The sequence below is a fragment of the Carcharodon carcharias genome, chromosome 1 (genome assembly GCF_017639515.1).
Source record: "Carcharodon carcharias isolate sCarCar2 chromosome 1, sCarCar2.pri, whole genome shotgun sequence".
NCBI classification, from domain to species: Eukaryota; Metazoa; Chordata; class Chondrichthyes; order Lamniformes; family Lamnidae; genus Carcharodon; species Carcharodon carcharias.
In genome coordinates, this window is record NC_054467.1 from 263970788 (window position 1) to 264042876 (window position 72089).

The following is a 72089-nucleotide window of genomic DNA, read 5'->3' on the forward strand; positions in this document are numbered from 1 at the left end:
TTCTCACATTTGCTGCAGCTCAGGGATCAGTGAGGCTTGATGTTACAGCACACTATCCCCAGTGACTCGTGACAGTATGGAAAGAAAGGAATTTACATATTAAAGAAGGAAGAACATTTTTATGGAGAATGAGGCTCTCTGTCAGGAGAAGGCATTGTAAGATCTAACAGAAGTGTGAGAAACCTCTGGCATTTGTGCACAAACCTGCTGTCTACAGAAAACAAAGCTGGAGAGAGCCATTTTGAGTTCCATTGTGCAGGGTATTGTTTTAATACGCTGGATCTGTTTAAAATCTAAAATCTATTTTTGGACCATTGCCTTAAAGGGTGTGCAACAAGGTTAATTAGAGATTTTTAGAACTTCAAATTAATACTATAATAACTCTATGTGTGTGCATGGAATCTTTCCTGTTAATAAATATTTTAATTTAGTTTTGTTTTAAATCTCTAACGTCTTGGTGGATTTGTTACTTCTGAATTCAGGGCATGCATCTCGAACTAAATACAAATTGCAAAACCATTGTGATAGCGTGATCAAGTTTCCCTTGTGGATTTGATTTGCCTGACAAATATCATCTGCGCATCATAACAAAATGTTCTTTGTAAATAGAAAATGCAAAAGAACATAAAGGGGGAGGAGATGTAGTGATTGTAAGTATAGCCCCTCCTACTGTCACTCAAGTATCACGTGACATTGCGAAGCCTCTAACCAATGAGTCCTAAGCACAGGCTAATTGGGAGGTGTGGCTTCCTGTTGACAGTCATGGTTCAAGCATGTAGCTGCATCTAAAAAATTCTCTGTAATAAAGTTCTGTGCTTCTAGCTGAAATGTGTTCGTTTTGCAAAGTTATTACACAAATATTGGCCAGATTGGTTAAGGATGGCAGATTTCCTTCTCTAAAGGACATTAGTGAACCAGATGAGTTTCTATGACAATCGATGATAGTTTCATGCTCACCATTACTGAGGCTAGCTTTTCAATTCAGATTCTTTTTAATTAACTGAGTTTGAACTCCACCATCTACCATGGTGGGATTTGAGCCTTTTTCCTCAGGATAGCATAATCCCTGGCCTCTGGGTTATAAACCCAGTGACCTTACCACTCACTGTACAACCATCTCCCATCATCACACATCAGTGGCTGTTCATCTCAGTCTACTTCCTACATTTGATCTCACTGAGAAAGAGTCAGATTGTGCAGGGCACAGCACACAATAACAATCAGCGACATGTGATATGGTGCACATTGAAGTGATCCCCCAGACCAGTCTCATCTTGAGCAGCCCGATTGTCTTCTCGATTATAGTCCTCATGGAGACATGGCTTCTGTTGTATCTCTCTTCAGCAGGGGTTTGAGGATGTCTGCTCGGTGCCATCAGCCATCTTTTCAGAGGCTTTATCCCCCACGCTTCAGCCATCCAAGCATGCGGAGGGCTGAAAAGCCTCGGAACCAGGGACTGTTGGAGAATATGAGAGTCGTGGCAACTCCTAGGATACCGTGTAGAAACCTGGAGGATCTGCAGCTGATAATCACACAGTATTGAGCGATGGTATCCTTTACAGTTCTCAAAGGCCTCCAGCAGGTGCTTTAATTGCCACGTGGGTACAATCAATGGTTCCCTGAATCTTAGGGGGACAGCAATAGCAGCAAACTCTCTAGCATGCTCTGCCTGGCTATCCTGATCTGTTTTGAAATGTAGAAAGGTATTCACCCTCCTGGAGAATGTGTCTGTGACAAGCTTTATGCAGTTGTGTGCTGCAGACTGTGACACACCACAGACATCCCCTACAGGACCCTGGAATGAACCTGATGTAGTATAAGGACATAAAGGGTTAACGTGGGACTGGTTACAGTACCAGCCACACAGCGATGTAAGTGAACATATAAACCGCACCCAGAGGACATCTTAGTATTGGACAGAGCTGTGTGTAGAGCAAGCATGGGGACAGCTCCTAAGTTGCTTCTTAAATGCCCTCTGAAATGGCCCAGGAAGCCACTCAGTTGTATCCTGGGGACTTGTGCCAAAATTGGGAGAACTGTCTCACAGACTAGTCACGTAATAGCCTGACAAAGTCATCCTCATGGGATCATACCAACAGATAATGTCCCATACACCACCATCACCATCCCTAGGTATGTCCTGTCTGCTGGCAAGACAGAGCCAGCAGAGGTGGCGGCACAGTGGTATACAGTCGGGAGCGAGTTTCCCTGGGAGCCCTCAACATTGACTCCGGCCCCATTGAAGTTTCATGGCACCAAGTGAAACATGGAGAAGGAAATCTCCTGCTCAATCCCTCAGCTGATGAATCAGTACTCCTCCATGTTAAATGCCACTTGGAGGAAGCACTGAGGATGGCAGCGGCGCTGAATGCACTCTGGGTGGGAGACTTCAATATCCATATCAAGAGTGGCTCGGTAGCACCACTACTGACCCAGCTGGCTGTATCCTAAAGGATATAGCTGCTAAACTGGGTCTGCGGCAGGTGGTGAGGGAACCAACAAAAGGGAAAAACATACTTGATCTCATCCTCACCAATCTGCCTGCCACAGATGCATCTGTCCATGATGATATCGTCATAGGAGTGGCCACCGCACAGTCCTTGTGGAGGTGAAGTCACGTCTTCATATTGAGGATACTCCCCATCGTGTTGTAACCTCATGGGCCGGCATATCCCCCACTCTACCATTACCATCAAGCCTGGTTCCATGAAGAGTGCAGGAAGGCATGCCAGGAGCAGCGCCAGACATACCTAAAACAGAGATGTCAACCTGATGAAGCTGCAACACAGGAGTACTGGCGTGCCAAACAGCATAAGCAGCAAGCGAAGGTGAGGGCTAAGCAATTTCCCAACCAACAGATCAGATCTAAGGTCTGCAGTCCTGCCACATTCAGTCGTGAATGGTGGTGGACAATTAAATAACTCACTGGAGGAGGAGGCTTCACAAATATCCCCATCCTCGATGAGGGAGGAGCCCAGCACATCAGTGCAAAAGATAAGGCTGAAGCATTTGCAACAATCTTCAGCCAGAAGTGCCGATGCATCTCAGCCTCCTCCGGAGGTCCCCAACATCACAGATGCCAGTCTTCAGCCAATTCGATTCACTCCACGTGACATTAAGAAATGGCTGAAGGCACTGGATACTGGCAAAGGCAAAAACCAAACTAACTGGCTTTAATCTGATTAAAACACACACAGACACACCCACAGACTAAACCTCAATTTTAAAAATAATTCCCAATAACATTATATCCATTAATAGCTTCATGACACTAGCCTCTGACCCTGCTCTTGTTGCTACTTCATTCTTGCATAGATTAGGTAATTGGTTTCATCAATGGCTTCTCCCAATCATGTGATTTCTTTGAAATGTAAACCAGAATAGAACTGAAAGTGATACTTACTTGTTGATATAAAGCCAAACACTCACAGTTAGAAAGGGTCACTTTGACATCGTGAAACATCCAGTCCACTGAAAAAGACAACTTGTGAATCAGGTAATTGTGTCTTTTGTTAATTCCATTGAAATGCCTAAACTCTACTTTTCAGATTGGAGTCTAAATTCCTCTTGAATGCTTCAATTGACCCTGCCTCCCTCAGCCTCTCGGGCTGAGCATTCCAAATCCTAACCATTCGCTGTGAAAGAAAGTTTCTCCTCAGATCACTTAATACTTTAAATCTGTGCCTTGTCGTTCTTCATCCTTTCATAAGAGGGAACAGTTGCTCCCTATGTGTCCAATCCCCTCATGATATAAAAAAGGGAGTGGAGAGTGGGGAAACCTCAGGATTAAAAAGAGAATGGAGACACATCAGTTTAAAAAGGGAGCGGAGAGAGGTGAGAATTCAGTTTAAAAAGGGTGCGGAGAGAGGTGAGAATTCAGTTTAAAAAGGGTGCGGAGAGAGGTGAGAATTCAGTTTAAAAAGGGTGCGGAGAGAGGTGAGAATTCAGTTTAAAAAGGGTGCGGAGAGAGGTGAGAATTCAGTTTAAAAAGGGTGCGGAGAGAGGTGAGAATTCAGTTTAAAAAGGGTGCGGAGACAGGTGAGAATTCAGTTTAAAAAGGGTGCGGAGACAGGTGAGAATTCAGTTTAAAAAGGGTGCGGAGACAGGTGAGAATTCAGTTTAAAAAGGGTGCGGAGACAGGTGAGAATTCAGTTTAAAAAGGGTGCGGAGAGAGGTGAGAATTCAGTTTAAAAAGGGAGCGGAGAGACAGCAGATTATAAAGGGAGCGGAGAGACAGCAGATTATAAAGGGAGCGGAGAGACAGCAGATTAGAAAGGGAGCGGAGAGACAGCAGATTAGAAAGGGAGCGGTGAGACAGCAGATTAGAAAGGGAGCGGAAAGAGGTGAGAATTCAATTTAAAAAGGGAGCGGTGAGACTCCGGGTTGGGGGGGTGGGGGGTGTGGGGGTGGCCAGCGGAGAGACTCTGGGTTGAGCGTGGGGGGGGAGCGGAGAGACTCCGGGTTGAGGGGTGGGGGGGTGGAGCGGAGAGACTCCGGGTTCAAAAGGGATCAAGGACAGAATCTCTGACTCGGGCACAGGGACATAAAAAGTGCAATTTCATTGCCTGATGTAGTGCAAAGGCCATCTCATCCGTCCGGTGGTTTATGAACTTCCCGTACACCTAACCTATCCAAGACTTGTAGCTGTTTAGTTTTTAACTCATCTAGTGTCTCAGTTTTCTTTTATTCATTCATGAGATGTGGGCATCACTGGCTGGGCCAGTATTTATTGCCCATCTCTAATTGCCCTTGAGAAGGTGGTGGTGAGCTGCCACCTTGAAGCTGCAGTCCATGTGGTTTAGGTACGCCCACAGTGCTGTTAGGAAGGGAGTTCCAGGATTTTGACAGTGACAGTGAAGGAACGGCTGATATATTTCCAAGTCAGGATGGTGGGTGGCTTGGAGGGGAATTTCCAAGCAGTGGTGTTTCCATCTATCTGCTACCCTTGTCCTTCTAGATGGTAGAACCCTGAGGGTTTGGAAAGTGCTGTCCAAAGAGGCTTGGTGAGTTCCTGCAGTGCATCTTGTAAATGGTACACACTGCTGCTACTGTGCGTCAGAAGTAGAGGGAGTAAATAATTGTGGATGTGGTGCCAATCAAGCGGGCTGTTTTGTTCTTGAGGGTGTCAAGCTTCTTGAGTGTTGTTGAAGCTTCACTCATTGTGCTTTGTAGATGGTGGACAAGTTTTGGGGAGTCAGAAGGTGAGTTACTCACCGCAGGATTCCCAGCCTTTGACCTGCTCTTGTGGCCACAGTATTTATATGGCTAGTCCAGTTCAGTTTCTGGTCAATGGTAACCCCCAGGGCTTTGATAGTGAATATCAAGGGGGCGATGGTTGGATTCTCTCTTGTTGGATATGGTCAATGCCTGGCACTTTTGTGGCGAAAATCTTACTTACCACTTGTCAGCCCAAGCCCTGATATTGTCCAGGTCTTGCTGCATTTGGACATTGGGACTGCTTCAGTATCTGAGGAGTCATGAATGGTGTTGAATATTGTGCAATCATCAGCGAACATCCCCACTTTTGACCTTATGATGGAGGAAGATCATTAATGAGGCATCTGAAAATGGTTGGGCTTAGGACACAACCCTGAGGAACTCCTGTAATGATGTCCTGGAACTGAGATAAATGACCTCCAACCACAACAGCCATCTTCCTTTGTGCTAGGTATGACTCCAGCCAGCGGAGGGTTTACCCCTGATTCCCATTGACTCCAGTTTTCCCAGGGCTCCTTGTTGCCATACTTGGTATCCAATGTGGCCTTGATGTCAAGGGCAGTCACTCTCACCTCACCTCTGGATTCAGTTCTTTTGTCCATGTTTGAACCAAGACTAACCAACAAATGCCTATTGCTAAGAAAGTGTCGATTGATAGCGACACTTGTTGAAGACCCCTTCCATCACTTTACTGGTGATCGAGAGTAGACTGATGGGGTGCTAAATGGGCAGGTTGGATTTGTCTTGCTTGTTGTGTACAGGATATACATGGGCAATTTTCCACATTGCTGGGTAGATTCCAGTGTTGTGGCTGTGCTAGAACAGCTTGGCTAGGGGCACGGCAATTTCAGGAGCACAAGTCTTCAGCACAACTCTGTACGTGTGTGTGTGTGTGTGTACGTGTGTGTGTGTACGTGTGTGTGTGTACGTGTGTGTGTGTACGTGTGTGTGTGTGTGTACGTGTGTACGTGTGTACGTGTGTGTGTGTGTGTACGTGTGTGTGTGTGTGTACGTGTACGTGTGTGTGTACGTGTGTGTACGTGTGTGTGTACGTTTGTGTGTACGTGTGTGTGTGTGTACGTTTGTGTGTACGTGTGTGTGTGTGTATGTGTACGTGTGTGCGTGTGTGTGCGTGTGTGTACGTGTGCGCGTGTGTGTACGTGTGCGCGTGTGTGTACGTGTGCGCGTGTGTGTACGTGTGCGCGTGTGTGTACGTGTGCGCGTGTGTGTACGTGTGTGTGTGTGTACGTGTGTGTGTGTGTGTACGTGTGTGTGTGTGTGTACGTGTGTGTGTGTGTACGTGTGTGTGTGTACGTGTGTGTGTGTACGTGTGTGTGTGTGTGTACGTGTGTGTGTGTACGTGTGTGTGTGTACGTGTGTGTGTGTGTACGTGTGTGTGTGTGTACGTGTGTGTGTGTGTACGTGTGTGTGTGTGTACGTGTGTGTGTGTACGTCTGTGTGTGTGTGTACGTCTGTGTGTGTGTGTACGTCTGTGTGTGTGTGTACGTCTGTGTGTGTGTACGTCTGTGTGTGTGTACGTCTGTGTGTGTGTACGTGTGTGTGTGTACGTGTGTGTGTACGTGTGTGTGTACGTGTGTGTATGTACGTGTGTGTGTACGTGTGTGTATGTACGTGTGTGTGTGTGTACGTGTGTGTGTACGTGCACGTGTGTGTGTACGTGCACGTGTGTGTGTGTACGTGTGTGTGTGTGTACGTGTGTGTGTGTGTACGTGTGTGTGTGTGTACGTGTGTGTGTGTGTACGTGTGTGTGTGTGTACGTGTGTGTGTGTGTACGTGTGTGTGTGTGTACGTGTGTGTGTGTACGTGTGTGTGTGTGTGTACGTGTGTGTGTGTGTACGTGTGTGTGTGTACGTGTGTGTGTGTACGTGTGTGTGTGTACGTGTGTGTGTAAGTGTGTGTGTGTGTGTAAGCGTGTGTGTGTGTGTAAGCGTGTGTGTGTGTGTAAGCGTGTGTGTGTGTGTAAGCGTGTGTGTGTGTGTACGTGTGTGTGTGTGTGTGTGTACGTGTGTGTGTACGTGTGTGTGTGTGTGTGTGTGTACGTGTGTGTGTGTGTGTACGTGTGTGTGTACGTGTGTGTACGTGTGTGTGTGTGTGTACGTGCGCGTGGGAGGGAGTGTGTGTGTCCGTGCGCGAGGGAGGGAGTGTGTGTGTCCGTGCGGGTGGGAGGGAGTGTGTGTGTCCGTGCGGGTGGGAGGGAGTGTGTGTGTCCGTGCGGGTGGGAGGGAGTGTGTGTGTCCGTGCGCGTGGGAGGGAGTGTGTGTGTCCGTGCGCGTGTGTCCGTGCGCGTGGGAGGGCGGGAGGGAGTGTGTCCGTGGGACGGAGGGAGGGAGTGTGCGTGGGAGGGTGAGAGGGAGGGAGTGTGCGTACGTGTGGGTGTGTGTGCGTACGTACGTATGGGACGGAGGGAGTGTGCGAGTGGGTGCGTACGTGTGGGTGGGAGGGAGGGAGTGTGCGAGTGGGTGGGTGTGTCAGTGGTTGGGGGGTAAGGTGTGTATGTGGGGGTGCACGTTGGTCCTTACCTTTTCCTGCATTCATCATTGAACCAGGGTTGATCCCCTGGCATGGTATTAATGTTACAGAGGTGGGTATGCCAGACAATGAGGGTACAGAATGTGGCTGAGTACAATTCTGCTGCTGCTGATGGCCCACAGTGCACACTCTCACTCTCTCTCTCACCTCCCCCCAAGCACACACCCACTTACAACTCACGCACACACACAGTTGCTCTCTCACTCCTACACATGTTCTCTCACACTCACTCACTACCACACACACTCGCACACACTCACTTTCTCATGCCCCGAAACTCACTCATTCATTCTCCCCTACACAGACACATTCACTCGCTCCCCTACACACACTCGCTCCCCTACACTCACTTTCCCCACCCCCCACAAACACACACGCACTCACTCACTCTCTCAGTCTCACTGTCACTCCCAGGCCCTCTCTGTTTACTGCACCCTCTCACTCCCCAACGCCTGCGCTCTCTCCTACGGTCCATCTCGCTCTTGTGCACCCCCTCCTTCTGCCAGGGGCCTTACCCATTCTTTTGTATTTTGAAAGCAAGAAGACGACGTACTGATCTCAGCAGGAAGGAGCTCAGTAACATTTTTGTGAATTTAGAAATTAAAATGAAAAGTTCTGTTAACAAGAATAGAAGTAAATGTCAGCACACAAGATTATTGCTGTACAATTAAGATTAGTCATACAAAAAAAATCCCCCAAAAAGACGCTCTACTTGGTCAGACCCACAGAACTCCCTCATAGATGTTTAACTTTATAAAATCCAGTAATATAACCCAAGGTAAACTGCTGTAGCTTCAAAAAAGTCATGCCACATGACCTGTAACTCCCTTCCACTTTGCTATGGAAAACCAAACTTCAGAATAAAACTGCTTGTTGCAGCCCAAGACTTTGCTGGCTTGACTGGATGGCTGATTCAAACTGCATCCTCCCCCAGTTCAGAACCACATCAGCAGCTACATCTCGCAGCTCCAGCTCAACCGCTACAGCTACCCTAAACTCTCCATAGTAACTCTAAAATTCCCTTCTTTCCCTTTCCATCTCAGGTTCCATTGTTCTCACACCTCTTTGAAAATCAAATCCTTCCAAAAAATAAGATCTTTCATGTTCCCATCTTGTCTTTGCTTTCAGGTTAATAACATATAATACCCCACTACCAGTTAACTATAGAACTTCTGCAAGATGCAAATGTGTTTCTTGTTACCTCTGACTTCCCTTTGATACTCAAGCAAACTCTGCTTATCCAAAATGCAAATGTTAGATCTAACCTATTCACTGGTACCTCAAACCTAACACCTCCATCATTTTCATGTCTCATGCCCCACAGACAACATACCTCCTAGTAAACTCAGACACACACAGCCTTCACCTTAGAATAACATAGTATTCCTCAAAAATATTTTTTAAAAATCCATTTCTCACAACATTCACTCTCCCACTCCCCCACACATTCCCTCTCGCACTCCCACACACGCACAAAGTCACTCACTCTCCCACTCCCATAAAGTCCCTCTCTCTCTCGATCACTTCCACAGACACACACACTTTCTCACTCCCACAAACACACGTTCACTCACTCTTGCTCCCTCACTCCCTCCCTCACTCTCTATCTCTGTCATTCCTACACAGTCACTCACTCTCTCACACTCACTCTCTCACCCCCATGACATGGAGGTCTGCAGGGTCTCACTCCTGGGCCTTGCAGCCTGCCTCTCCCCTCCAGAGCCCTGGCACTTTGCTGTCCCATTCCTTGGGCCCTATATTCTGCTGCCCTGGGCCCTGGGAGTCCTTGGACACCAATCACTGAAAGCAAGTATGTAGGTGTAGCAAGAAGTTCGGAAGGAAAGTGGTATATTAGTCTTCATTGCAAGAGGACTTGAGTACAGGAGCAAGAATGTCTTACTGCAGATGTACAGGGCCTTGGTGAGACCATGCCTGGAGTATTGTGTGCAGTTTTGATCTCCTTATCTAAGAAAGGATATACCTGCCAAAGAGGGAGTGCAACAAATGTTCACCAGACTGATTCCTGGGATGGCAGGATTGTCATATGGAGAGAGATTGGGCCGACTAGGACTCTATTCACTGGAGTTTAAAGAATGAGAGGAGATCTCATTGAAACGTATAAAATTCTGACAGGGCTGGACAGACTGGATGCAGGGACGATATTTTCTCTGGCTCGGGGGTGGGGTCACAGTCTCAGGATGCAGGGTAGGCAGTTTAGGACTGAGATGAGCAGAAACTTCTTCACTCAGAGAGTGGTGAACCTGTGGAATTCTCTACCACAGAGGGCTGTGGAGGCCAAGTCACTGAATATGTTTAAGACAGAAAGAGATTTCTAGACTTTAAAGGCATCAAGGGGTATGGGCAGAGAGCGGAGTATGGTGTTGAGATAGAAGATCAGCCATGATCATGTTGAATGGTGGAGCAGGCTCGAAAGGCTGAATGACCTAGTTCGGCTCCTATTTTCTATGTTCTACGAGCAGCAAAGACAGCCAAGACAGAGTGAATGGATTCCTTAACAGCCCACCCAGACATCAGTAAACATTGTGAGACATCCAATTTGACTGAAACTTCGTCTTTCTCATGAGGGATTCTAGTTTTCACCTTTGATGATCTTGCCTTGGAATTCTCTGCAAAAGTTGTTCCAATTTGGATGGCATTAATGATGGCCCACCTCGCAGGGTTTCAGTCTTGTCTCCTGAGATTCTATTCCCCTGGATTCTCGAGTATACACTCAAACACCAACTCGCAAGCATATCTTCAGCCCTTCAGCTGTGCCGAGCAGAACACTACTGCTCCAAAGGGGCACCTTCACCCCAAAAGCCCGCAGCACAAAGACAGCAACATTCTGCTACCTTCTTCAACTAAACTCTGCTCCCCGCACCCTTTCCTATTTGGAGCCTATTTCTCTGGTCCTCTCTTTTTAACTGAACTGAGACCTTTTTCTACCCCTGTCCCCTCTCTGGAGCTCTTTTGGGACCTTTCCCTGACCCCTGTCCCCTCTCCTCTTTGGGACCACTCCCTGTCCCCTGCCTGGAGCACCAGTCTTCCATGGTGCTCTGCTCCTAGTCACGTGACCAGGTTTTTGCACCATTTTCCTTCTTGCCCAGGCACACTGGGCCCACAGAACGAAAAATGTACAACTCTGCATGTGCACCCTGCTCCGCATCTGTGCATGCACACAGGCTTCAGGGTTTGTTGGGAGTTGAAGTTCCTCACCTCCACTCTCAACGTTAAGGTAAGTATAGTTTTCATGGAAGTGGAGATAGGTGGTCTTGGTGATGGTGTGGATATGTGGTTGAAAGCTCTTCTCAGGGTTGCGAAGAGTCTGGTTTAACCTCAGACAGTTGTTAGAGAGGGGGACAGTGTCAGAGGCTAGGGAATGGAGTTTGTGCTGAGAACTGAAGATAATGGCATCAATCTTTCCAATACTTGATTTAGGGAGTTTCTGCTCATCCAGTACTCCATGTCAGTGAAACAGTCTGATAATTTAGAGACAGTGGAGGAGTTGAGAGAAGTCAGGTAGAGCTGGGTGTCATCAGTGTACAGGTGCAAATTGATGTTCCGTTTTCGGATGTGTTGTCAAAGGGAGGCATATCAATGCAAACTAGGAGGGAGCCAAGGATAGATCCTTGGAGGATATGAGAGATAACTCTTCAGGAATGGGAAAAGAAGTCATTGATGGTGATTCCTTGTTATGATTATACAGATAAAAAAGAACCAGGTGAGAGCCATCCCAGCTGGACTATGGTGGAGAGGTTTGAACAGCTGTGAAAAGGCTACAAACAGGTCGAGAAGGCTGATGAGGAATGTCATTTTTGACTTTGTTAAGAACACCTCGGTACTGTGGAAGGAGTGGAAACTGATTAAAGAGATTCAAACCTTGGGCCGTAACTTCTGATGGAGTGGCAATTGAGTTAGATTGCCACACTGTTTGAAAGTTTGTTCCTATCTTGCCCGACCATCCAACTCAGGCTGGGCAAGATCTGGGCAGTGCAGCGTGTCCTCAGGCCCTAACATTGAGGGCTGTCGAGTCGCAGCTAAGGAAGCCAGGCCCGCTTTTTTACGGCACTTGTTGCTGTAAACCAGGTAGGTTTAAAAGACCAGCCAGGTTAAAGGTCCTTGACAAACCAGGGAGAAGTATATAAAGTAAGAAGGAATTACCATCACAGAATCCCCACTATCAACATCCTGGGGCTAACCATTGACTAGAAGCGTTGCTGAGAATTCTGTGGCAAGTACGTGATAGAAATGTTCTCAGGTGCATCTATTTCAATGCAAGGAGTATTGTCGGAAAGGCTGATGAGCTTAGGGCGTAGATTGGCACATGGGATTACGACATTATTGCTTTTAGTGAGACTTGGTTGCAGGAGGGGCAGGACTGGCAGCTCAATGTTCCAGTGTTCCATTGTTTCAGACGTGATAGAGGGGGAGGGATGAAAGGGGGAGGAGTAGCATTACTTGTCAGGGAAAATATCACAGCTGTGCGTAGACAGGACAGCCTGGAGGGTTCGTCTACAGAGGCCATATGGGTGGAGCTGAGGAATGGGAATGGTGTGACCACACTAATAGGATTGTATTATAGACCACCCAATAGTCAGAGAGAACTGGAGGAGCAAATCTCTAGAGAGATAGCAGACTGATGTAAGAAACAGAAAGTTGTGATAGTAGGAGATTTTAACTTTCCACATATTGACTGGGAAACCCATACTGTAAAAGGGCTGGATGGCTTGGAGTTTGTCAAATGTGTTCAGGAAAGTTTTCTAAATCAATATATAGAGGTACCAACGAGAGAGCACACAATACTTGATCTCCTATTAGGGAACCAGACAGGTCAGGTGACAGAAGTATGTGTAGGCGAACATTTTGGTCCAGTGACCACAATGTAATTAGTTTTAAGTTAATTATGGATAAGGATAGGTCTGGTTCTCGAGTTGAGAAAATTGGAGAAAGGCCAATTTTGTGGAAATGAGAAAGGATCTAGGATGAGTGGATTGGGATAAGTTGTCTTCTGGCAAGGATGTGTTCAGTAAGTGGAAGGCATTCAAAGGCGAAATTTTGAGAGTGCAGAGTTTGCACGTTCCTGTTAGGATTAAAGGCAAAGTTAACAGGCATAGGGAACCTTGGTTTTCAAGGGATATTGGCGATCTGGTTAAGAAGAAGAGAGAGGTGTATAGCAGGTATAGGCAACATGGAGCAAATGAAATACTTGTAAAGTATAGAAAATGTAAGAAAATACTAAAGAAGGAAATCAGGAAGGCAAAAAGAAGACATGAGGTTGCTTTGGCAGATAATGTGAAGGTAAACCCGAAGGGTTTCTACAAGTATATTAAGAGTAAAAGGATAGGAAGGGACACAATTGGTTCCCTTGAAGATCAGAGTGTCGTCTATATATGGAGCCTCATGAGATGGGGCAGATCTTAAACAGTTTTTTTGCATCAATATTTACTCAGGAAACTGGCATAGTGTATAAGGAAGGAAGGGAAACAAGCAGTAGTGTCATGGAACATATAGAGATTAATGAGGAGGAGGTGCTTGATATCTTACAGCGAATAAAGGTAGATAAATCCCCCGGGCCTGACATGATATTCCCTTGGACCTTGAGGGAGACTAGTGTAGAAATTGCAGGGGCCCTGGCAGAAATATTTAAAATGTCCTTAGCCACGGGTGAGGTGCCGGAGGATTGGAGGGTAGCTCATGTTGTTCCGTTGTTTAAAAAAGGCTCCAAAAGTAAACCAGGTAATTATAGGCCAGTGAGGCTGACGTCAGTAGTAGGTAAATTATTGGAAGGTGTTCTGAGAGATCGGATATACAATTATTTGGACAGCCAAGGGCTGATTAAGGATAGTCAGCATGGCTTTGTGCATGGTAGGTTGTGTTTAACGAACCTTGTAGAGTTTTTCGAGGAGCTAACCAAGAAAGTAGATGAAGGAAAGGCTGTGGATGTTGTCCACGTGGACTTTAGTAAGGCCTTTGACAAGGTCCCACATGGGAGGTTAATTCAGAAGGTTCAGACACTTGGTATCCATGGAGAGGTTGTAAACTGGATTTGAAATTGGCTGTGTGGGAGAAGACAGAGAGTGGTAGTGGATGATTGCTTCTCAGACTGGAGGCCAGTGACAAGTGGTGTGCCTCAGGGATCTGTGCTGGGACCATTGTTGTTTGTTGTCTATATCAATGATCTGGATGATAATGTGATAGTGTCATCAGCAAACTTGCTGATCCAGTTTAAGATTGGAGGTGTTGTGGACAGCGAGTAAGACTTTCAAAGCTTGCAGAGGGATCTGGACCAACTGGAAAAATGGGCCAGAAAATGGCAGATGGAATTTAATGCAGAAAAGTGTGAGGTGTTGCATTTTGGTAGGACATACACAGTAAATGGTAGGGCACTGAGGAGTGCGGAGGAACAAAGGGATCTGGGAGTTCAGATACATAATTCCCTGAAAGTGGCATTACAGGTAGACAGAGTTGTAAAGAAAGCTTTTGGCATACTGGCCTTCATAAATCAAAGTATTGAGTATAGGAGTTGGGATGTTATGGTGAGGTTGTATAAGACATTGGTGAGGCCAACTTTGGAGTATTGTGTGCAGTTCTGGACGCCTAACTACAGGAAGGATATCAGTAAGATTGAGAGAGTGCAGAGAAGATTTACTAGGATGTTGCCGGGTCTTCAGGAGTTGAGTTACAGGGAAAGATTAAACAGGTTAGGACTTTATTCCTTGGAGCGTAGAAGAATGAGGGGAGATTTGATAGAAGTTTACAAAATTATGAGGGGTATAGAAAGAGTAAATGCGAGTAGGCTCTTTCCACTTAGATTAGGAGAGATAACCACGAGAGGACATGGCTTTAGGGTGAAAGGGGAAAGGTTTAGGGGGAACTTTAGGGGGAACTTCTTCACACAGAGTGGTGAGAGTGTGGAACGAGCTACTATCTGACATAGTAAATGCGGGCTCACTCTTAAGCTTTAAGAATAAATTGGATAGATACATGGATGGGAGAGGTCTGGAGGGTTATGGACTGGGTGCAGGTCATTGGGACTAGCGGAATAATTCGGCACAGACTTGAAGGGCCGAATGGCCTGTTTTTCTGTGCTGTAGCGTTCTATGGTTCTAAGTAACTCAGCTCCTGAACTTCCAAAGCCTGTCCACCAGCTACAAGGCTCAAGTCAGGAGTGTGATTGAATACTCCCTATTTATGCTTGACACAATTCAGGACAAAGCAGCCTAATTGATCAGCGCCCCATCTACAAACATTCACTCCCTTCACCACCGACGCACTGTAGCAGCAGTGTGTACCATCTACAAGATGCACTGCAGAAATTCACCAAGGCTCCTTCGACAACGCCTTCCAAACCCATAACCACTACCATCCAGAAGGACGAGGGCAGCAGATGCATGGGAACACCACCGCCTGGAAGTTCACCTCCAACCACTCACTATCCTGACTTGGAAATTATCGCCGTTCCTTCACTGTCGCTGGGTCAAAATCCTGGAGCTCCCTCCCAAACAGCACTGTGGGTGTACCTACACCACATGGACTGCAGTGGTTCAAGAAAGTGGCTGATCACCACCTTCTCAATTAGGGATAAATAAATGCTGTCCTTGCCAGCAATGCTCATATTCCTTGAAAGAATTAAAAAATATATATAGGAAAAAAAAGTCTATACCTGAACAGGAGAGGGTTAGGGAATGGGACTGGAGGAGATATCTCAGGCATGATTGTCACATCTTTCAAAAGAGGAGTAATTTAGAAAAAAGTGTTATCTGACTGGATGTGCATGTGTCACCCTTCCATTTCCAATAATAAAATGTGTAAGTTTTTTGTTATTCTCCATGATAGTATTGAGCTCTGGCAGTTATTGCAGCCTACTAAATCTGATGACTTCACATTCAAATGTCCACAGCTATTCCCATGCACTGAACACTGATCGTTGTCAGTCCACGTGGTGAGGGGATAGGACACAAAGAGGAACCTCAGACCTGCTAGCAAAGCCAACCGGCAGCCTGGATTCCCAATAAATCACAGGACAGGAAGACGGGCCCTCAATCAGTTACAGGACGGTGCACGGCCTTCTGGGAATCAAACTATACGAATCACTGAATAGTTTCAGCCTCTCTTAAAGGAAATGGCAGGACCTTTACAAGCTGGAAAAAACTGGTCCCAAACTGAGCTGATGGAAAGGGCATCTGGAGGGCTCGCACTCAAAGGAATCTTTGTCAGTAAAGATATGAATGATATGTTAAAGGAACGGGAAAGAATGCTAAAAGTGCCAGAGACCTGCTGTCTATTGGGCACATCCATGTCGCCTAGGGAACAAACTGAGAGTTTTGTATCTCGCACACATGCAGTAAATTCTAAACAGTGTATGGAACAGCTGGGTCTCGGTATCAGAAACAAGCTCGAGATTGGATTCTTGGGCTTTAAGCTTGATGTTAAGGGAGAGTATAACAGCTCTAGCAGTAGCTCTACCTCTGCCAGCACAGATAGCACATATGTCTCTTTGTGTAAGATGGTCATTATACCTATGGCCAGTGTTGAGTTGAACCAAAAGGACCTGACACTGTCAGGATCTGCTGTAAATTCTCTGAAAGAAGTTGAAACTAATCTGCTCTATCAGGAGTCAGAAGATATCAAAGATGCTTCTTGTCAGCAGTTCCTTGAACGCTATGGATCACATGTAAACAGCAGCAATATTCAGTTTGGGGGTATTTATTTAACAGAAGCAGCTAGTGATGAATTGAAACACAAAGAGAAAGACCATTGTGAAAAAGTAATGAAAACACTGGTAAACACAGATTTACACACTGACATTTTAGGATCTGCCAACGCCAGTGTTTCAGCCTCTGCTTCTTACTTTAAATCTAACATTAATTATTCCTGCAGAGAGAGTCTGTTAGAAAAAATAAGTATTTCTATTACCAAGATTGGTGGCCCTGTTGAAGCATCATCGCTAGAAGACTGGAAGGCAGGATTACAGGCTCAAAACAGCACCTGGCGAGTCATTGATCGTAGCTCTGTTCACAACCTAGTTCCTGTCTGGAAAGTAATTTTACAGAACCACAGAAGAGACTTTAAAAATTATCAGTTATTAATGGAAAGCTTGCAGAGATGCTGGGAGAGGAAGACTGGGCTAAAGGCTGAAGATGTAGAAACTGCAGAAGTGTTGGAAGTTTATACCAGTGTTAAGGATCTGGTACAGGAAGTAAACAAATGGAATACAGCCTCGGAATTGGATTTTGTTACCAACTGTATCACGAACGTTTCCCAGTGTGCAAAAATTAAATCCTCTCTGAAGAAGCATTTTACAATAGACACAAACAAATTGTGGTACCGTGAATTTATTTGCAACAGCTCCATTCAGATATTCATCAGTAAAGTTTTACAGTGTGTCGCAGGGAAAGGCATTGCGGATGTAGACAAAGTGTATCTGAAAATTCGACTGTCAGATCTGCTGCAACCTGAAAGAATGATACGGAGTCTGGATTTTCCAAACATTTCATCAGTCTTGCAGCAGCTGACCGACGTTCCCAGCAATAAGGAAGAGTTAACCTTCTCCAGTTTTGCAGAAACAAAAGAACACATCAAGAAACTGGAGAGAAAATTGCAGGGACTGGATGTTGGGAATGAATCCCAAAGAAAAGTCTGCAGTGAGCTGGGAAAAGCATTGTTTAAACTGCAGCTGTTCTACAAACAAAGTGGAGATCAGTACATATCTTTCCTCTTGACTGCACTTCTGCACCCAGTGTCCTATGAACCCAGTGGAATACTGAATCAGCCATTAACAGAGAATGACCGTAAATACCTGATCTCTCAGTTAGATAAAATTGAAACCTACATAAGTGAGATGAAGACAATGGAGACGACACAACGCCAAGCCTTCCTGCTCTATAAAGCACTGACTGCCAGAGTCACTGAGTCACAAAATAAAGATCCCAGAGCAGTACTGCAGACTATGTGTGAAGAAATGAACCAAGAGATGACACCACAAGTCCGTGAGTCAGTGATGACCCCGAGTGGAACCCTTTTATCAGACATGGAACTTCTAAAAGTAACATTAAAGCATTTATCAACAGACAAAGATACACAGGAAGAAAAAGCACCATCTGAAGATAGTGAACCATTGGTGAGATCTATATGCAGTGATCAGAGGGAAAACACCATCAACAAGCACTCGGATTCTCTCAGCGATAGGACTGAGCTGTCAAACATATCTCACAATAATAGGCCACCCCAAATTGTAAATGACTTGGGATTACAAGATTATTATCCTCACAAATTGTCACTAAATTTCATGCGGGAGGTTTGCTGGGATAAACTGAAAGACAATAAGCCAAGTCAGCTGAAAGATATCCCTTGGCATTTTCTCCAAAGAATCCTTTCTGCCAATTCAATAGCGAGGAATTCTGAATGGCCACTTGCTCAAGAATCAGAAGGTGAGACTGATACTGATGAAAATTTCAGTGGTTTCTTTGAAGAAAAAGAAACTCAGATTTCTGGGGTTAACCCTCTAGATATCATTGCTGCCATTTTCCTCTGTGCAGATTACTTTCTGCAGCAGGAGCTGATGCTGAAGATGTCTCAGTGCCAGTTTGCATTACCATTTCTACAGCCAGGCCAGTATACTGCAGAAAAGGAGGGGGATTCCACAGATGGACCTCCTGCCACTCTTCTCCTCTGGGCCATGCGGTCTATTATTAAAAAATGGTGTCCAGAATCCCTCACAAATAGCAACAGCTTTGTGGAGGAGCCCATCGTAACTGCAGCCATGCCAACCATTTCCTTCATCAGACTTGGAAGATGCAGTATCTCCAAGTCTAAAATTCTCAACCTTACCTTGAGCCAGACACAGCTGCAGCAAAATATCTTCCTGCACTCTGAGATGGAACGTGGGAATATTCCCCGTGGAATATCCGATGGACTGGCAGAGATCTGCTGGTATCTCCCCTCTGGGAAAAGAAATCTGGACACGTTCCCCGAGGCTGCTGCATTCATTAACCTCCGAGGTGATGCTGAATCTTATCAGAGAAACACTCGGTTTCTTGCTGAAGTCTCTGCTGCTCTCTTTATTTTCATTGATATAATTGGTCAGAAGGAAAGAGAATTCCTCACTTCTCTCACTCAGTCACCAGCAAAATTCTTTCTCATAATAAACTCCCCTGGCAGTCAGCAAAAGATAAACCCAGTTCAGACAAAGAAACTGTTCCAAGATCTAAAACTGAAACCTCAACAATGCATTGTTCGGACAAATATGAATGATGCAAAACTTGTGGAAAATATTTGTTCCAGAATAAAGCAAATGATTCCAACTCATGAAGGAGCCCAGACCTTCCTGAACCTGGAGCAAATGGCTGATATTGCAAGGAAAAGTGGGATTGGGGTCGATGAACATTATCATCAAATACAACAAGGCAAACAGCGCGCCTCTGATATATTGAGAAGTCTTAACCCTGGAGCCATTACTGAATACAAAGGGAGAGTATTGCCCTTCCATGGTAAGCCCTGGAAAGACTGGTCTCAGTATGAGAAAGAGAAGTCTCGCATGAAACACCGTGCGGACAAGACCACAGAGGCATATAAATATGAACTGGACCAAAAGAAGAAGAAAATCCGACAAGCTCAACTCCAGCAGCGTCAGTCGAAAGAGCTGAAGGAATTCATTAGAGTGCTGACAAAAACCTGTGGAGAAGAGAGAGATTTTTTCCTAAAATGGCTGAAGTTCAACTTGGATAATACATCAAGAGAATTAATGTCAAAATTACGTAGTCGTTACAAAGAGCTATACAAAAACTCAAAGCAGAATGCGAGTAAGCTGAAGGATTTGGATCAGGAGATGTCTGACAGTTCCCTTGGACTTGAGCACTTCATGAGGGAACTCAGCCAGGTTTATGAAGTTTCAGTGACAACGGGTAATAAGAGAGAGGTAGACCCAAATATATTGAGGTTACCGGCTGTTGCAGCTGAACTATTACTGGATGGGTTCCCACTGGAGCTTATTGATGGAGATGTTTCCAATATTCCTGTTCAGTGGGTCAGAGCTGTGCTAAATGAAGTGACCAAGGTGGTGGGAATTGCTTCCCGTGTGTTTGTGGTGACAGTGATTGGTGTCCAAAGTACTGGGAAATCCACACTCCTAAATACAATGTTTGGTTTGCAGTTTGCCGTGAGTAGTGGCAGATGTACACGAGGAGCCTTCATGCAGTTTATCAAAGTCACGGGGAGCCTAGCAAAAGATCTGGACTGTGATTTCATCCTGGTAATTGACACTGAGGGGCTGAAAGCTCCAGAACTCGCAACCCTTACAGACAGTTATGAACACGATAATGAGCTGGCAACATTTGTAATTGGATTAAGCAATTTAACTTTAGTAAATATGGGGATGGAAAATCCCACAGAGATGAAAGATGTTCTGCAGATTGTTGTTCATTCCTTAATCCGCATGAAGCAAACAGGAAAAGGGCCAATTTGTCAATTTGTCCACCAGAATGTTGGAGATGTGTGTGCACATGATCAGAACCTGAGGAGTCGTCAGAAACTACTGGAACAATTGGATCAGATGACAGGTGCTGCAGCTAAACTGGAGAAGTTAGAGCAAGTAAAATTCTCTGATGTGATGGACTATGACCCTGATAAAAGCAACTGGTACATCCCCGGTCTATGGCACGGCACCCCACCGATGGCTGCAGTCAATACTGGTTACAGTGAACATGTCTTTGAACTGAAGAAGTGTCTGGTTCGTTGTTTATTAAAGCGTAGCCAATCTGAAAGAGCTTTAACAATTCCAGACTTTATCAAATGGATGTCTGGCCTTTGGGAGCAGGTGAAAAATGAGAATTTCATTTTCAGTTTTCAGAATAGTCTGGTCGCTGAGGCTTACAACCAGCTCTCCATGAAGTTCAAAGACTGGGAATGGGAAATCCGCAAATTCGCCCATTCGTGGACAAATGAAGCTGAAAACACAATAAAGAATGACGATGGTGATCTAAACCGACTGCTCCCAGAACTGGTATTGGAGATCAGGAAAGAGATTGACAACAGAGAGAAAAACACTCTTGATAAACTAGAAGCACACTTTGAAAGTGGGGCTGATAATGTGCAGCTAATGGAGAAATACAAGGAACAATTCAAACTAAGCATTTCCATGTTATGCAGCCAGCTTCAGGACAATTCAATACAGAAATGTAAGGATACTGTCAATAGACATGTGGGATTACAGAAAGTGGATGCTATTTGGAATGAATGTAATAAGAAGATTGAAGCACAAGTCAAGAAGCTTTTACAAAACTGTAAAGAAATTCAGCAGGTGTTAGGTGATGAAGAACTGAAAACTGCCTTTGAAATGATGTGGCGTAATACACTCACCGAACTGAATTATCAGCCCTGCACAGTAAGAAACATTGAAGTGGAGATTGAAAATCTTCTGAGACAGGACACAAAAGCACAAGGGAGAGTGATTAATGAAAAACTGGAAAGTAAACCCCTCTCTGTGCTCGGGGCCCACAGCTTTCAGATCATGGAGAAACACATCAACCTATTTAAGAAGACCATGGTTAAGAGATTAGCAATTTCTGTCCAACAATCAGATCTTGAACGAGCGGGAGTAATATCAAAGTCCCTTGAGACTAAATGTAAGCAGCATATCGATGAAATTGCAGAAAGGGACATGGATTACGATAATAAATATTGTATTGAATTTTTGAACGACATCGAGAAAACAATCAACAACATTTCAGATTCAGAGTTTTCAATGAGTGAGATTTTTAGGGCAGAGTTTAAACTTCACATATGTGGTTATGCTGCACAAAGATTCAAGGTTATGCATACCAGGTTTATCAATAAACACGACCCACGGAAGAGACTAGAAAGCAAAAAAGATCTATACTTTGAACTTTTCATGGATATTTACACAGAGCAGGATCAGAATCAGAAACAAGCAGAACGATTTGCAAAATCTTGTTATATGCCAGCGATCAGAGATGCTGTGCTAAAGAATCTCGGCATGAAAATTGTGGATGATATGAAAAAGACTGATCCTAAGGGAAAGTACAAGCTCCGCAATAACTTTGTTGTGGAACCTCTGGTCCATTTAAAACAAATGAATGACTTTGAAGACTATTACAAGTATATCAATGACTTTGAGAATTTTGCAAAGAAGTGGCTCCATGAACAGGTTATTGTACACTGCAAAGAACAATTTACAGGAGAGAGCAAGTTTGCACATCTAGCTAAAGAAATCCTCACAGAGATCACTGATCAAGCTAAAGAGGTTGTTCGAGATGCAGTGACCCAGAATATTTCTGGAAGTGCTCAGAGTTTCCTTGATTTGTTTGTTAAAAAGTTAAAGTCAAGAATCACAATGTGCAAAGATGAGATCAAAATTGTTCTATTCCAAACTGACAGCAATGCCAAGAAATTTGCAGAAGCAGTTCTACTGTCTATTGCAGAGATCGAGAAGCTGCTCCTCAATGAGGTTACAGGCTGGGATGTTGAAGCAAAGATTAAAGAATTATCTAGAAAACCAAATGAGGAACTATTTAAAGGGTTATTCTGTTGCACAAAGAAATGTCCTTTCTGTGGAGCTTTTTGTGAGTCAGAGACCACTCAGCACGGGCAGCATTTCACTAAACAGCACATACCTGAAGGACTCAATGGTTATCGATGGCTTAATAGCCAATGTCTTTCAATGGATATTTGTACAGCTTCAGTAGCAAGCAACGCATCATTCCAAAATAAAGACACAGGTTTTGAATTCAATCCCTTCAAGGATTACCAATTAGTCAATGCTTACTACAAATCCTGGACTATCCAAAGGGAACTCTCTGCAGAGGCAACATCCTATTGGAAAAGGGTTTTCTACAATTTCAATCGGGAATTTGCTGGCAGATATGGAGCGAAGCCTGCAGAGATTGGCTCTGCCTGGAACATTAAGTGGGAAGAAGTCAGGGAACATCTGAACAAAACGTATAACACAGATATTCAGTCTCTGTAGGATCCCTTAATGACACTTCTCAGTTCAAGTGAGCACAAACATCTCAATTACAAATTAGAGTATATGTGGAAACCAGTCTAAAATTTCATTACAGTAAAAATTTAAATCACATTGGATTATATAAGATATGCGACTAATGTGGAGCATCTAAGACACTCCAACAAGTCAGCTGTGAGATGAACCCAAGTAAGTTTATTGACAAAAATGCACACACGGGAGATCAAAACATCGCAACAATGCAGAGCTTTTCCCGTACATTTATAGCAGATTTTGAAAGCATTACAGCATTAATTATGATTATGTGATACCTTGTTCATACTTTCGAGCTCGGGTTTGCTGTAGAGTTATTAATAGAGGATTGAATAACTCCAAAACGGAGGGATTGGGAAAATACGCCACCACTTATAAAGAGGGAAATCAAAAATCAAAAACACCTTTTCTGATTACAGACAGGTGGTGAGAGGAGAAATCAGGGCTGTTTGAATTAAACCCCCTCCTATCCATAACAGAAATTGGGGGCTCAATTTCGGGATAACCAATTTGAATTGGACCAGAATCCAAGTTAAGAGATGAGCCAAATTTGATACAAAAGGTTCAACTGGAAGCAAAAAGAGGAAAATTCAGCGGCTGGAATGAATTTTAAAACACAAGTACCTGAGTACAGCCAATTCCTTTCCCCTAATATGAAGAAAATAGCAATGTTTAATGCCCAGTTATTTGTTCAGCAAGGAAATTTAAACGGTGAAATGTTGGCATCCCTTAGCACAGAACAATTGAAAGCTGCAGCTAGGGGGGTACTGTTAAAATTGACCAGCAAAATCAAAAGTGAAATGATCCAGTTATTGGAAGAACATTTGGATCTGAAATTACCATTAAGGCAGTTAGATGTAGAGGTCAATCATGACTCCAAAACCCCTCCCCTAGCCAATTTTGAGCTGGAAAAACTCAAACTGCAGCTAGAATTCAGGAGCAGAAAAGAGAAAGAGAGTGAGAGAGAAGAGGAGAGAGGGCAAGGGGACAGGAAAGGGAAAGAGAATTCCAGCTCCAAAAACTGGAAATGGAGCTAACAGCTCAAAGGGGAGAGAGAGAGAGAGAGAGACCAGACAATTAAAAGTGGCAAGGAAAAATCTCCCTCTCCCCAACAGCAACCCCCATTTCCCTGCCCTGGCAACACTCTCTGAGGCCCTGAAATATGCTGGATTTATTCCCTAATTTTGAGAGTGATGCGAAGTCATTTTTTGCCACTTAAGTAGCAAGACAGCTAAAATGGCCCTCAGAGATCTGGACATTTTTAATTCAAGGGCAGCTGTCAGGGAGAGCCCAAGAGGTCTACTCCATGCCGACTCCTGGGGCTGAAATTTCCCCCCGTCGGGTGGGAAGTTGATGGGTGGGTGCGTACGGGCGTGCTTCCGAATGGCACCCCTGATTGGAGACACACTGCCATTTTACGTGGGTGGGTCACTTAAGGCACGCCCGGCGTGACATCCACAGGGAAGCACTATGTGCTCCCTATGTGGGCGGGAGGGGGATGGATTCCCAAAATCGAGAGTGCGCTCTTTTGCATATGTGCACTCATCTCCCTGAGGCTAAGTGCTGCCTCAGGGAGATCACCTCTACTTTCAATAATATTAAAAATAGAAAAAGAAAATTTCCCTTACATGTGCCCTCATGTGACAAAGTGACATGAGTTGGGACATGTTCATAATTTTTACAAAATCTTTATTAATATGTTTTAACCCATCGGGGCTCCTGGCCGACCCGCCAGCCTTAAGGTTGGCCATTGACAGGTCGGCGGGCGAGCAGCTGATTTTGCTGCGCTCCCGCCTTCCTGAATATTTAAATCGGGCGCGGTGACATCAGGAGTTCCCCCTGATGTCACCGCGCGTCGTTTTACGTGTCAGTTAGCGGGCACGGCCCTGCTCGCTGACTCGTAAAATTCTGCCCCTGGTGTGTCCATGAATTACAAGCGGACTAAAGCTGCCATCATAAGTGGCTGGGAGTTAGTCCCGGATGCGTATTGCCAGCAATTCCGGAATGCTCATAAGAAGCTCACACAAACCTACATCCAGTTTGAACGGCTGAAGCAAATAGCGTTCGACTAATGGGTAAGATCCCTAAAAATCCCACGCATCAATGAGGGGTTGCATGAGCTAATACTGCTGGAGGAATTCAAAAATTGCCCACCCTCCATCCTGCGAATACACTTGGAGGAGCAGAGAAAGTTCACAGTCAGGGATGCCCATTGGCCTGGAAACCGAAGCAGACAATGGAAAGATAAGGGTGATCTAGATTGGAAAGGACCCCACCCAGAAAAGAAAACACAAAAGAGGGAGCAAAAGCCCCCACCCCCCCCTCCCAACATCTCAAAAGGAGAATTTCCAGAGGCTGGTGTTCTCATTTCAACAAAATAGGCCATTCAAATGCTGAAGATTGTGAGGCAAGGCAGTTGGCCGAGAAGTGTTTCACATAAGTAGTCCCACGAAGGATGCCCCAATGGGTAGTGCAGCAGAGCAGGCTACAGAAAGTTTCCCATTGGAGGGCGTGGAACTATGTGTGTCTGAACCAGACAAAGCCTCTAGCATTTGTGCATAAGTCTGCTATATAACTGAACTGAAGTTGGGGAAAGCCATTTGGAATTCCACTGTCAAGTGGCTATTGTATTAATTTGCTGGTTCTGTTTTAAATCTAAAATCTACTTTGGAGTGTTGCCTTAAAGAGGGTGTATACTGGGGGGTCAGGTTAATTAGGAATTTTAGGAGTTATTGTAGTGGTTAATAATTGTCTGTGTGCTTAATCATTTGTATTATTAATAAATATCTTAATTAATCTCTAAAGGTCTTGGTGGACTTATTACTTCTGAATTCAGTGCACACATTGCAAAACCATTGTGATAGTGTGACTAAATTTCCCTTGTGGATTTGTTCCGTCTGGCTCACATCATCTGCCACGTCATAACATACTCAGTCCTTAATGGGTTTTTAGGAAATCATCCAAAATTTCCATACATTAGTTGCACCATTCTTGCTAAAGAAGAATGTCAGTTGTGGTATAGGTGTCGTGTCTTTGGGGATGGTCAGCGCTTGCTGGAACCTAAACCTACCCACTGACCCACCACTCCACCCCCACCCCCGGTCAATGGGAATCAAGAGGAAAACTCTCAGCTGGTTGGAATCATACCTAGCACAAAGGAAGATGGTTGTGGTTGTTGGAGGTCAGTCATCTCAGCTCCAGGACATCACTGCAAGAGTTCCTCAGGGTAGTGTGCTAGGCCCAACTATCTTCAGCTGCTTCTTCAAAGACCTTCCATTCATCATATGGTCAGAAGTGGGGATGTTAACTGATGATTGCACAATGTTCAGCACCATTTGCAGCTCCTCAGCTCCTATGTCCAAATGCAGCAAGGCCTGGGCAATATCCAGGCTTCGGCTGACAAGTGGCAAGTAACATTCATGCCACAAAGTGTCAGGCAGTGACCATCTCCAACAAGAGAGAATCCAAGCATCGTTCAATGGCATTACCATCACTGAATCCTCCTGTTCCATTGACCAGAAGCGGAACTGGACTAGCCATATAAATACTGTGGCTACAAGAGCAGGTCAGAGGCTAGGAATTCTGCGATGAGCAACTCACTTCCTGACTCCCCGAAGCCTGCCCACCACCTACAAGGCACAAGTCAGGAGTGTGATGGAATACTCCCCCACTTGCCTGGATGAGTGCAGCTCCCCTGACACTCAAGAAATTTGACACCGTCCAGGACAAAGCAGCCCGCTTGATTGGCACCACATCCGCCACCTTCAACATTCACTCCCTCCACCATCGACGCACAGTAGTACCATCCAGTGCATCTTGTAGTGTGTACCATCTACAAGATGCACTGGAGGAATTCACCAAGGCTCCTTTGACCGCACCTTCCAAACCCACAACCACTACCATCTAGCAGGACAAGGACAGCAAATAGATGGGGACACCACTCCCTGGAAGTTCCCCTCCAAGCCACTCACCATCCTGATTTGGAAATATATCTCCGTTCCTTCACTGTCGCTGGGTCAAAATTCTGGAACTCCCTTCCTAATAGCACTGTGGGTGTAGCTACACCTCATGGACTGCAGCGGTTCAAGAAGGCTGCTCACCACCACCTTCTCAAGGGCAGTTAGAGATGGGCAATAAATGCTGGCCTAGCCAGCGATGCCCACGTCCTGTGAATGAATAAAAAGACAAACAGCTCCCAGTGTGTAAAACAGAGCTGAGTGTAACTCCACCCTGTATTAGAATGATCAGCTCTTGCAATGCTCCCACAATGACTCCATTTCACTGAGAAACAGTAACCTTTGCAAATGCTCTTTTCAATGTCCAGAACTAGAAAATGCAGTGGGATTTTATCCTTGTGAACGAAACTGCAAAAGCAAAGCAGATTAATTCCCCAACTCTAATTTCAATAAATAATACGAAGCAATTTCTTTTAAAAAAAATTCACATCTCTCTGTAATAGTTTGCAAATAGTGATACCCTCAAAATTCTTGGCAGGATTTTGTTTTAAACAAAGGCCCAAATTGATGTTTTCTGCCTTTTAACTTTCGGTGAGCTAGTCTGACTCGTTCTTCCCACCGACTCTTCACTTACTCGCTCCTTAACACCGTTTTGGAGAGAGGGGGTATCAGTTTCGCTCCCAGTGCAGAGCTGCTGCTTACGTGCATGTATACACACACTCAAACATAAACGCACACATATACACAAACACACACACAAACATATACACACATACTCTCATACACACACGCACTTACATACTCAGACACACTTATACACACACACACACACATACACGCACACACAAACATATACACACACACATACATGCACACTCATATATACACGCACACTTACATACTCTCACATACTGATACATACACACATATACACACATACTCACATGCACACACATACACATACACACACACATATACATACTCACACAAACACTCACATACACAAACATACACACACAGACATATACAAACACTCACATACACACACACACACCCCCATACACACACTTGCTTACACACATAAACACATGCACAAACATACACATGCACACACAAACACAAACATAAACATAGACACATACTCACACACAGATATACACACACATACACACACACCCACAAACACACACTCACATCACACACCCACAAACACACACTCACATACACACACATAGACACACATACACACTCACGTTTACACACACACAATCACATGCATACACACATACACTCACCCACAAACAAACACAAACATAGACACACACACTCACATATACACACACACACACAGACACACAAACATAGACACAGACACAAACATACACACACATACACTCACCCACAAACATAGACACACACACTCACATACACACACACACATAGACACAGACACACACATACACACACAAACAGGCTCCACATCTCCAGCGCGCAGCTGCCTCACAAACACGTCCCTAGTGTGGAGCAAGAGAGCCCGATCATCCCCAGCGCAGAGAGAATAACAAATTCCTCATTCCAGAAGGTGGAAAAACAGGCAATTTGTTCAGCAGCAGCAACCTCAGGCGGAGCTAGGTCATCCTTCTGGTGAAGTGGCCCCAGCTCACGGTAGCCCCAGCTGGGAGTGGCCCCAGCTCAGAGTGGTCCAATTTTACTGTTGCAGTTTTGAACAGGCAAATCACGATTAGGGCCTCAAAAAAGAAGCTGAGTACAGGGCCTTACTAACTGTAAATCCACTTCTGTGACAACATGCCCTAAGTAAGTTACTGAGGCCTGACCAAACTCACTTTTGGCTAAATTCACTACAAGGTTAGCATTGTACAAACTTCAAAATAGTGTTTTTGAAAGGGTTTAGGCTGTTCCCCCAGGTGTTGTTGGATACGAGTGAATCATCAATTTACACCACGCAACTGTGTAGACCAGCCACTGCTTGGTTCATTAACCTCCGAAATGTGGCTGGCTCATTCTTGAAAGCGAATGGTATTACTTTGCACTGGAATAGGCCATCTGGGGTCACGAAAGCTGAGATTTCTTTAGCTTGGGTGGTCATACGGATTTACCAGTACCCTTTCAATAAATTGATTCTGCTGATATACAGGGAGTGGCCCACTCAGTCGATAAGTCTTCAATGCGAGGAACTTTTCGATAGTCAATGTATGTGGAGACGGTGCATTGCGGTAATGTCACTGGACCAGTGATCCAGAGACCCAGCCAAATGCTCTGGGAACATGGGTTCAAATGCTACCATGACAGCTGGTGGAATTTAAATTCAATTAATAAATTAATAATCAAATAAATTAAAAGTCAATTAATAAATTTGGAATTGAAAACTAATCTCAGTAATAGTGACCATGAAACTATCATCGATTGTATTAAAAACCCATCGGGTTCACTAATGTCCTTTAGGGAAGGAAAGCTGCCATCCTTAACCAGTCGGGCCTACATGTGGTTCCAGACCAAGGGCAATGTTGTTGATTCTTAACTGTGCTCTGAAAGGGCAATTAGAGATGGGCAACAAGCACTGGCCTTGTCAGTGACACCAACATCGCATGAAAGAATAAAGAGACCTCTTGGGACCATCTGGTTTAAGGCCTAATATGACAGGGAGAACTCCAGACACTCTGACAAGGTTCTTTATGTCATTTCCCAGAATGTATTGAACTTCCTCTCGAACTCGGGCCAGTTTATCGGGACTCAGCTGATATGGATTCTGTTTTATTGATGGGGTCTCTCCTGCATCCACATCATGAAGGCATGTCCCTGCATACTCAAACTCCCTGAGCAGTTCGGTCATGTCTTCTTCTTTGTGTGCTTGCACACGAGCAGGGGAGAGACCTCATCCTGAGTGAGACACAGCCAGAGTGAGTGTGGGTGTTGGCAATTTGGTGCACAGTGGGAATTCGGTGCAGAGGGGAAGAGGTGCTCTTTGCATTTTTACTTTGCTATCCAACTTCTTAAATCTCCAGAGACCGGTCTTGCCCTGCTGCAGCAGTAGAGGCTACAAGGGAGAGGAGTGACTGGTAAATAGTGGGTAAATTTGGGTAAGTATTTACCACTTTTATCACTTATAGTTTAAGGTTTTTTTGTAGTTTACAGTTTGTATATTTTGTTGTAATGAGGATCAGGAAAGAAGGGCCCTAGAGAAATTGATTTAAAAGGTTTAATTTAAAGGGATAAGTCATGGCAGGAGAGCTCAAACCCATGGTGTGCTCTTCGTGCTCCATGTGGGAAGCCGGGGACATTTCCAGTGCCCGGGACCAGCATGTGAGCAGGAAGGTGTCCAGCTGCAGCTCCTGGAAGCTCGGGTTTCAGAGCTGGAACAGCAGCTGGGGACACTCTGGAGCATCCACAAGCCTGAGAGCATCATGGATAGCACGTTTAGAGAGGTGGTCACACCGCAGCTGAAGGGAATTGAGGAAGGAAGGGAATGGGTGACCACCAGGCAGTCCAAGAGAAACAGGCAGGTAGTTCAGAAGTCCCCTGGGGTCCCGTTCGTAAATTTAGGTATTCCATTTTGGAGGCTGATGAGGGTGCTGGTTCCTCCAGGGAGTGCAGACAGAGCCAAGCTTCTAGCACCACAAGCAGCCTGTCTGTAGAGGAGGGGAGGAAGGGAGTAAGAGCAATAGTAATAGGGGATTCAATAGTCAGGGGAACAGATAGGCGCTACTGTGGCCGTCAACGTGACCCCAGGATGGTGTGTTGCCTCCCTGGTGCCAGGGTCCGGGATGTCACTGAACATCCTGAAGGGGGAGGGTGATAAGGCAGATGTCATGGTACATGGTGTTATCAATGACATAGGTAGTAAAAGGGATGAGGTCTTGCATCAAGAACTCAGGGAGTTAGGCAGCAGACTAAAAAGCAAGACCTCTCGGGTTGTAATCTCTGGATTACTCCCAGTGCCACATGCTAGTGAGCACAGAAATAGGAGAATAGTGCAGATGAATACATGGCTTAAGAGTTGGTGCAGGAGGGAGGGTTTTAGATTCCTGGATCACTGGGACACTTTCGATCGAGTCACCTCTTACTCTTCTAAACTCCAATGGATACAAGCCTAGCCTGTCCAACCTTTCTTCATAAGACACCCCTCCAATTCCTGGTAACTGTCAGGTGAACCTTCTCTGAACTGCTTCTAATGCATTCACATCCTTCCTTAAATAAAGAGACCAATACTGTACACAGTACTCCAGATGTGGTCTCACTAGTGCCCTGTACAACTGAAGCATAACCTCCCTACTTTTGTATTCAATTCTCCTTGCAATAAACAATAATATTCTATTAACTTTCCTAATTACTTGCTCTTCCTGCATACTAGCCCTTTGTGATTCATGCACTAGGACACCCAGATCCCTCTGCATCTCACAGCTCTTCAATCTCTCACTATTTGGATAATATGCTTCTTTTTTATTCTTCCTGCCAAAATGGATAATTTTACACTTTCCCACATTTCCCCATTTGCCAGATCTTTGCCCACTCACTTAACCTATCTATATTCCTTTGTAGCCTCCTTATCTCCTCTTCACAACTTAATTTCCGACCTATCTTTGTGTAATCAGCAAATTTAGCAACCACACCTTTGGTCCATTCATTCAAGTCATTTATACAAATTGTAAACAGTTGAGGCATCAGCACTGGTCCTTGTGCCACAACGCTCGTTACATCTTGCCACCCTGAAAAACACCCATTTATGACTCCCTTCTGTTTCTTCTCAGCTAGCCAACCTGCTATCCATGCCAACATCTTACCCCCTACACCATGAGCTTTTATTTTCTGCAATAACTTTTGATGTGGCACTTTAACAAATACCTTCTGGAAACCTACAGGTTCCCCTTTATCCACAGAACATGTTACTTCCTCAAATAACTCCAATAACTTGGTTAAACATGATTTCCCTTTCACAGAGCCATGTTGACTCTGCCTGATTGCCTTGAATTTTTCTAAGGGCCCTTCTATAACATTTTTAATTGGAGATTTTAACATTTTCCCTATGACAGATGCTAAGCTAACTGGCCTGTAGATTCCTGCTTTCTATCTCCCTCCCTTCTTCAGCAAAGGATTTGCTATTTGCTACTTTCCAATCTCATGGGACCTTCCCCAAATATAGAAACTGTTGTAAAATTAAAACCAACGCATCAACTATCTCACTAGCCACGTCTTTTAAGACCCTAGGATAAAGGCCATCAGGACTCGGGAACTTGTCAGCCCAGAGCTCCAACAATTTGCTAAGCACCACTTCCGTGGTGATTGTAATTTTCCTGAGTTCCTCTCTCCCTTCCATTGCCCGATTTACAGCTATTTCTGGGATGTTACTGGTATCTTCTATTTTGAACAGGGACATGACTGCAGGATGACAAAGACTGATGCAGGACCGAATGTTCTCTTCTGGAGTCAAAGTCCAGTGGCAGAAATCTGAGTGAGCAGGGCGGCTGAAAACGTGGGATCTTGCTCTGTTCCGCTCATTAATTATGCATCCACAAGAAGCACATTGAAGCTCTTAGTGGTGCGGACAGTAGGATGGCTACCCCACCATCACCTCTTGGTTCCAACATCTGGGCGCCATATTCAACAGCACCAGGAGAACCATTCACCCATTGCAGGCCAGGACCTTCGGGTTCCTTAAAATGTCCAGGAAAAGACAGCAATTTTCATTCTCACAGTTCAGCAGTGCCACCCTGGAGATGTTCCTCCAGGCCATGGAGGAAAGATGGGAGGCCCTCTGTCTGAGGGATAGGAGCAGGAGGCCCTCCTGTCTGACAACACCGGCCTGGGAGGAGGTCGCCAGGGAGGTGTGTGCCTGTGGGGTCCACAAAAGCACCACCCTGCAGTGCATAATATGGATGAATGATCTGCTGTGCGCAGCCAAATTAAGTCAAACTTCTACTCACTGAAAACGTACACTCTGATAAGGAAATCAGGTAGTCTAAGGGTTAATGTGCACAGGAATTAATTCAAGGAGGAGATAGACATTTTTAATTAGTAACGGGTTGAAAGGTTATGGGGAGAAGGCGAGAAATTGGAGTTGAGGCCGAAACGAGATCAGCCATGATCGTAATGAATGGTGGGACAGGCTCGAGGGGCTGAATTGCCTACTCCTGCTCCTAATTCTTATGTTCTTATGTTATGTTCTTATGTTCTTAATGCAGGAGAAAAATGCCCATGACAAGCAAGAGAGAGTCAGGGCCAGAGAGAGCAACTTCACTCCATATGAGAGTTGGCAGGAGAGGGCACTGATCGTGCCTGTGTGGAAGGCGAGATCAGCCTCCCCCGACATACATAGCAAAATGCAGACAATGACTGAGGGATCTTTAATGTATGAGCCGGCCTAGTCACCAATTCTCTCTTCTCTCCATTCCAGGTATCAGCAAAAAAGGGGGAGGACCTCATCCTCCTCCAGAGGAAGCCCCAGTCCCCAGGCCACCTCAGAGGAGGAAGATGTTCCTGCACCTGTACAGCCATCATCGTGTCCACCTGCACCCTCCACCAGTGCAGGTACACGCACCTCAGTGGTACGTAGTTCAAGACTAGACTTGGGTTCACAATCTGGTGATCACCTCACAGACAGGGATCCACAGTAGGTGGAGGTAGTGACAGCTGAGATCTCTGGCACTCAGAGGATGATTGGTGTGGCACAGGGATTAGTGCTGGGGCATCAACGTTTTACAATTTATATAAATGACTTGAATGAAAGGGACCCAAGGTGTGGTTGCTCAATTTGCTGATGGCACAAAGACTGCTGGAGACCAATCGCCTGCAGAATCTGAGTCTGATGAAAAGCCTCTGCAGTCAGCCCTAGGACAAATGTTGTAGATGCTTAGAGAGGCAGAGGAACAACAGGTAGGATTGTCAGAGGCCCTCAGCAGAATGAGACGAATGATGGAGGAGTCCGTCTGTGTTCCTTCTGGTGTGTCTCACTCGTGAGCACATGGAAGTCTATTGGAAGGGTGGCGGCTGCCTTGGGGACACAGGTCCAGCACAGTTTCTGCTGCATTTGCACTGGAACCTGCACACCATCACTCTAGCCATGGGGTGTATTCCAACATATGAATTAGGAGCAGGAGTAGGCCACTCAGCTCTTCCAGCTTGATCCGCTAATCAATGAGACCATGGGTGATCTGATTGTAACGTGAACCACCTACCCCCAATGACCTTCCATCCCTATCCCTATTAAGAATCTACCTCCTTCTGCCTTAAAAATATTCAAAGACCCTGCTCCACTGCCTGAGGAAGAGAGTGCCAAAGACTCACTACCCTCTGAGAGAAAACATTTCTCCTCCTCTGTCTTAAATGGCTGACCCCTTATTTTAAAACAGTGACCCTGAGTTCTAGATTCCCCAACGAAAGGAAACATCCTCTCCACATCCACTCTATCAACACCCCTCAGGATCTTATATGATTCAATCAAGTCACCTCTTACTCTTCTAAACTCTAGCAGATACAAGTCTAGCCTGTTCAACCTTTCTTCATAAGACAACCTGCCTATTCGTGGTATTAGTTAAGTAAACCTTCTCCAAACCGCTTCCAATGCAATTACATCCTTCCTTAAATAAGGAGACCAACACAGTACTGCAGAATGCGGTCTCAGCAATGCCCTGACTAACTGAAGCATAACCTCCCTGCTTTTGTATTCAATTCCCCTCGCAATAAATGATAGCTTTCTATTCGCTTTCCTAATTACTTGCTGCACCTACATACCAGCCTTTTTCAATTCATGCAGTAGGACACCCTCTGAATCTCAGAGCCCCACAATCTCTCACCATTTAGATAATATGATTCTTTTTTATTTTTCCTGCCAAAATGAGCAATTTCACACTCTCCCACATTATACTCCATTTGCCAGACCTTTCCCCACTCATTTAATCTATCTATAGTCCTTTGTAACCTCCTTGTGTCTCTTCAAATCTTCCTACCTATCTTTGGTCATCAGTAAATTTAGCAACCACACATTTAGTTCCTTCATCCAAGTCATTCATATAAATTGTAAAAGTTGAGGTTCAGCATTGTCCTTGTGGCACACCACTCGTTACATCGTCAACTGGAAAAATACCTATTTATGCCTACTCTCTGCTTCCACCATACATCGCCCGGTTCCTCTTTATCCACAGCATATATTACTTCTTCAACAAGCTCCTATAAATTGGTTAAGCATGATTTCCCTTTCACAAAACCGTACTGACTCCTCCTGATTGTTTGGAAATAGAGATAATTTAAGTAAGTTATTTTGGTATTTCTCAGGGTTAGGAATGAGTTTTAACTTTAAAGTTTAAGTTTGATCTGTACTTCTGTACCTGTACTAAGAAAGTTCAAATGAAGTTTTAGTTTCACTTTAAAAGGCTGCTTGCATTTCTGATGGGACATTTACGACCCCGATAAAGTGAAAGTAAACACACAAAAGTAAATAGAACAGTGCTGTTGCCTAGCAACAGGGGGCCAGATAGGCAGGTTCCTCCCACAGACACACACACAGAAGAAGAAAGACAGTAGCTTGTTTTAGATGCTGTTTTTCAGTTCAGTTGGTTTGAAGGCAGCTGTGAAGCAGATGCAGCCTAAAAGGGGGCAGATAGCAAGTCCCAAGTTAAGAAAAACCCCAAAAGTCCAGGGGAGTGGAGGAAGAGAAATTCCAAAGAAGACCTTCTAATCAAAGGAAGGACAGGAACCTGGGAAAGGATCCTGTTAAGTGAAGTTAAGAGTGAGGGGCAGAGAGAAAGTTTCCAAGCTTCATACTTAAAGTGAGAATAGCTTGCAAGAAGCAAGAAGGTTCAAAGAGACACCTGAAGGTCTGTAATTCTTTGCTACGAGCATGTGAAGTGGTGGTGTACTGTTGCGACTGAATTGGTGGGAGAGAGTGCATGGAAGACAATTTGAGTGCATGTGGTGACCCAGGGAAGAGGAATATCAGGAGAGTTTGAAACCCTGGAGGTGAACCCTGGTGGAAGGTGTCTGAGAGAAAGTGTTGGTTTGGGAGAAGATTCCAAGGCGAGGTCCTGGAGAATGGAGATTAGAATCCCTAGTGTGAAGGACAGAATTCAAAGAGACTGAAAAAAAACAAAAAAACTGCGGATGCTGGAAATCCAAAACAAAAACAGAATTACCTGGAAAAACTCAGCAGGTCTGGCAGCATCGGCGGAGAAGAAAAGAGTTGACGTTTCGAGTCCTCATGACCCTTCGACAGAACTTGAGTTCGAGTCCAGGAAAGAGCTGAAATATAAGCTGGTTTAAGGTGTGTGTGTGGGGGGCGGAGAGATAGAGAGACAGAGAGGTGGAGGGGGTTGGTGTGGTTGTAGCGACAAACAAGCAGTGATAGAAGCAGATCATCAAAAGATGTCAACAACAATAGTACAATAGAACACATAGGTGTTAAAGTTAAAGTTGGTGATATTATCTAAACGAATGTGCTAATTAAGAATGGATGGTAGGGCACTCAAGGTATAGCTCTAGTGGGTTTTTTTTTATTTTATATAATGGAAATAGGTGGGAAAAGGAAAATCTTTATAATTTATTGGGAAAAAAAAAAGAAGGGGGAAACAGAAAGGGGGTGGGGATGGGGGAGGGGACTCACGACCTAAAGTTGTTGAATTCAATATTCAGTCCGGAAGGCTGTAAAGTCCCTAGTCGGAAGATGAGGTGTTGTTCCTCCAGTTTGCGTTGGGCTTCACTGGAACAATGCAGCAAGCCAAGGACAGACATGTGGGCAAGAGAGCAGGGTGGAGTGTTAAAATGGCAAGCGACAGGGAGGTTTGGGTCATTCTTGCGGACAGACCGCAGGTGTTCTGCAAAGCGGTCGCCCAGTTTACGTTTGGTCTCTCCAATGTAGAGGAGACCACATTGGGAGCAACGAATGCAGTAGACTAAGTTGGGGGAAATGCAAGTGAAATGCTGCTTCACTTGAAAGGAGTGTTTGGGTCCTTGGACGGTGAGGAGAGAGGAAGTGAAGGGGCAGGTGTTGCATCTTTTGCGTGGGCAAGGGGTTGTGCCATAGGAGGGGGTTGAGGAGTAGGGGGTGATGGAGGAGTGGACCAGGGTGTCCCGGAGGGAGCGATCCCTACGGAATGCCGATAAGGGGGGTGAAGGGAAGATGTGTTTGGTAGTGGCATCATGCTGGAGTTGGCGGAAATGGCGGAGGATGATCCTTTGAATGCGGAGGCTGGTGGGGTGATAAGTGAGGACAAGGGGGACCCTATCATGTTTCTGGGAGGGAGGAGAAGGAGTGAGGGCGGATGCGCGGGAGATGGGCCGGACACGGTTGAGGGCCCTGTCAACGACCGTGGGTGGAAAACCTCGGTTAAGGAAGAAGGAGGACATGTCAGAGGAACTGTTTTTGAATGTAGCATCATCGGAACAGATGCGACGGAGGCGAAGGAACTGAGAGAATGGGATGGAGTCCTTACAGGAAGTGGGGTGTGAGGAGCTGTAGTCGAGATAGCTGTGGGTGTCGGTGGGTTTGTAATGGATATTGGTGGACAGTCTATCACCAGAGATTGAGACAGAGAGGTCAAGGAAGGGAAGGGAAGTGTCAGAGATGGACCACGTGAAAATGATGGAGGGGTGGAGATTGGAAGCAAAATTAATAAATTTTTCCAAGTCCTGACGAGAGCATGAAGCAGCACCGAAATAATCATCGATGTACCGGAGAAAGAGTTGTGGAAGGGGGCCGGAGTAGGACTGCAACAAGGAATGTTCCACATACCCCATAAAGAGACAGGCATAGCTGGGGCCCATGCGGGTACCCATAGCCACACCTTTTATTTGGAGGAAGTGAGAGGAGTTGAAGGAGAAATTGTTCAGCGTGAGAACAAGTTCAGCCAGACGGAGGAGAGTAGTGGTGGATGGGGATTGTTCGGGCCTCTGTTCGAGGAAGAAGCTAAGGGCCCTCAGACCATCCTGGTGGGGGATGGAGGTGTAGAGGGATTGGACGTCCATGGTGAAGAGGAAGCGGTAGGGGCCAGGGAGCTGGAAATTGTTGATGTGACGTAAGGTGTCAGAGGAATCACGGATGTAGGTGGGAAGGGACTGGACAAGGGGAGAGAGAAGGGAGTCAAGATAACGAGAAATGAGTTCTGTGGGGCAGGAGCAAGCTGAGACGATCGGTCTACCGGGGCAGTTCTGTTTGTGGATTTTGGGTAGGAGATAGAAGCGGGCCGTCCGAGGTTGGGCAACTATCAGGTTGGAAGCTGTGGGAGGGAGATCCCCAGAGGAGATGAGGTCAGTGACAGTCCTGGAAACAATGGCTTGATGTTCAGTGGTGGGGTCATGGTCCAGGGAGAGGTAGGAGGAAGTGTCTGCGAGTTGACGCTCAGCCTCCGCGTGGTAGAGGTCAGTGCTCCAGACAACAACAGCACCACCCTTGTCAGCGGGTTTGATGACAATGTCAGGGTTGGACCTGAGAGAATGGAGTGCAGTAAGTTCAGAGAGAGACAGGTTAGAATGGGTGAGAGGAGCAGAGAAATTGAGACGACTAATGTCGCGTCGACAGTTCTCAATGAAAAGATCGAGAGAAGGTAAGAATCCAGAGGGAGGGGTCCAGGTGGAGGGAGAATATTGAAGATGGGTAAAAGGATCCGTTGAACTGGGAGAGGACTCCTGCCCAAAGAAGTGAGCCCGGAGACGAAGACGGCGGAAGAAGAGTTCAGTATCATGCCGAGCCCGAAATTCATTGAGGTGAGGGCGTAAGGGTATGAAACTAAGTCCTCTGCTGAGCACTGAACGTTCAGCATCGGAGAGGGGAAGGTCAGGGGGTATAGTGAATACACGGCTGGGGTTGGGATTGGAAGATGGGGTGGGGACGGAGGGACAGGCAGGGGTGGAGGGTCCTAGATGGGTGTTGGTGTCGATGAGTTGTTGGAGCTTGCGTTCCTTAGCACTTGAGAGAAAGAGAAAAAGTTTCTTGTTGAGGCGTCGGATGAGCCGAAGGATAAAATGAAACTGGGGGCACGCGCAGCTTTGAAAAAGGGTACGGCGGTGCTGCTGGAGGGAGAGGTCGAGTGTGTTCATATGGCGGCGCATGGCACTGAGAGTGGATTTCAGAATGTGACGGGAACAGCAGTCCGAGAAACGTTTTATGTCCCGGAGATACCTGTAATCCTGGGTGGGTTCGAAACATGAGGGGTGGAATTTCAGTTGAAATCCATGTGGGGTAAGTCGGAGACGGAGACAGTCACTGAGAAAGGAGATATGGCTGTGAAAGCGGGTTTTAGTAAACACCTTGTCAAACACTAGGAGAGAAATGGAAAGCAATGAAGGTGAACAAGGCAACAGAGAAATCCGGAAATCTTGTCGCAGAGAGGAACAGAACTTCTTCAAGGAGGTAGGCATTTCTTGAAGAGCAGTGGCAGTCAATTAAACACAGAGATAAAAACAAAAAAACTGCGGATGCTGGAAATCCAAAACAAAAACAGAATTACCTGGAAAAACTCAGCAGGTCTGGCAGCATCGGCGGAGAAGAAAAGAGTTGACGTTTCGAGTCCTCATGACCCTTCGACAGAACTTGAGTTCGAGTCCAGGAAAGAGCTGAAATATAAGCTGGTTTAAGGTGTGTGTGTGGGGGGCGGAGAGATAGAGAGACAGAGAGGTGGAGGGGGTTGGTGTGGTTGTAGCGACAAACAAGCAGTGATAGAAGCAGATCATCAAAAGATGTCAACAACAATAGTACAATAGAACACATAGGTGTTAAAGTTAAAGTTGGTGATATTATCTAAACGAATGTGCTAATTAAGAATGGATGGTAGGGCACTCAAGGTATAGCTCTAGTGGGTTTTTTTTTATTTTATATAATGGAAATAGGTGGGAAAAGGAAAATCTTTATAATTTATTGGGAAAAAAAAAGAAGGGGGAAACAGAAAGGGGGTGGGGATGGGGGAGGGGACTCACGACCTAAAGTTGTTGAATTCAATATTCAGTCCGGAAGGCTGTAAAGTCCCTAGTCGGAAGATGAGGTGTTGTTCCTCCAGTTTGCGTTGGGCTTCACTGGAACAATGCAGCAAGCCAAGGACAGACATGTGGGCAAGAGAGCAGGGTGGAGTGTTAAAATGGCAAGCGACAGGGAGGTTTGGGTCATTCTTGCGGACAGACCGCAGGTGTTCTGCAAAGCGGTCGCCCAGTTTACGTTTGGTCTCTCCAATGTAGAGGAGACCACATTGGGAGCAACGAATGCAGTAGACTAAGTTGGGGGAAATGCAAGTGAAATGCTGCTTCACTTGAAAGGAGTGTTTGGGTCCTTGGACGGTGAGGAGAGAGGAAGTGAAGGGGCAGGTGTTGCATCTTTTGCGTGGGCAAGGGGTTGTGCCATAGGAGGGGGTTGAGGAGTAGGGGGTGATGGAGGAGTGGACCAGGGTGTCCCGGAGGGAGCGATCCCTACGGAATGCCGATAAGGGGGGTGAAGGGAAGATGTGTTTGGTAGTGGCATCATGCTGGAGTTGGCGGAAATGGCGGAGGATGATCCTTTGAATGCGGAGGCTGGTGGGGTGATAAGTGAGGACAAGGGGGACCCTATCATGTTTCTGGGAGGGAGGAGAAGGAGTGAGGGCGGATGCGCGGGAGATGGGCCGGACACGGTTGAGGGCCCTGTCAACGACCGTGGGTGGAAAACCTCGGTTAAGGAAGAAGGAGGACATGTCAGAGGAACTGTTTTTGAATGTAGCATCATCGGAACAGATGCGACGGAGGCGAAGGAACTGAGAGAATGGGATGGAGTCCTTACAGGAAGTGGGGTGTGAGGAGCTGTAGTCGAGATAGCTGTGGGTGTCGGTGGGTTTGTAATGGATATTGGTGGACAGTCTATCACCAGAGATTGAGACAGAGAGGTCAAGGAAGGGAAGGGAAGTGTCAGAGATGGACCACGTGAAAATGATGGAGGGGTGGAGATTGGAAGCAAAATTAATAAATTTTTCCAAGTCCTGACGAGAGCATGAAGCAGCACCGAAATAATCATCGATGTACCGGAGAAAGAGTTGTGGAAGGGGGCCGGAGTAGGACTGCAACAAGGAATGTTCCACATACCCCATAAAGGGACAGGCATAGCTGGGGCCCATGCGGGTACCCATAGCCACACCTTTTATTTGGAGGAAGTGAGAGGAGTTGAAGGAGAAATTGTTCAGCGTGAGAACAAGTTCAGCCAGACGGAGGAGAGTAGTGGTGGATGGGGATTGTTCGGGCCTCTGTTCGAGGAAGAAGCTAAGGGCCCTCAGACCATCCTGGTGGGGGATGGAGGTGTAGAGGGATTGGACGTCCATGGTGAAGAGGAAGCGGTAGGGGCCAGGGAACTGGAAATTGTTGATGTGACGTAAGGTGTCAGAGGAATCACAGATGTAGGTGGGAAGGGACTGGACAAGGGGAGAGAGAAGGGAGTCAAGATAACGAGAAATGAGTTCTGTGGGGCAGGAGCAAGCTGAGACGATCGGTCTACCGGGGCAGTTCTGTTTGTGGATTTTGGGTAGGAGATAGAAGCGGGCCGTCCGAGGTTGGGCAACTATCAGGTTGGAAGCTGTGGGAGGGAGATCCCCAGAGGAGATGAGGTCAGTGACAGTCCTGGAAACAATGGCTTGATGTTCAGTGGTGGGGTCATGGTCCAGGGAGAGGTAGGAGGAAGTGTCTGCGTTCCCTGGCCCCTACCGCTTCCTCTTCACCATGGACGTCCAATCCCTCTACACCTCCATCCCCCACCAGGATGGTCTGAGGGCCCTTAGCTTCTTCCTCGAACAGAGGCCCGAACAATCCCCATCCACCACTACTCTCCTCCGTCTGGCTGAACTTGTTCTCACGCTGAACAATTTCTCCTTCAACTCCTCTCACTTCCTCCAAATAAAAGGTGTGGCTATGGGTACCCGCATGGGCCCCAGCTATGCCTGTCTCTTTATGGGGTATGTGGAACATTCCTTGTTGCAGTCCTACTCCGGCCCCCTTCCACAACTCTTTCTCCAGTACATCGATGATTATTTCGGTGCTGCTTCATGCTCTCGTCAGGACTTGGAAAAATTTATTAATTTTGCTTCCAATCTCCACCCCTCCATCATTTTCACGTGGTCCATCTCTGACACTTCCCTTCCCTTCCTTGACCTCTCTGTCTCAATCTCTGGTGATAGACTGTCCACCAATATCCATTACAAACCCACCGACACCCACAGCTATCTCGACTACAGCTCCTCACACCCCACTTCCTGTAAGGACTCCATCCCATTCTCTCAGTTCCTTCGCCTCCGTCGCATCTGTTCCGATGATGCTACATTCAAAAACAGTTCCTCTGACATGTCCTCCTTCTTCCTTAACCGAGGTTTTCCACCCACGGTCGTTGACAGGGCCCTCAACCGTGTCCGGCCCATCTCCCGCGCATCCGCCCTCACTCCTTCTCCTCCCTCCCAGAAACATGATAGGGTCCCCCTTGTCCTCACTTATCACCCCACCAGCCTCCGCATTCAAAGGATCATCCTCCGCCATTTCCGCCAACTCCAGCATGATGCCACTACCAAACACATCTTCCCTTCACCCCCCTTATCGGCATTCCGTAGGGATCGCTCCCTCCGGGACACCCTGGTCCACTCCTCCATCACCCCCTACTCCTCAACCCCCTCCTATGGCACAACCCCTTGCCCACGCAAAAGATGCAACACCTGCCCCTTCACTTCCTCTCTCCTCACCGTCCAAGGACCCAAACACTCCTTTCAAGTGAAGCAGCATTTCACTTGCATTTCCCCCAACTTAGTCTACTGCATTCGTTGCTCCCAATGTGGTCTCCTCTACATTGGAGAGACCAAACGTAAACTGGGCGACCGCTTTGCAGAACACCTGCGGTCTGTCCGCAAGAATGACCCAAACCTCCCTGTCGCTTGCCATTTTAACACTCCACCCTGCTCTCTTGCCCACATGTCTGTCCTTGGCTTGCTGCATTGTTCCAGTGAAGCCCAACGCAAACTGGAGGAACAACACCTCATCTTCCGACTAGGGACTTTACAGCCTTCCGGACTGAATATTGAATTCAACAACTTTAGGTCGTGAGTCCCCTCCCCCATCCCCACCCCCTTTCTGTTTCCCCCTTCTTTTTTTTTTTTCCCAATAAATTATAAAGATTTTCCTTTTCCCACCTATTTCCATTATATAAAATAAAAAAAAAAACCCACTAGAGCTATACCTTGAGTGCCCTACCATCCATTCTTAATTAGCACATTCGTTTAGATAATATCACCAACTTTAACTTTAACACCTATGTGTTCTATTGTACTATTGTTGTTGACATCTTTTGATGATCTGCTTCTATCACTGCTTGTTTGTCGCTACAACCACACCAACCCCCTCCACCTCTCTGTCTCTCTATCTCTCCGCCCCCCACACACACACCTTAAACCAGCTTATATTTCAGCTCTTTCCTGGACTCGAACTCAAGTTCTGTCGAAGGGTCATGAGGACTCGAAACGTCAACTCTTTTCTTCTCCGCCGATGCTGCCAGACCTGCTGAGTTTTTCCAGGTAATTCAAAGAGACTGGTTGGCCCATGGTGTGACAAGCGTCTGGGGAGAGTTCAGGAGAGATCCATAGCACTTGGTTGAGTTGCCATCTGTCACTTGGTTTCAGAGTGTGGTGTGTCTGACCACAGGGTACCTTAGGTTTACTTTGACTGTATACTTACTATGAACATTTGAGTACAAGATAGCTTTTGTAACTTGTGTTATCCTTACAAATCTGTATATATCTGTAAAGGTGTAGTTATGGGTGAAGGAATATTGTATAGTTAATCTTTTCTTGTTGAATAAATGTTGTATTCTTTTGTTAAAAGTTCATCAGCTGACTCCTGTGACTCTGTTCAGTAGCTACCCTCCGTATGTCTAAACAAACAAAAATAAAAGTTAGGATCTATCAAGCTGGGTTCCGCTCTGGGATCAGGCTTGTCCAGGGGGTTACCTCAGCTTGGATCACAACACTGATTTCCCTTAATTTTTCCAAGTGCCCTGCAATAACGTCTTTCATGATAGCTTCGAACATTTTCCTTACGGCAGATGTAAAGCTAGCTGGTCTGTCGTCCTCACACAGAGGACTACGAGGATAGCATGTTTAAGGAGGTGGCCATACCACAGGACAGAAGCGTACAGCCAGCGAGGTAATGGGTGACCGTCTGGCAGTCTAAGAGAACCAGGCAGGTAGTGCAGGACTCTCCTGAGTCTATCCTGTTGCTAATCGGTTTTCCATTTTGAATGCTGCTGAGGGCAATGGTTCCTCAGGGTAGTGCAGCGAGAGTCAAGCCTGTGGCACAACTGTACAGTGGGGGAGGAAGGAGAATGGAAGGGCATTAGTGATAGAGGATTCCATAGTCAGAGGATCAGACAGGCGTTACTGCAGCAGTAAACGTGACTCCGGGATGGTATGTTGCCTCCATGCTGCCAGGTCAAGGATGTCATGGAATGGCTGCAGGTCCTCCTTCAGGGGGAGGGGGATCAGCCAGAAGTTGTGGTCCACTTTGGTACCAATGACATAGGTAGGAAGAGGGATGAGGTCCTGAAAACAGATTTCAGGGCGTTAGAAAGGAAATTAAAAAGCAGGACCTCAAGAGCAATAATCTCAGGATCACTCCCAGTGCCACGTGCTAGTGAGCATAGGAATAGGAAGTTTGAGCGATTAAATACGTGGCTGGAGAACTGGTGTAGGAAGGAGGGCATCAGATTTCTGAGGCATTGGGACCAGTTCTGGGGCAAATGGGACCTGTACAAGCTGGACAGATTACATCTTAACATGACTGGGACTGTTATACTCGCAATGAGATTTGCTTGTGCTGTTGGAGTGGGTTTAAACTAGCTTGTCAGGGGGCTAGAAACCTGAGGGGTGGCCCAGATTGAAAGAAAGTTGGTACCAGGAAACTGTAGTGAGACTAGAAGGCAGGAGACACTAAGCAGAGCATTGAGTATGCTTCGAATGCGGAATGATGTCAGAAAGACACAGTTAAGGTCACTCTACCTGAGTGTTTGCAGCATTCGCAATAAGGTAGATGATCTTAAGGCAAAAATAGAGGTAAATGGGTACGATATAATTGCCATTACGGAAGCATGTCTGCATGGTGACCAAGACTGGGAACTGAATATTTAAGGATATTTGACGTTTAGGAAGGACAGACAAGAAGGGAAAGGAGGTGGAGTTGCACTGAGAATAACGGGTCGTATCAGTGCATTGGTAAGGTCCGAGTTGCTGTGGCAACTCTGATCGGAAGAAGATTTGTGGAATCTGTTTGGGTGGAGCTAGGAAACAGCAAAGGGCAGCAGACATTGGTTGAAGTTATTTATAGGCCACCAAACATTAGTGGTAATGTGGGGCATGGTATTAATCAGGGGATGAGGGAAGCATATAGTATGGGCAATACAGTAATCATGGGTGACTTCAATCTGTATTTAGGCTGGGTAAACCAACTGAGCACTAAAGCTGTGATAGACAAGTTTCTGGAGTGTGTTAGGGGTGGTTTTCTAGAGCAGTATGTTGAGGAGCTGACTAGAGGACAGACTATTTTAGATCTCGTATTATGCAATGAAAAAGAGCTTATTAATAATCTTTTTGTAAAATAATCTTTAGGGATGAGTGACCACAATGTGATTGAATTTTACATTATGTTTGAAAGTGAGGTAGTTCACTCTGAAGCAAGGGTGTTAAAGTTGAATAAAGGAAATTACTGTAAGAAAGTTGAATTGGAGAAATTAATGGGACTGAAAGTTGGTAAGTCCCCAGGGCCTGATATTCTGCATCCCAGAGAGTTGAAAGAAGTTGCTATAGAGATAGTGGATGCATTGGTGATTATTTTCAAAAATTCTATAGATTCTGGAATGGTCCCTGAAGATTGGAAGGTAGCAAATGTTGCCCCACTATTTAAGAAAGTAGAAAGAGAGAAAACAGGGAACTACTGACCTGTTAGCCTTAAATCAACAGTATGGAAAATGCTAGAATATATTATAAACGATGTGATAAATGGATATTTGGATAATCATGATCTGATTGGGCATAGTCAGTGTGGATTTGCAAATGGGAAATCATTTTTGACAAACTTGTTGGAAATATTTGAGGATGTTACGAACCAAATTGATAAAGGAGAGTCGATGGGCGTAGTACACTTGGATTTTCAGGAGGCTTTTGATAAAGTCCCCCACATGAGGTTGATTAGCAAATTATGGGATAGGAGGCAATACACTGACACAGATTAAGGATTGGCTAATAGGCAGAAAACAGGGATAGATGGGTCATTCTTGTGGTGGCAGGCTGTGACTAGTGGGTTACTGCAAGGATCAGTACTTGGGCCCCAGCTGTTCACAATATATAACAATGATTTGGATGTGGGGGCCAAATGCAATATTTCCAAGTTTGCAGATGATTACAAAGCTAGACAGGAATGTTTGTTGTGAGGAAGATGTAAAGCTGCTACTGGAGGATTTAGACAGACTTAGTGAGTGGGCAAGAACATGGCAAATGGAATATAATGTGGAAAAATGTGAGGTTATTCACTTTGGTAGAAGGAACAGATGTGCAGTGTATTTCCTAAATAGTAAGAGATTAGAAAGTGTAGATGTGCAAAAGGACTTGGGTGTCCTTGTCCATATGTCACTGAAAGCTAACATACAGGTGCAGCAGGCAATTAGGAAGGCTAATGGAATGTTAGCCATTATCACAAGAGGATTTGAGTACAGGAGTAGCAAAGTCTTGCTTCAATTGTATAGAAGCTTGCTTAGACCACACCTGGAGTACTGTGTGTAGTTTCAGTTCCCTCACCTCAGAAAGGATATTATTGCCATAGAGGGAGGGCAACGAAGGTTCACCAGACTTGTTCCCGGGATGACAGGACTGTCTTATGAAGAGAGATTGGGGAAACTGGGCCTGGATTCTCCAGAGTTTCAAAGAACGTGAGGTAATCTCATTGAAAGCTACAAAATACTGAAAGGAATACACAGGGTAGTTGCAGTCAGACATCTACCCTGGTTGGGGAATCTAAAACCAGGGGAAACAATTTCAAAATAAGGAGGAAGCCACTTAGGACCCAGACGGGGAGAGATTTCTTTACTCAGAGGGTTGTGAATCTTTGGAATTCTCTACCCCAGAGGGCTGTGGAATCTCAGTCATTCAGTATGCTTAAGGTAGAGATTGATGGATTTCTGATTAACAAGAACGTAAAGCGTTATAGGGATAGTGTGGGTCAAAGACATTGAAGTGTTCAATCTGCCATGATTGTATTGAATGGCAGAGCAGGCTCGATGAGCTGAATGCCCTTTTCCTGTTCCTATGTTTCTAACTGGTTAACACATGATTTCCCTTTTACAAAACCATGTTGGCTCCGCCTGATTGCCTTGAATTTATCTAAGTGCTCTGCTGTTACATAATTAATAATAGCTTCTAACATTTTCCCTATGACAGATGTTAGGCTAACTGGCCTGTAGTTTCCTGCTTTCTGTCTGCCTCCCTTTCTGAATACCTTGATGATCTTATTTGGCACCAACCAGACAGCAAGCTATACTAGTCTCAAATACAGTTACATTTGCTATTTGCCAATCTACGGAATGTTGGAAATCAAAACCAATGCATCAACTATCTCACTGGCCACTTCTTTTAAGACTCTAGGATGACGTCCATTAGGACCCGGGGACATGTCAGCCCGCAGTTCCGTCAATTTGCTCAGTAACACTTACTTGGTGATTGTAATTTTCCTGCATTCCTCCCACCCTTCCATTTCCCAATTTGCAGCTATTTCTGGGATCTATAGTGAAGACTGATGCAAAATACCGGTCCATCTGCCGTTTCCTTATTTTCCAGTAATAATTCCCCAGATTCACTTTCTTTAGAATCAGTGCTCACTTCAACATTCATCATATTAAGATCGCTGCTACCTAGGGTCTTTATTAGTTAATCCTGTCTTGTTGCACAATACCAGGTCCAGTATACCTTGCTCTCTGGTTAGTGCCAAAATGTGCTGTTCTAAGAAACCATCCCAAAAAGATTCTATAAATTCCTCATCTAGACTACGTTTGCCCATTCAAATATCTCAGTCGGTATGCAGATTAAAATCCCCATGGTGATTGCTGCACCTCATCGATCTTCCTCCAGGTGTCCCTTCTTCTCAAGGAGTCAGAGAGGGTTTCTTCAGCCTCACAGGGAAGAAGAGTGCCAGCCAGGCACCCGGGGGAATCCTCCCACGACACTGCAAGAGTGCCCTGCCGCTCCAACTCCCCTCTGCCAGTGACCCCACCTCCTTCGCCAGGTCAGTCGAGGAGGGCCCACCTGCTCCAGAGCAGGAGATACTTAGCAGGATGGGGCCCTCAAGGCTTTGGGCCTTCACAGGATGCCCACCAAAGTCATCTCAGACAATAAATGTAGCAGTCAGTAGGTTGTCTCTGCCTCTGCTGCAGATGTCGGGGATGCATCGGGTTAGGAAAATTACAATGTGTTGAATGCACGGTGCCATGGGTATTCACTCATTGTGTATACTTTGCACTTTTGTAAAGAGATCAGCTTCATTCCATCTCCAAGTCTCATGGATTCAATGGATGTTCCAGTGATGCAATGTTCCCCGTGCATTCAAGCATCAAACATGTCCCCTCAACAAATTCCCATCTGGAACATTGTTTTTATTCATTCAAGGGATGTGGGCCTCACTGGTAAGGCCAGCATTTATTGCCCATTCCTTGAGAAGCTGGTGGTGAGCTGCCTTCTTGAACCACTGCAGTCCATGTGGTGTAGGTACACCCACAGTGCTGTTAGGGAAGGAGTGCCAGGATTTTGACCCAGCGACAGTGAAGGAACGGTGATATCTTTTCGTCAGGATGGTGAGTGACTTGGAGGGAAACTTCCAGGTGGTGGAGTTGTCATGTATCTGCTGTCCTTGTCCTTATAGTTGGTACTAGTTGTAGGTTTAGAAAGTGCTATCTAAGGAGCCTTGATGAGTTCATCTTCTAAATGGTACACACTGCTGCCACTGTGCGTTGGTGGCGGAGGGAGTGAATGTTTGTGGCTGTGGAGCCAATCAAGTGAGCTGCTTTGTCCTGGATGGTGTCAAGCTTTCTGATTGTTGTTGGAGCTGCACTCACCCAGGCAAGCAGGGAGTATTCCATGATGGTTGGCAGGCTTTGGGGAATCAGGAGGTGAATTACTGCCACAAGATTCCTAGTCTCTGACCTGCTGTTGCAGCCACAACATTTATATGGCTAGTCCAGTTCAGTTTCTGGTTAATGGTAACCAGCAGGATGTTGATAGTGGGGTTTCAGCGATGGTAATGCCATTGAATGTCAAGTGGCGATGGTTAGATTCTCGCTTGTTAGAGATGGTCATTGCTAGACAATTGTGTGGCATGAATGTTACTTGCCACTTGTCAGCTTAAGCCTGGATATTGTCCAGGCTCTGCTACATTTGGACATGAGCTGCTTCAGTATTTGAGGAGTAACAAATTGTGCAATCATCAGCGGACATCCTCACTTCTGACCTTAGGATGGAAGGAAGGTCATTGAAGAAGCAGCTGAAGATTATTGGGTCTAGGACAGTACCCTGAGGACCTCCTGCAGTGATGTCCTGAGCTGAGATGACTGGCCTCCAACAACACAGCCGTCTTCCTTTGTGCTAGATATGACTCCAAACAGTGGAGAGTTTTCCCCCTGATTCCCTTTGACTCCAGTTTTGCTAGGGCTCCTTGATGCCACGCTCGGACAAATGCAGCCTTGATGTCAAGGGCAGACACTCTCACCTCACCTTGAGAGTTCAGCTCTTTTGTCCATGTTTGAACCAAAGCTGAGTGGTGCTGGCGAAACCCAAAATGGGCATCAGTGAGCAGGTTATTGCTCAGCTAGTGCCACTTGATAGCACTGTTGATGACCCCTTCCATTACTGATGATCGAGAGTAGACTGATGGGGCACTAATTGACCAGATTGGATTTGTCCCTCTTTTGTGTACAGTACATACTTGGGCGATTTTCCACATAGCCGGGTGGATGCCAGTGTTGTAGCTGTACTGGAACAGCTTGGCCACGGGCGCGGCAAGTTCTGGAGCACGTCTTCAGCAATATTGCCGAAATGTTGTCAGGGCTCATAGCCTTTACAGTATCCAGTGTCTTCAGCCATTTCTCGATATCATATGGAGTGAATCAATTTGGTTGAAGTCTGATGCTGGTGACCTCTGAAGGAGGTCGAGTTTGGCTAAAGATTGTCGCGAATGCTTCAGCCTTTTCTTTTGCACTGATGTGCCGGGCTCCTCCATCATTGAGGATGGGGATATTTGTGGAGTTGTTTAATTGTCCGCCACCATTCACAACTGGATGTGGCAGGACTGCAGAGCTTAAATCTGTTCCGTTGGTTGTGGAATCTCTTAGCTTTGTCTATCACTTGCTGCTTATGCTGTTTGGCACACAAGTAGTCCTGTCTTTTAGCTTCACCAGATTTGCACCTCATTTTTATTGAACCAGGGTCAATCCCCTGGCTTGGTGGTAATGGTAGCGTGGGGGATAGGCTGGCTAATGAGGTTTCAGATCGTGGTTGAGCACAACTTTCTGCTGCTGATTGCCGACAGTGCCTCATGATTGCCCAGTCTTGAGTTGCTACATCAGTTTGAAGTCTATCACATTTAGCACAGTGGCAGTGCCACACAACATGATGGGAGGTATCCTCCATGTGAAGATGGGACTTTGTTTCCACAAGGACTGTCACTCCTACCGATACTGTCATAGACAGATGCATCTGCAACAGGCATGTTGGTGAGGATGAGGTCAAGTATGTTTTTCCCTCTTGTTGGTTCCCTCACCACCTGCAGTAGACCCAGACTAGCAGCTATGTTCTTGAGGATTCGACAAGCTCGGTCAGTTGTGGTGCCCTTGCCACCCTCAGTGCTTCTTCCAATTGGTGTTCACCATGGGGGAGCACTGATTCATTAGCAGAGGGTGGGCAGTAAGTGTTAATCAGCAGGAGGTTTCCTTGCCCATGTTTGACCAGATGTCATGAAACTTCATGGGGTCTAGAGTCAATTTTGCTGATAAGTGGCAAGTAATATTGGTACCACGCAAGTGCCTGGCAATGTCCATCTCCAACAAGATCTCCCCTTCACATTCAATGGCATTACCATTGCTGAATCCGCATGTTATTGGGGTCCACAATCACGATTCTCGATATCCCATGGACTGAATGAAATAGCTGTGATGCTGGGGACCTCAGAAGGATGCCAACGGATGATCCACTGATGATGGCTTACTCCTACTTCTATTTACGCTGTGACCCAGCAACTAATTTTATTTTAACTATAGTTTTCAGAAACAATTGCTTTTCAACCCTACAATTTGAGGTGGCTCATCCGACAAGGACATAAAGAAACCCTCTCACTGATACACTGCAAAGTACATGCTTCATATTTTGGAAGATCCATACACTTAGCAATTTATACTTGCAGTCGCTTGGTAGTACAGAACTTAAGTATTGATGAAAAAAGACATTTTTGTCGAAGCTTTTCATCTTGAATTCATCAGGACAATTCGCAAATGTAAAGGGAACAACAATTTATACTGTATGAGGAGAGAGTGTTGATTGGGCTTTTTCAGCAATTTACACTTGCATATGCCAAGACAAGTTACATTTATTAAAAGCAGATAACTTACATATGCTGATGTTACACTGTCAGCTCAATGATCTAAATACAAGATCACCCAGTTATTCTCATCCACAACATCATTCAAAGAAGAAATGAGCAAATGTTTTCTTTAATAAACACCAAGGAAATGTAACAATAAAGTCTAACACTGAATATCTACAACTGAATATAAAAACTAAACATTTTTACAATTTAATCATGAGAACTTTTGACACAAGCTTCCCTTTCCCTTTCTAATTAATTCTTAGGATATGGGTGTCAATGGCAAGATCAGTATTACTTGCCCATCCTAAGCTGCCAAGGTGGTGGTGACCTGCCTTTTGAATCACCGATAATGGTTTGGATCAGGAGTGTCATATTGGCCTAAGTGAGTAAGGGTAGCAAGTTTCCGAAGGACCTTTAGAGAAGCTTTTTTTTAAAAATAACAATCAGACAGATTCACAGTCATTTTAGTGAGACTAGCTTTTTATTTACATACTAAACTGCAACAACACCAGCATCTATCTGATAAAGTGGAAAATTGCCCAGGTAGATCCTGTTCACAAAAAGCAGCTCCAATCCAATCCGACCATCAATCACCCTTCAGTCTACTCTCGATCATCTGCAAAGTGATGGAAGGTGTTGTCAGCAGAGCTATCAAGCAGCACTTATACAGCAATAAGCACCTCACAAAAAATAAGCTTGGGTTCCATTAGGGCCACTTGGCTCCAGCTTTCATTACAACCTTGGCCCAAACATGGATCAAAGAGCCGAGTGGAAGTGACTGCCCTTGACATCAAGGCATATTTAACTGAGTGTGCCATCAAGAAGCTTTAGTCAAATTGAAGTCAATGGGAATCGGGGAAAACTCTCTACTGGTTGGAGTCATACCTAGCACAAAGGAAGATGGTTGTGGTTGCTGGAGGTCAATCATCTCAGTCTCAGGACATTGTGGTGGGATTGAAACTCACCTGTTCTCTGTCCAGTCATTGGGAATACTGGTCCAGGAACCTAACCACTATATTACCAGAACCACTTACTAACATGAAGATCAGTGATAATTCACAATGAGAAACCGTCTCTATTGGGGGTACTGTAAAGAAGTTGTTTTTCTGCAGTGTGGAAGCAACAAATAAGAAAAGAAACCAAAACACTTCACAGTTTCCAAAACCCATGAATAAGAACCAAATTACATAGGCAGATATGGGAGGCTGCAGCCTGACATGTAATACTGTGACATTCAGAGGTCCCTGTTAAACTCCCCAAGCTCTGATACCTGTGCTCTCTCCCCTAGTAGAGTCTCCCAGCACCTGGGATTTCACTCCCATCCCTCGGACACTTACACCAGGACATAACGAATGATCTCACTCAGGTCATATCCTGTCACTGCAAAGGCAGTTCCTTCGGGGTCACAGAATTTGGCTCCGCAGATCTGAACATCAGTTACACATTCCATGTGCTCGTGCTCCACCTGAGAAGAAAAGGTGTCTCATTATATCCTTGGAAAGTCATGAGCTGGAGATAACATTTCTGGCTCAGCCTTTGCCTTCATATTTGATGGATCTCAATCTGCAGCATCCTTGTTACAGCTACATTCCAGGCCTCAATCACAGTCCCAGGCTCAACATTCTAGGCCTCAATCAACAGCCCAGGCCTCTCCATTCCAGGCTCAATCAAAGACCAGGCCTCTCCATTCTAGGCCTCAATCACAGTCCCAGCCTCTCCAACCTAGGCCTCAATCGCAGCCTCGGCCTGCAGTCAGGTGTCTGAAATGATATATCAGTAGAAAGCAGAGATCTAGCACTACTGGAATTAGGTAAGTGGTTTGGCACAGCCCTGACCGATTGACCAGTATGCAACATGGAATATATAAGCTAGGGATAAACTACTGAATGTAAACATGCTTTAAACCTTCTTGAACTTAACATTTGATTTAGCATAATGGTGCAATGAGCAACACTGAGCCCTACTTACCTCGATGGTGTTGGACTCTGGGTTCCGATAGATTCTCCAGATCCTGAGAAATGAATCCTCACCCCCTGACAGCAGCTGTGTGGAGACAGGGAGTTCATTATTTGATGTGAACGATCTGACTGGTTAAGGGAGCCACAAAGCAGACAGAGCAGGCAGCCTGTCAGTATCAGACAGACAGAAATAGAAAGCAGCTTGAGGTTACCTTTCCACTTTCAGAGGCAATATCAAGTGTGCAGATCCAGCGTGTGTGAGCGTTCACTTCCACGTGTAATGTACCGGTCGTTGCGTCGTAAATCAAGATCTGGCCACTCCCATAGCCGGCTGTGATGATCCCACTCCACATCTTCACAGATGAGCAAGTGCTCCTGGGAACAGGTAATGATCAGCTGGTTAGTACTGATGGTGGTGGGTCACAATCCCCTGGTACTACTGGAAGAGAACCAGGCAACTGTGCCAGTGTTTTGATCAATACCGTTCCCTCTAAACATCACCAAAAAGCAGCATGCTCCTGTAAAATTACTGTCTACGAACTTCAGAGCACTCCAAATAAATCACTTTGAGACAGTTCAATGAGATAAGATATAAATGTAAGTGGCCATTATTGCACTATGTGGAGTTTGTATGTCCCAAGCCAGGTAAGGCTATCATAGTGAACCAGCTGAGTTTGCATGACAAAAAAAAACCCTACCTCGTTATGTTGAGATTTGAACTCACAAGCTCTGCGTCACTGGTTCAGTATTTGAGACACTAAACACCCTTGACAGTCTCTCTCTAACAGCACAATCAGTAATTATCAATAAGCTTCCTGTTACTCTATTAGCTGATACCCTGACTGTTGGAATGAGAGAAAGACTTGAACATCACTTACCCATAAGCTGCAATCTTGTAAATTAATTTAAAGTCTTCCCCTGATTTCCAGATACACAGGATCCCAGAGTCATCAGCTGTCACCAGATCTGCAGTACACTCCTATAGATTCAAACCAGCATCAGTCAATCCCAGTACAGCATTTTATCACTGGAAACACAGGAATAACTGGGATTATTTGGTAGAATGCTGGATCAGGACTCATGCTGCACCTGTGCCAAGAGCCCTGCTTAACTGCCTTGCCTGACCTCCCAGATGGCACATACTTAGATCCGATTGTACCTAAAGCACCTTCAATAGGTTAATCGAATGCTGGCTTTCATCTCAGCAAGGATTGTTTGCAAAAGTGAGACTATGGTTGGGATTTTCTGGCCCCGTATTGGTGGAATGTGCCTAGGGAGATTTGGCAGCCAGCCAAAAGTCCATAGACTTTCAGCAGGGCCAGACAATCCCAGCAGTGGGCGAGCTGGAAAATCCCGCCCTATGAGTTATGCATCAGCTCTGGTCAGACCCCATGTGGAGTACTGCAGTCAGTCTGGGCATCCCATCTCAGAAAACATATATTGGCCTTGGATGGGATACATTGCAGATACGCCTGAATTAGACTGGGCTAAAGATTAAATTGTCAGAACAGGTTACATTAATAGAACTTGTATTCCTTCAAGTTTAGAGGGTCTACTAGAGATCTAATAGAGATGTTTAAGTGATTGCGATTTGATAGTTTTTTTAGATCATTCACTCATGGAGCTTTGGCATCATGAGCAAGACCAGCCTTTGTTGTCCATCCCTAATTGCCCTTAAGAAGGTCATGCTGAGCCGCCTTCTTGAGACACTGCAATCCATCTGGTGCAGGTACACCCATAGTGCAGTAAGGGAGGGAATTCCACAATTTTGACCCATTGACTGTTAATATTGTCCTGGGTCATCAGCCTGGGTTTTCTGGCCCCCGCCACGGGGGTTGTGGCGGCCCAGCCGAAAGTCCATTCACTTTTGGCGGGCCTTGACAATCCCGGCAGCATGTGGGGCTGGAAAATCCTGCCTATCGTTTTTAGAAGCTTGCCCACCTCTGAGGTTGAACTGACTGCTGCTGGTTTTATCCTTACACCTTTTTTTGAATGAGGGTGTAACGGTTACAATTCTCCAGTCCTCTGGTGTCACCTGGTATCTAAGGAGGATTTGGAAAATTACAGCCAGTGTCTCCACAATTTCCACCCCAACTTCCCTCAAAAACCAAATGTTCCCAAAGACTTCACATCTAGGATTGTACTGTCACCTTATCCTCAGAACAATCACACGCAACCTCAGTGATCGGGTCCCTGTGCTGCTCCAGCACTTCAGACACGGTGATGTTTGTTCCTTTCGGAGGGATATTGAAGACGAGGATGGATCCTGCTGAGGAGCCTATAATGAAAGAAATACACACTTAGGACGCCTCAGGAATGGAGGAGTTAGGGAGCAAAGTATAAAACACTGCAGGTTGCAAACTGAAGCAAAATCGGAGAAATGTGGGAAACACCAGCAGGTAAGGCATTGTCTGAGAAGAGATTAGCTACAGAGTTTGTGCATTCAAAGCATGAACTTGTTTGTTCTCCACAGATGCTGTCTGACCCATTGAATGTTCCCAACATTATGTCTGTGTCAGGTGAGAGAGCACCAGTACTGTGGAACAACTTGGAAGCAACACTGAGGGTGGCAAGGACACAGCATATACTCTGGGCAGGGAAATTCAATGTCCATCATTCAGGAACCAACAAGTGGGAAACCTACTTGACCTTTCCCTCATCAATCTGTCACAGATCTATCTGTCAATGTAGTAAAGGTAGGAGAAACCACCGCACAGTCTCTGTGAAGACAAAGTCTCAACTTGACACTGAGCATACCCTCAGTGTGCACTATCACTATGCTAAGCGGGATAGATATTGAACAGATTTAGCAGCTCAAAACTGTGAATCCTTGAGGAGTTGTGGGCCATCAGCAGCAGAAGAATTATATTCAATCACAATCTGTAACCTGCATACCCCCCGCTCTGCCATTACCACCAAGGTGGGAATCAACCCTGGTGCAATGAAGAGTGCAGGAGGGCATGCCAGGAGCAGCACCAGGCATACCTAAAAATGAGATGTCAGCCTGGTGAAGCTATAACACAGGAATACTTACATGCCAAACAGCAAAAGCAGCAAGTGATAGGCAGAGCTAATTGATCCTACAACCAAAGGAGCAGATCCAAGCTCTGCACTCCTGCCACATCCAGTCTTGAATGGTGGTGGACAATTAAACTGCTAACTGGACAAGGAGACTCTAAAATATCCCCATCTTCAGTGATGGGGGAGCCCAGCATATAGTGCAAAAGACAAAACTGGAAGATTTATAACCATATTCAGCCAGAAGTTCCAAATGGATGACCCATTTTCTGAGTTCCCCAGCATCAGTGATGCCAGTATCCAGCCAATTCAATTCACTCCATGTGAACACAAGAGGGGACATCAGGGTGACTGCTCTTGACATCAAGGCAGCATTCGATGGAATGTGGCATCAAGAAGCCCGAGCAAAACTGGAGTCAATGGGAATGGTGGGGGGGACGACTCTCCTCTGCTTGGAGTCATACCTAGCACGAAGGAAGATGGTTGTGGTTGTTGGAGGTCAGTCATCTCAGCTCCAGGACATCACTGCAGCAGTTCCTCAGGGCAGTGTCCTCGGCCCAACCATCTTCAGCTGCTTCATCAATGAACTTCCTTCCATCATAAGATCAAAAGTGGGGATGTTCACTGATGATTGCACAATGTTCAGCAACATTTGCAACTCCTCAGATACTGAAGCAGTCCATGTGCAAACGCAGCAAAACCTGGGCAATATCTAGGCTTAGGCTGACAACTGGCAAGTAATATTTGTGCCACACAAATGCCAGGCAATGATCATCTTCAACAACAGAGAATCTAACCATCTCTCCTTGACATTCAATGGCACTACCATCACTGAATCCCCCACTATCAACATCCTGGGGGTTACCATTGACCAGAAACTGAACTGGACTAGCCATATAAATACTGTGGCTGCAAGAGCAGTTCAGAGGCTAGGAACCCTGCAATGAGTAACTCACCTCCTGACTCTCCAAAGCCTGTTCACTGTCTACAAGGCACAAATCAGGAGCGTGATGGAATATTTTCCATTTGCTTGGAAACAACATTCAAGTAGCTTGACACCATTCTGGACAAAGCTGAACACTTGATTGGCACCTTATCCACCAACTTAAATATTCATTCTCGCCACCACTGATGCGCAGTAGCAGCAGTGTTTACCCTATGCAAGATGCACTGCAGCAACTCACCAAGGCTCATTTGACAGGACCTTCCAAATCCACAATACCTACCACCTAGAAGGTCAAGGGCAACAAATGCATGGGAACATCACCGCCTGCAAATTCCCCTCCAAGCCACTCACCATCCTGACTTGGAAACATATTGCCGTTCCTTCAGTGTTGCTGAGTTAAAATCCTGGAACTCCCTCCCTAACAGCACTGTGGGTGTACCTACACCACATAGACTGCAGCGGTTCAAGAAGACAGCTCACCACCACCTTCTCAAGGGCAACTAGGGATGGGCAATAAATGCGGGCCCACCCAGCGAAGCCCACATCCCTTCAATGAATAAAACAAAACTCTACCCACCCAACAACATCGATCTGGTATTAACATTTTCATAGTCAGAAGGAAACCAAGGGAAAAAAGAGAGCAGATTGAAGAAGATTGATGCAGCAGATGGCAGAGAGAAAGGGTGGAGGTATGAGAGAGAGAGCAACTAGTGAAATAAGCAGGCAGGGAGGAATTCAGTTGTTCGAAGAATCACAGATTGTTGAAAAAGCTCGAAAAATAAAAGAATGTCGAGCTGGATGATCCAAATATGCCAGGTGGCAATGTTAGCTCACAGAACACTGATGTTCAAGTCAGAGTTCTGGCATGAGCAGCACTTACTTGGAGACACAGGGAGATATGATCTGGCCTAAGAGGCAGCAGATTACCATTGTAAAGATCAGGGTTGAGGTGGGGAAATGGGTCCTGTACCACAGGATAGACTATAATCACACAATGTTAACACACATCTGGCCTCCCAATTCATGGTACCAATACCTCCCAACTACAAGACACAACAGCAAAGATACTTAAAATTTGATAGGAAGAAAGTTATAAGATATTTCACACAGGTCAGTACACAAGTTCAAATGTTCATAAAGGGATCGGAGCCCATTCAAGGTGATCTAGCTGACTTAATAACTGTTGACAATTGACAGATCAGAACCACATTGTCCATGTGTTCCACTTATATCAATACTGTGAAAGAGGATATGGACTGGGACTGATGAACAACCAAGCTAAGACCAACAGACCATTTCCAATGATTGTGGGTCTAGTACAAGGGGACATAGATAGAAGATTAAATGCAAATGATTTTGGACAGAGAGTAGGAGAAATGTTTATTTATACAGAGGGTTGAGGGACTGTGGAAGGCAACACTGGAGTCGGTGACTAAAACAGAGGCCATGCCGGATGTTCACAATAGGTTGGAAAGGTGAGTGAAGCAAAGGAATGCAGGTCCATTGCAAACATGTGGGATTAGGATTACTGCTTGTGTGGAGGATAAATACTAACACTGACTGGTTGGGCATTATGGCCTGTTTCCATTGTTATCATTTGTGTGAAAATATGGGAACAGTACTCACCCACACAGATAAAGTGGCTCCTTGTTGCTGCAATTCCTCGGGCAAACACAGCCTCTGCTGGGGAAAGGAAGAGAGACAACCTGGAATTCTTCTCCATCAGAGTGTCCAGCGCCAGGAATGAGTCACTGTGAGTGACAAATCTTCCCCATTTAGATGACTACATCACCGACCCACTCAGCAAGTGCAAACCCTTCATCTAGCACAAAACCTTTCACACCCAATCTTCAAACACTATCACTTACTGAAGGAGCAAACTGAGTAAGAACTACAAAGAAAGCCAATGAAAGACAGAAAAAATGGATTTGCATTTCTACTGAAGTCAGTCACAGCATCAGGATGTTCCCAGTAGTACTAGGGGAGGACTGCCCTTTCAGTAGTGGGGAAGGCTGCTCTGATAGAAGGGCAGTATTGAATGAATACTGCACTGTCAGAGGGGCAGTATTGAAGGAACACTGCACTGACGGAGGGGCAGTATTGAGGGAACACTGCACTGTCAGAGGGGCATATTGAGGGAACACTTCACTGTCAGAGGGGCATTATTGAAGGAACACTGCACTGTCGGAGGGGCAGTATTGAGGGAACACTGCACTGTCGGAGTGGCATTATTGAAGGAACACTGCACTGTCTGAGGGGAAGTACTGAGGGAACACTGCACTGTCGGAGGGGCAGTTTTGAGGGAACACTGCACTGTCGGAGGGGCAGTAATGATGGAACACTGCACTGTCAGAGGGGCAGTAATGAAGGAACACTCCACTGTCGGAGCGGAACATTGAGGGAACACTGCAATGCCGGAGGGGCAGTTTGGAGAGAACGGTGCACTGTCGGACGGGCAGTATTGAGGGAACACTGCACTGTCGGAGGGACAGAATTGAGGGAACGCTGTAGGTTCGGAGGGGCAGTTTTCAGGGAACACTGCACTGTCAGAGGGGCAGTATTGAGGTAACACTGCACTGTTGGAGGGGAAGTATAGAGGGAACACTGCACTGTCGGAGGGGCAGTATTGAAGGAACACTGCACTGTCAGAGGGGGAGTATTGAAGGAACACTGCACTGTCAGAGGGGCAGTATTGAAGGAACACTGCACTGTCGGAGGGGCATGTTGAGGGAACACTGCACTGCTGGAAGGGCAATTTTGAGGGAACACTGGACTGTCGGAGCGGCAGTATTGAGGGAACGCTGCACTGTCCGAGGGGCAGTATTGAGGGAATATTGCAATGTCAGAGGGGCAGTATTGAAGGACCCCTGCACTGTCGCAGGGGCAGTATAGAGGGAACACTGCACCGTCGGAGGGGCAGTATTGAAGGAACACTGCACTGTTGGAGGGGCAGTATTGAGGGAACACTGTACTGTCAGAGGGGCAGTATTGAAGGAACACTGTACTGTCGGAGGGGCATGTTGAGGGAACACTGCACTGCCGGAGGGGCAGTTTTGAGGGAACACTGAACTGTAGGAGCGGACGTATTGAGGGAACACTGCACTGTCGGAGGGGCAGTATTGAGGGAACATTGCACTGTCAGAGAGGCAGTATTGAAGGAACCCTGCACTGTCGGAGGTGCAGTATTGAGGGAACACTGCACTGTCGGAGGGCAGGTATTGAAGGAACACTGCACTGTCAGAGGGACAGTATTGAGGGAACACTGCACTAGAGGAGGGTTGCTATTGAAGGAACAGTGCACTGTCGGAGGTGCAGTATTGTAGGAACACTGCACTGTCGGAGGGGCAGTATTGAAGGAACACTGCACTGTCGGAGGGGCAGTATTGAAAGAACACTGCACTGTCAGAGGGGCAGTATTGAAGGAACACTGCACTGTCGGAGGGGCAGTATTGAAGGAACACTGCACTGTCGGAGAGGCAGTATTGAAAAAACACTGCACTCTCAGAGGGGCAGTATTGATGGAACACTGCACTGTCAGAGGGGCAGTATTGAAGTAACACTGCACTGTCGGAGGGGCAGTATTGAGGGAACACTGTACTGTCGGAGGGGCAGTATTGAAGGAACACTGCACTGTCAGAGGGGCAGTATTGAAGGAACACTGCACTGTCAGAGGGGTAGTATTGAAGGAACACTGCACTGTCAGAGGGGCAGTATTGAAGGAACACTGCATCGTCAGAGGGGCAGTATTGAAGGAACACTGCACTGTCAGAGGGGCAGTATTGAGGGAACACTGTACTGTCAGAGGGGCAGTATTGAAGGAAAAGTGCCTTGTTGTAGGGGCAGTATTGAAGGAACACTGCACTGTCGGAGGGGCAGTCTTGAAGGATCACTGCACTGTCGGAGGGGCAGTATTGAAGGAACACTGCAGTGTCGGAGGGGCAGTCTTGAAGGATCACTGCACTGTCTGAGGGGCAGTATTGAGGGAACACTGCACTGTCAGAGGGGCAGTATTGAAGGAACACTGCACTGTCAGAGGGGCAGTATTGCAGGAACACTGCACTGTCAGAGGGGCATATTGAGGGAACACTTCACTGTCAGAGGGGCATTATTGAAGGAACACTGCACTGTCGGAGGGGCATTATTGAGGGAACACTGCACTGTCGGAGTGGCATTATTGAAGGAACACTGCACTGTCTGAGGGGAAGTACTGAGGGAACACTGCACTGTCGGAGGGGCAGTTTTGAGGGAACACTGCACTGTCGGAGGGGCAGTAATGATGGAACACTGCGCTGTCAGAGGGGCAGTATTGAAGGAACACTGTACTGTCGGAGGGGCATGTTGAGGGAACACTGCACTGCCGGAGGGGCAGTTTTGAGGGAACACTGCACTGTAGGAGCGGCAGTATTGAGGGAACATTGCACTGTCAGAGAGGCAGTATTGCAGGAACCCTGCACTGTCGGAGGTGCAGTATTGAGGGAACACTGCATTGTCGGAGGGCCAGTATTGAAGGAACACTGCACTGTCAGAGGGACAATATTGAGGGAACACTGCACTAGAGGAGGGTTGCTATTGAAGGAACAGTGCACTGTCGGAGGTGCAGTATTGTAGGAACACTGCACTGTCGGAGGGGCAGTATTGAAGGAACACTGCACTGTCGGAGGGGCAGTATTGAAAGAACACTGCACTCTCAGAGGGGCAGTATTGATGGAACACTGAACTGTCGGAGGGGCAGGTTTGAAGGAACACTGCACTGTCAGAGGGGCATACTGAGGGAACACTTCACTGACGGAGGGGCATTATTGAAGGAACACTGCACTGTCGGAGGGGCAGTATTGAAGGAACACTGCACTGTCAAAGGGGGAGTATTGAAGGAACACTGCACTGTCAGAGGGGCAGTATTGAAGGAACACTGCACTGTCGGAGGGGCATGTTGAGGGAACACTGCACTGCCGGAAGGGCAATTTTGAGGGAACACTGGACTGTCGGAGCGGCAGTATTGAGGGAACACTGCACTGTCCGAGGGGCAGTATTGAGGGAACATTGCACTGTCAGAGGGGCAGTATTGAAGGACCCCTGCACTGTCGCAGGGGCAGTATAGAGGGAACACTGCACCGTCGGAGGGGCAGTATTGAAGGAACACTGCACTGTTGGAGGGGCAGTATTGAGGGAACACTGCACTGTCAGAGGGGCAGTATTGAAGGAACACTGTACTGTCGGAGGGGCATGTTGAGGGAACACTGCACTGCCGGAGGGTCAGTTTTGAGGGAACACTGTACTGTAGGAGCGGCAGTATTGAGGGAACACTGCACTGTCGGAGGGGCAGTATTGAGGGAACATTGCACTGTCAGAGAGGCAGTATTGAAGGAACCCTGCACTGTCGGAGGGCAGGTATTGAAGGAACACTGCACTGTCAGAGGGACAGTATTGAGCGAACACTGCACTAGAGGAGGGTTGCTATTGAAGGAACAGTGCACTGTCGGAGGGACAGTATTTTAGGAACACTGCACTGTCGGAGGGGCAGTATTGAAGGAACACTGCACTGTCGGAGGGGCAGTATTGAAAGAACACTGCACTGTCAGAGGGGCAGTATTGAAGGAACACTGCACTGTCGGAGGGGCAGTATTGAGGGAACACTGTACTGTCGGAGGGGCAGTATTGAAGGAACACTGCACTGTCAGAGGGGCAGTATTGAAGGAACACTGCCTTGTTGGTGGGGCAGTATTGAAGGAACACTGCACTCTTGGAGGGGCAGTACTGAAGGAACAATGGACTGTCAGAGGGGCAGTATTGAAGGAGCACTGCACTGTCAGAAGGGCATATTGAGGGAACACTTCACTGTCGGAGGGGCATTATTGAAGGAACACCACACTGTCGGAGGGGCAGTATTGAGGGAACACTGCACTGTCGGAGTGGCATTATTGAAGGAACACTGCACTGTCTGAGGGGAAGTACTGAGGGAACACTGCACTGTTGGATGGGCAGTATTGAAGGAACGCTGCACTGTCGGAGGGGCAGTATTGAAGGAACACTGCACTGTCGGACGGGCAGTATTGAGGAAACACTGCACTGTAGGAGCGGCAGTATTGAGGGAACATTGCACTGTCAGAGAGGCAGTATTGCAGGTACCCTGCACTGTCGGAGGTGCAGTATTGAGGGAACACTGCATTGTCGGAGGGCCAGTATTGAAGGAACACTGCACTGTCAGAGGGACAGTATTGAGGGAACACTGCACTAGAGGAGGGTTGCTATTGAAGGAACAGTGCACTGTCGGAGGTGCAGTATTGTAGGAACACTACACTGTCGGAGGGGCAGTATTGAAGGAACACTGCACTGTCGGAGGGGCAGTATTGAAAGAACACTGCACTCTCAGAGGGGCAGTATTGATGGAACACTGCACTGTCGGAGGGGCAGTATTGAAGGAACACTGCACTGTCGGACGGGCAGTATTGAGGAAACACTGCACTGTCGGAGGGGCAGTAATGATGGAACACTGCACTGTCAGTGGGGCAGTAATGAAGGAACACTGCATTGTCGGAGGGGAACATTGAGGGAACACTGCAATGCCGGAGGGGCAGTTTAGAGAGAACAGTGCACTGTTGGACGGGCAGTATTGAGGGAACACTGCACTGTCGGAGGACAGAATTGAGGGAACGCTGTAGGTTCGGAGGGGCAGTTTTCAGGGAACACTGCACTGTCGGAGGGGCAGTACTGAGGTAACACTGCACTGTTGGAGGGGCAGTATAAAGGGAACACTGCACTGTCAGAGGGGGAGTATTGAAGGAACACTGCACTGTCAGAGGGGCAGTATTGAAGGAACACTGCACTGTCGGAGGGGCATGTTGAGGGAACACTGCACTGCCGGAAGGGCAATTTTGAGGGAACACTGGACTGTCGGAGCGGCAGTATTGAGGGAACACTGCACTGTCCGAGGGGCAGTATTGAGGGAACACTGCATTGTCGGAGGGCCAGTATTGAAGCAACACTGCACTGTCAGAGGGACAATATTGAGGGAACACTGCACTAGAGGAGGGTTGCTATTGAAGGAACAGTGCACTGTCGGAGGGGCAGTATTGTAGGAACACTGCACTGTCGGAGGGGCAGTATTGAAGGAACACTGCACTGTCGGAGGGGCAGTATTGAAAGAACACTGCACTCTCAGAGGGGCAGTATTGGTGGAACACTGCACTGTCGGAGGGGCATTATTGAAGGAACACTGCACTGTCAGAGGGGCATATTGAGGGAACACTTCACTGACGGAGGGGCATTATTGAAGGAACACTGCACTGTCGGAGGGGCCGTATTGAGGGAATACTGCACTGTCAGAGGGGCAGTATTGAAGGAACACTGCACTGTCGGCTGGGCAGTATTGAGGGAACAGTGCAATGTCGGAGGGGCTGTATTGAGGGAACACTGCACTGTCGGAGGGGCAGTATTGAAGCAACACTGCACTTTCGGAGGGGCAGTATTGAGGGAAAACTGCACTGTCGGAGGGGCAGTATTGAAGGAACACTGCAATGTCGGAGGGGCAGTATTGAAGGAACACTGCACTGTCAGAGGGGCAGTATTGTGGGAACACTGCACAGTTGGAAGGGCAGTATTGAGGGAACACTGCACTGTTGGAGGGGCAGTATTGAAGGAACACTGCACTTTCGGAGGGGCAGTATTGAGGGAACACTTCACTGTCAGAGGGGCAGTATTGAAGTAACCCTGCGCTGTCAGAGGGGCAGTATTGAGGGAACATTGCACTGTCAGAGGGGCAGTACTGAGGGAACACTGCACTGTCAGAGGGGCAGTATTGAGGGAACACGGCACTGTCGGAGGGGCAGTATTGAAGGAACACTGCCTTGTTGGAGAGGCAGTATTGAAGGAACACTGCACAGTCGGAGGGGCAGTATTGAAGGAACACTTCACTGTCAGAGGGGCAGTATTGAAGGAACACTGCACTGCAGAGGGGCACATTGAGGGAACACTGCACTGTCTGAGGGGGCAGTATTGAGGGAACACTGCACTGTTGGAGGGGCAGTACTGAGGGAACACTGCACTGTCATACGGGCAGTATTGAGGGAACGCTCCACTGTCAGAAGGGCAGTATTGAAGGTACACTGCCTTGTTGGAGGGGCAGTATTGAAGGAACACTGCACTGTCGGAGGGGCGGTATTGAGGGAACACTGCACTGTCGGAGGGGCAGTATTGAAGGAACACTGCACTGTCAGAGGGGCATATTGAGGGAACAATTCACTGACGGAGGGGCATTATTGAAGGAACACTGCACTGTCGGACGGGCCGTATTGAGGGAATACTGCACTGTCAGAGGGGCAGTATTGAAGGAACACTGCACTGTCGGCTGGGCAGTATTGAGGGAACAGTGCACTGTCGGAGGGGCAGTATTGAGGGAACACTGCACTGTCGGAGGGGCAGTATTGAAGCAACACTGCACTTTCGGAGGGGCAGTATTGAGGGAAAACTGCACTGTCGGAGGGGCAGTATTGAAGGAACACTGCAATGTCGGAGGGGCAGTATTGAAGAAACACTGCACTGTCAGAGGGGCAGTATTGTGGGAACACTGCACAGTTGGAGGGGCAGTATTGAGGGGACACTGCACTGTTGGAGGGGCAGTATTGAAGGAACACTGCACTTTCGGAGGGGCAGTATTGAGGGAACACTTCACTGTCAGAGGGGCAGTATTGAAGTAACCCTGCGCTGTCAGAGGGGCAGTATTGAGGGAACATTGCACTGTCGGAGGGGCAGTACTGAGAGAACACTGCACTGTCAGAGGGGCAGAATTGAGGGAACACGGCACTGTCGGAGGGGCAGTATTGAAGGAACACTGCCTTGTTGGAGAGGCAGTATTGAAGGAACACTGCACAGTCGGAGGGGCAGTATTGAAGGAACACTTCACTGTCAGAGGGGCAGTATTGAAGGAACACTGCACTGCAGAGGGGCACATTGAGGGAACACTGCACTGTCTGAGGGGGCAGTATTGAGGGAACACTGCACTGTTGGAGGGGCAGTACTGAGGGAACACTGCACTGTCAGACGTGCAGTATTGAGGGAACGCTGCACTGTCGGAAGGGCAGTATTGAAGGTGCACTGCCTTGTTGGAGGGGCAGTATTGAAGGAACACTGCACTGTCGGAGGGGCGGTATTGAGGGAACACTGCACTGTCGGAGGGGCAGTATTGAAGGAACACTGCACTGTCAGAGGGGCATATTGAGGGAACACTTCACTGACGGAGGGGCATTATTGAAGGAACACTGCACTGTCGGAGGGGCCGTATTGAGGGAATACTGCACTGTCAGAGGGGCAGTATTGAAGGAACATTGCACTGTCGGCTGGGCAGTATTGAGGGAACAGTGCACGGATGGAGGGGCAGTATTGAAGGAACAATGGACTGTCAGAGGGGCAGTATTGAAGGAACACTGCACTGTCAGAGGGGCATATTGAGGGAACACTTCTGTGTCGTAGGAGCATTATTGAAGGAACACTGCACTGTCAGAGGAGCAGTATTGAGGGAACAATGCACTGTCGGAGGGGCAGTATTGAAGGAACACTGCACTGTCTGAGGGGCAGTATTGAGGGAATACTGCACTGTCAGAGGGGCAGTATTGAAGGAACACTGCACTGTCGGAGAGGCAGTATTGAGGGAACACTGTACTGTCGGAGGGGCAGTATTGAAGGAACACTGCACTGTCAGAGGGGCAGTATTGAAGGAACACTGCACTGTCGGAGAGGCAGTATTGAAGGAACACTGCACTGTCAGAGGGGCAGTATTGAAGGAACATTGCAATGTCAGAGGGGCAGTATTGAAGGAACACTGCACTGTCGGAGGGGCAGTACTGAGTGAACACTGCACTGTCAGACGGGCAGTATTGAGGGAACACCACTGTCGGAAGGGCAGTATTGAAGGAACACTGCCTTGTTGGAGGGGCAGTCTTGAAGGAACACTGCACTCTTGGAGGGGCAGTACTGAAGGAACAATGGACTGTCAGAGGGGCAGTATTGAAGGAGCACTGCACTGTCAGAGGGGCATATTGAGGGAACACTTCACTGTCGGAGGGGCATTATTGAAGGAACACTGCACTGTTGGAGGGGCAGTATTGAGGGAACACTGCACTGTCGGAGTGGCATTATTGAAGGAACACTGCACTGTCGGAGGGGAAGTACTGAGGGAACACTGCACTGTCGGAGGGGCAGGAATGATGGAACACTGCACTGTCAGAGGGGCAGTAATGAAGGAACACTGCACTGTCGGAGGGGAACATTGAGGGAACACTGCAATGCCGGAGGGGCAGTTTTGAGAGAACAGTGCACTGTCGGACGGGCAGTATTGAGGGAACACTGCACTGTCGGAGGGACAGAATTGAGGGAACGCTGTAGGTTCGGAGGGGCAGTTTTCAGGGAACACTGCACTGTCGGAGGGGCAGTATTGAGGTAACACTGCACTGTTGGAGGGGCAGTATAGAGGGAACACTGCACTCTCGGAGGGGCAGTATTGAAGGAACACTGCACTGTGAGAGGGGGAGTATTGAAGGAACACTGCACTGTCAGAGGGGCAGTATTGAAGGAACACTGCACTGTCGGAGGGGCATGTTGAGGGAACACTGCACTGCCGGAAGGGCAATTTTGAGGGAACACTGGACTGTCGGAGCGGCAGTATTGAGGGAACACTGCACTGTAGGAGCGGCAGTATTGAGGGAACATTGCACTGTCAGAGAGGCAGTATTGCAGGTACCCTGCACTGTCGGAGGTGCAGTATTGAGGGAACACTGCATTGTCGGAGGGCCAGTATTGAAAGAACACTGCACTCTCAGAGGGGCAGTATTGATGGAACACTGCACTGTCGGAGGGGCAGTATTGAAGGAACACTGCACTGTCAGAGGGGCATATTGAGGGAACACTTCACTGACGGAGGGGCATTATTGAAGGAACACTGCACTGTCGGAGGGGCCGTATTGAGGGAATACTGCACTGTCAGAGGGGCAGTATTGAAGGAACACTGCACTGTCGGAGGGGCAGTATGGAGGGAACACTGCAGTGTCGGAGGCGCAGTATTGAAGGAACACTGCCTTGTTGGAGCAGCAGTATTGAAGTAACACTGCACTGTTGGAAGGGCAGTACTGAGGGAACACTGCACTGTCAGACGGGCAGTATTGAGGGAACGCTGCACTGTCGGAAGGGCAGTATTGAAGGTACACTGCCTTGTTGGAGGGGCAGTATTGAAGGAACACTGCACTGTCGGAGGGGCGGTATTGAGGGAACACTGCACTGTCGGAGGGGCAGTATTGAAGGAACACTGCACTGTCAGAGGGGCATATTGAGTGAACACTTCACTGACGGAAGTGCATTATTGAAGGAACACTGCACTGTCGGAGGGGCCGTATTGAGGGAATACTGCACTGTCAGAGGGGCAGTATTGAAGGAACACTGCACTGTCGGCTGGGCAGTATTGAGGGAACAGTGCACTGTCGGAGGGGCAGTATTGAAGAAACACTGCACTGTCGGAGGGGCAGTATTGAAGGAACACTGCACGGATGGAGGGGCAGCATTGAAGGAACAATGGACTGTCAGAGGGGCAGTATTGAAGGAAAAGTGCCTTGTTGTAGGGGCAGTATTGAAGGAACACTGCACTGTCGGAGGGGCAGTAATGAAGGAACACTGCACTGTCGGAGGGGAACATTGAGGGAACACTGCAATGCCGGAGAAGCAGTTTTGAGAGAACAGTGCACTGCCGGAAGGGCAGTATTGAGGGAACACTGCACTGTCGGAGGGACAGTATTGAGGGAACGCTGTAGGTTCGTAGGGGCAGGTTTCAGGGAACACTGCACTGTCGGAGGGGCAGTATTGAAGGAACACTGCACTTTCGGAGGGGCAGTATTGAGGGAACACTTCACTGTCAGAGGGGCAGTATTGAAGTAACCCTGCCCTGTCGGAGGGGCAGTATTGAAGGAACACTGCACTGTCGGAGGGGCAGTATTGAAGGAACACTGCACTGTCAGAGGGGCAGTATTGAAGGAACACTGCACTGTCAGAGGGGCAGTATTGAAGGAACACTGCACTGTCGGAGGGGCAGTATTGAGGAACACTGCACTGTCGGAGGGGCAGTTTGAGGAACACTGGACTGTCGGAGCGGCAGTATTGAGGGAACACTGCACTGTCCGAGGGGCAGTATTGAGGGAACATTGCACTGTCAGAGGGGCAGTATTGAAGGACCCCTGCACTGTCGCAGGGGCAGTATAGAGGGAACACTGCACCGTCGGAGGGGCAGTATTGAAGGAACACTGCACTGTCGGAGGGGCGGTATTGAGGGAACACTGCACTGTCGGAGGGGCAGTATTGAAGGAACACTGCACTTTCGGAGGGCATGTTGAGGGAACACTGCACTGCCGGAGGGGCAGTTTTGAGGGAACACTGTACTGTAGGAGCGGCAGTATTGAGGGAACACTGCACTGTCGAGGGGCAGTATTGAGGGAACATTGCACTGTCAGAGAGGCAGTATTGAAGGAACCCTGCACTGTCGGAGGGCAGGTATTGAAGGAACACTGCACTGTCAGAGGGACAGTATTGAGCGAACACTGCACTAGAGGAGGGTTGCTATTGAAGGAACAGTGCACTGTCGGAGGGACAGTATTGAGGAACACTGCACTGTCGGAGGGGCAGTATTGAAGGAACACTGCACTGTCGGAGGGGCAGTATTGAAAGAACACTGCACTGTCAGAGGGGCAGTATTGAAGGAACACTGCACTGTCGGAGGGGCAGTATTGAGGGAACACTGCACTGTCGGAGGGGCAGTATTGAAGGAACACTGCACTGTCAGAGGGGCAGTATTGAAGGAACACTGCCTTGTTGGAGGGGCAGTATTGAAGGAACACTGCACTCTTGGAGGGGCAGTACTGAAGGAACAATGGACTGTCAGAGGGGCAGTATTGAACGAACACTGCAATGTCAGAGTGGCATATTAAGGAAACACTTCACTGTCGGAGGGGCATTATTGAAGGAACACAGCTCTGTCGGAGGGGCAGTATTGAGGGAACACTGCACTGTCAGACGGGCAGTATTGAGGGAACGCTGCACTGTCTGAGGGGAAGTACTGAGGGAACACTGCACTGTCGGAGGGGCAGTATTGAAGGAACGCTGCACTGTCGGAGGGGCAGTATTGAAGGAACGCTGCACTGTCGGACGGGGCAGTATTGAAGGAACACTGCACTGTAGGAGCGGCAGTATTGAGGGAACATTGCACTGTCAGAGAGGCAGTATTGCAGGAACCCTGCACAGTCGGAGGTGCAGTATTGAGGGAACACTGCATTGTCGGAGGGCCAGTATTGAAGGAACACTGCACTGTCAGAGGGACAGTATTGAGGGAACACTGCACTAGAGGAGGGTTGCTATTGAAGGAACAGTGCACTGTCGGAGGTGCAGATTGTAGGAACACTGCACTGTCGGAGGGGCAGTATTGAAGGAACACTGCACTGTCGGAGGGGCAGTATTGAAAGAACACTGCACTCTCAGAGGGGCATTATTGATGGAACACTGCACTGTCGGAGGGGCAGTATTGAAGGAACACTGCACTGTCGGAGGGGCAGTATTGAAGGAACACTGCACTGTCGGAGGGGCAGTAATGATGGAACACTGCACTGTCTAGGGGGCAGTATTGAGGAACACTGCACTGTCGGAGGGGCATTTTAGGGAACACTGCACTGCCGGAGGGGCAGTATAGAGGAACACTGCAACTGGTCGGAGCGGCAGTATTGAGGAACATTGCACTGTCAGAGGGGCAGTATTGTAGGACCCCTGCAGCTGTCGCAGGGGCAGTATAGAGGGAACACTGCACCGTCGGAGGGGCAGTATTGAAGGCTAACACTGCACTGTTGGAGGGCAGTATGAGGGAACGCTGCACTGTCAGAGGGGCAGTATTGAAGGAAACACTGTACTGTCGAGGGGCATGTTGAGGGAACACTGCACTGCGGAGGGGCAGTTTTGAGGGAACACTGCACTGCAGGAGCGGCAAGTATTGAGGAACATTGCACTGTCGAGTAGGCAGTATTGCAGGGAACCCTGCACTGTCGGAGGTGCAGTATTGAGGGAACACTGCATTGTCGGAGGGCCAGTATTGAAGGAACACTGCACTGTCAGAGGGACAATATTGAGGGAACACTGCACTAGAGGAGGGTTGCTATTGAAGGAACAGTGCACTGTCGGAGGTGCAGATTGTAGGAACACTGCACTGTCGGAGGGGCAGTATTGAAGGAACACTGCACTGTCGGAGGGGCAGTATTGAAAGAACACTGCACTCTCAGAGGGGCAGTATTGATGGAACACTGCACTGTCGGAGGGGCAGTATTGAAGGAACACTGCACTGTCAGAGGGGCATATTGAGGGAACAATTCACTGACGGAGGGGCATTATTGAAGGAACACTGCACTGTCGGCGGGGCCGTATTGAGGGAATACTGCACTGTCAGAGGGGCAGTATTGAAGGAACACTGCACTGTCGGCTGGGCAGTATTGAGGGAACAGTGCACTGTCGGAGGGGCAGTATTGAGGGAACACTGCACTGTCGGAGGGGCAGTATTGAAGCAACAATGCACTCTCGGAGGGGCAGTATTGAAGGAACACTTCACTGTCGGAGGGGCAGTATTGAAGGAACACTGCAATGTCGGAGGGGCAGTATTGAAGGAACACTGCACTGTCAGAGGGGCAGTATTGTGGGAACACTGCACAGTTGGAAGGGCAGTATTGAGGAACACTGCACTGTCGGAGGGGCAGTATTGAAGGAACACTGCACTTTCGGAGGGGCAGTATTGAGGGAACACTTCACTGTCAGAGGGGCAG

At 47.0% G+C, this 72089-nt stretch overlaps 2 protein-coding genes across 5 annotated transcripts in view; one reads left to right on the plus strand and one right to left on the minus strand.

Annotated features, from left to right (window-relative positions):
• The first annotated feature begins 3397 nt into the window (after nt 1-3397).
• On the plus strand, nt 3398-23395 carry LOC121277882 (interferon-induced very large GTPase 1-like). Of its 2 annotated transcripts, none has more exons than XM_041187648.1 (2): nt 3398-3496; nt 15668-23395. In XM_041187648.1, the coding sequence occupies exon 2, from the start codon at nt 15890-15892 to the stop codon at nt 22748-22750; it is 6861 nt and encodes a 2286-aa protein (XP_041043582.1). In that variant the 5' UTR covers nt 3398-3496; nt 15668-15889; the 3' UTR covers nt 22751-23395. The 2 variants fall into 2 exon arrangements, with proteins under 2 accessions (XP_041043582.1, XP_041043590.1); XM_041187656.1 differs by lacking the exon at nt 3398-3496 and adding an exon at nt 11519-11853.
• Nucleotides 23396-51801: 28406 nt separating this feature from the next.
• Nucleotides 51802-72089, minus strand: part of wdr54 (WD repeat domain 54) — a 447713-nt gene continuing 427425 nt past the window's right edge. The window contains exons 5-11 of one of the 3 annotated variants that reach the window (XM_041193277.1): nt 58888-58944; nt 55448-55575; nt 54176-54276; nt 53510-53672; nt 53308-53382; nt 52677-52804; nt 51802-51955 (exon numbers count right to left, since the gene is read on the minus strand). In XM_041193277.1, the coding sequence (XP_041049211.1) occupies nt 51952-51955; nt 52677-52804; nt 53308-53382; nt 53510-53672; nt 54176-54276; nt 55448-55575; nt 58888-58944 (656 nt within the window). In that variant the 3' untranslated portion in view covers nt 51802-51951. Of the gene's footprint in view, nt 51956-52672; nt 52805-53307; nt 53383-53509; nt 53673-54175; nt 54277-55447; nt 55576-58887; nt 58945-72089 lie in introns of those variants that run through there. The other 2 variants (XM_041193295.1, XM_041193288.1) reach the window with 2 other exon arrangements.

Coding starts and splice junctions, on each gene's coding strand:
- LOC121277882 (XM_041187648.1), top strand. CDS start 15,890: ATGGCAGGACCTTTACAAGCTGGAAAAAACTGGTCCCAAACTGAGCTG.